At 36.9% G+C, this 72,089-nt stretch overlaps 2 protein-coding genes, 1 long non-coding RNA gene and 1 pseudogene across 5 annotated transcripts; 1 reads left to right on the top strand and 3 right to left on the bottom strand.

The window, feature by feature from the left end:
* Nucleotides 1–18,780: 18,780 nt before the first annotated feature.
* Nucleotides 18,781–20,607, top strand: LOC122294835. 3 transcript variants are annotated; one of them, XR_006237751.1, is made up of 4 exons: nucleotides 18,781–19,178; nucleotides 19,343–19,650; nucleotides 19,963–20,092; nucleotides 20,356–20,607. It is a non-coding gene; the product is annotated as an uncharacterized LOC122294835 (long non-coding RNA). The 3 variants fall into 3 exon arrangements; XR_006237750.1 differs by lacking the exon at nucleotides 18,781–19,178 and having other exon boundaries at nucleotides 19,185–19,650; XR_006237752.1 differs by lacking the exon at nucleotides 18,781–19,178 and having other exon boundaries at nucleotides 19,185–19,650; nucleotides 19,963–20,181.
* A 1,343-nt stretch (nucleotides 20,608–21,950) lies between these two features.
* Nucleotides 21,951–22,871, bottom strand: LOC122293241 (17.6 kDa class I heat shock protein 3-like). Its single transcript, XM_043101764.1, has one exon. It carries the CDS (start codon nucleotides 22,669–22,671, stop codon nucleotides 22,195–22,197), a length of 477 nt encoding a protein of 158 aa, XP_042957698.1. The 5' UTR covers nucleotides 22,672–22,871; the 3' UTR covers nucleotides 21,951–22,194.
* A 13,839-nt stretch (nucleotides 22,872–36,710) lies between these two features.
* LOC122294911 lies at nucleotides 36,711–43,889 on the bottom strand (annotated as a pseudogene).
* Nucleotides 43,890–48,488: 4,599 nt separating this feature from the next.
* On the bottom strand, nucleotides 48,489–49,252 carry LOC122293456 (17.6 kDa class I heat shock protein 3-like). Its single transcript, XM_043102037.1, has one exon. It carries the CDS (start codon nucleotides 49,135–49,137, stop codon nucleotides 48,661–48,663), a length of 477 nt encoding a protein of 158 aa, XP_042957971.1. The 5' UTR covers nucleotides 49,138–49,252; the 3' UTR covers nucleotides 48,489–48,660.
* Between the last annotated feature and the right edge of the window lie 22,837 nt (nucleotides 49,253–72,089).

The following is a 72,089-nucleotide window of genomic DNA, read 5'->3' as shown; positions in this document are numbered from 1 at the left end:
GATTGGCTATACCGATATTCTGCGAGTATTAATTGCAGAAGTCGGATAATTAGCTTTCAGCTTCCATATGGTGATTGTCTGGAATTTGTGGGGAGTAGATTAAAAGAAAAGCCGATAATTATATCGGCGATTCAGGCAAGAAGAGAGATTGCATGGGGAGCGGATGCATTCTTGGTGCAGATGGTGTCCACGCCGTCTGAGAAGAAGTCTTTGGCAGACATCCCAGTTGTGGAAGAATTCCCCGATATGTTTGTGGATGACTTGCCCGGACTACCCCCTGTTCGGGAGATGGAGTTCGTTATAGACTTGGAACTTGGAGCGGCTCCTGTGCATAAAGCTCCTTATCGCATGGCACCGGCTGAATTGAAAGAGTTGAAGACTCAGTTGCAATAACTGGTAGAGAAGGGATTTATTCAGCCTAGTACGTCGCCGTGGGGTGCACCAGTTTTATTTGTTAAAATGAAAGATGGAACCCTCCGTATGTGCATTGATTATCGGGAATTGAACAAGGTGACCATCAAAAATAAATATCCTCTCCCGCGGATAGATGATTTGTTTGATCAGCTTCAAGGAGCAGCCGTGTTCTCTAAAATTGATCTGAGGTCGGGATACTACCAGTTGAGAATCAGAGACCAGGATGTGCCTAAAACTGCTTTCAGGTCGAGGTATGGGCATTATGAATTTAAGGTGATGCCGTTTGGGTTAGCTAATGCCCCTGCAGCTTTCATGGATTTGATGAATCGAGTGTTTCGACCTTATCTGGATTCCTTTGTGGTAGTATTTATTGATGATATACTGATTTATTCCCGAGATGTTGAAGAGCATGTGTATCATCTTAGTCTGGTACTTGAGAGATTGAGAAAACACCAGCTATACGCCAAGCTCAGCAAGTGTGAATTCTGGTTGGAAGAAATTAAATTTCTTGGGCACGTAATTTCCCGGGGCGGAGTGGCTATTGATCCTAGTAAGGTAGAAGTCATTTTGTCATGGCAGCGCCCGACTACAGTGCGCGAGGTCAGGAGTTTCTTGGGGCTCGCCGGATGCTACCGAAGATTTGTAGAGGGTTTTGCTCGCCTATCCAGACCTCTCACAGCTTTGACTCGGAAGAATACAGAATTTGTTTGGTCAGAGAAATGTGAGAGAAGCTTCCAGGAATTAAAGAACAGGTTGACGACGGCACCAGTGTTAGCGCTCCCAGAACCGCATAAGCCATTCGTAGTCTTCAGTGATGCGTCTAAGTTTGGTTTGGGTTGTGTCCTTATGCAGGAAAGACGGGTTGTAGCCTATGCATCTCGTCAGCTAAAGGACCATGAGAAGAATTATCCGACGCACGATCTAGAATTGGCTGCGATTGTTTTTGCTCTCAAAATCTAGCGGCACTTCTTGTATGGGGAAGCTTGCGAGGTATTTACCAATCACAAGAGCTTGAAGCATTTGTTTTCCTAGAAAAACCTGAATATGAGGCAGAGGCGATGGCTGGAGCTAAACAGTGACTATCAGTGTGAGATCAAGTACCACCCAGGGAAGGCTAATATAGTTGCTGATGCTTTGAGCAGGAAGTCACACTTAGAAGATGAAGCCGAGCCGTCAAAATCGGATTCGTTGCTTTGTGGGATGAGAAGGCTCCTTATAGAGAGTTCACAGCAAGTGGAGATTTTGTCTTCAGTTCTTGATATTCGGGTAACTGATTTTGAAGAGTTGAAAATTCTCCAAAGAAAGGATCCGAAGCTGCTGAACATCAGGAAAAGAGTCAGGAAATCTCGAGGGCCGTTGCATTATAGCATGGATAATGATGGGATACTTCGGTTTCGAGATCGCAGAGTGGTCCCAAAGGACTCAGATTTCAAAGAACGGATCATGGCGGAAGCTCATGCGGTCCCGTATTCAGTTCATCCCGGCAGTACAAAGATGTATCGGGACTTGAAGAAAAATTACTGGTGGGATGGAATGAAGAAGGACGTTGCCTTATATGTGGAGAAATGCCACACATGCCGTCAGGTAAAGGCCCAGCATCAGAGACCTGCAGGTATGCTCCAACCCCTCCCTATTCCTGAGTGGAAGTGGGATGACATTACGATGGACTTCGTAGTGGGTTTGCCGAGAACGCCTAGTGGGAAGAATTCTGTTTGGGTGATTGTGGACCGGTTAACGAAGAGTGCTCATTTTCTGCCTGTTAATAACATCGACTCTTTGGGTAAGTTGACCCGTTTGTATGTCAAAGAGATAGTGCGGCTACACGGCGTACCAAAGAGTATAGTGTCGGATCGAGACCCGAGGTTCACGTTGCAGTTCTGGAAGAGTTTGCGGGCAGCTTTGGGTACTAAGTTGAAGTTCAGTACTGCTTATCACTCGCAGACAGACGGTCAGTCAGAGCGCACCATTCAGACCCTGGAAGACATGTTGCGAGCATGTGTCATGGAATTCCAAGGGAGTTGGGAAAATCATTTGCCGCTCATCGAGTTTGCTTACAATAACAGCTTCCATGCGACCATTCAGATGGCTCCCTATGAAGCTCTTTATGGGAGAAAGTGCAGGTCGCCCTTGTGTTGGGATGAAGTTGGGGAGAGTAGGATAATTGGACCCGAAATAATTCAAGAGATGCAAAGCCAAGTCTGGATCATCAGAGATAAAATGGCGGCAGCTCAGAGTCGTCAGAAAAGCTACGCTGATACCAGGAGGAGAGAGTTGTCTTTTGAAGTTGGTGATTGGGTTTACCTTAAAGTCTCTCCCATGAGAGGTGTTAAGCGTTTTGGTAAGAAAAGGAAGCTAGATCCGAGGTACGTCGGCCCTTTTCAGATTCTGGAGAGAGTAGGGTCCGTCGCCTATAGAGTTGCTTTGCCAGATTATTTTGGGAATGCTCATGATGTCTTCCACGTATCATCCCTGAAGAAGAGCTTTGGACAGCAAGAACCACGCTTCGTCGACCCAGCGGGTATTCAGTTGCAACCGGATCTCACTTATGAAGTTGTTCCGTCGCAGATTTTGGATTGGAAGGAGCAACAGTTGAGGTCCAAGACGATACCTTTGGTTAAAGTGGCTTGGGGAGACCCGTTAGTTCAAGACTTCTCTTGGGAGCGAGCAGCGGACATGAGGGAGCGGTACCCATACTTGTTCGAATAGAGAAGGTATGTATCTTAATCATGATCACAGTTGGTTTATGTGCTTTCTTGTGGCTTGCTTTAAGTTGATGGTTGATCTTGCAAATTTCGAGGACGAAATTTGTTTTTAAGGAAGGGAGGATGTGATGACCCGCTTTTGAGTGTATTTTTGCTGAAATAGTTGTCTTTATTTTAATTAATATTTTAGTTATTTATTTTAATTCATTTGCGTTTTAAAATTGTTTTTAATTTAATGGATGTTGTGTTTTATTTTTTTTAGTTGTTTACAGTTTTTAATACCTTCGCGGCGGTTTAGTGTTGTTTTTCCCGGACTGAGGATTAGACCTCGTCTTTTCCCTACATCTCTTTTCCTTTTTCCTTCTTTCTTTTTCATTTCTTTTTTCTTTTTTCTTTCTTTTCTTTTTTTTCCCTCTCTCTCCCCGCGTCGACCCCCCCGGCCTCTCTCTCTCTTCTCTCTCCCTCACGCCAGAAGCCTCTCACCCCCGATCTACCGCCGTCCGGCCACCGTGCGGCTCACCGCCTGTACCGTTCGGTTCGTCTCCCTCCGGCGCACCTCCCCACCGAAACTCACCCCCAACCGGCCGGCCGTTTGGTCGGAAAATCCCTTTGAAGCCCGCACGGCTTTGGCTCTGATCCGCCGCCGTCGCTCCACCTCCGGTCACCATTTCTTCACAACTTCATCACCGGTCCCTTGCCGTCCTAACCCACCTATTTCCGGCCACCAACGACCACCTGAACAGCTCCCACGAGCTAGCTTTCCTTTTTGGGAAATCCGGCCTCCCACCGCCGTTTCTGCCGCCACCCACGGCCAACCACCACTTCCAATAGCTTCACAATCATCCCTAGACCATTCCCTATCAATCCCAAGCCCTAGTTTGTCCCCGTTCAAAAGTGGGTTTTTCACAACCCACGGCCACAGTGAATTTTCACCGTGACGTTGCTTTTTCGCCGCCGTTTGCAACGCCTCGTGTTTTCTAAAATTGCCATATAGCGCTGTAAGTATTTTCCAAACCCTATTTTCAGATTTAAATATATATTGCTCATTCAATTTATTTTATCTGTTGTTGGTTGGTTGATTCCGGACTGAGTCCGAGGAGTTCGGGGGTCGGATGGATGGAGGACGGAGTTGCCTGTTTACTTGATTTATGTTGTTGGATTATTTTATTATGCATTGTTATGGCATTGCATGGTGCATGCACGTGTGTTTGTAAAATAGTGTGAAAAGCCTGTGTATTGGCGTAAGTGGTCTTACGGGTGCGTGTGTATCACGACCCCAAGCCGGGATGGGGTATTATCCCTGTGGAGCTCCTCTGGTCACTCGGGAGCGGAATAAACTGAGTGATGTCCCCTGGGTTGTTGCCAGACGACGGGAGCGGGGGCTAGGGGTTGCTTGGCTACAAATGCGCCGGGCGCGGAACCGGGCATCGCTCTATGCACCGACTTCGTGGCCCTTCGCTGGTGAGGGCTAGAGGATGCTTGGCTACGAACGCGCGGGGCGCGGAACTGGGCATCGCTCGTTAGGTGTCACATGCGTAGTGGTACTCTGCGGTGTGGCACTGGAGCCAGGGTGTGCGGATGACCCCTAGGGGAGGTCATGGTGCATACGGATAAAATGGATTCTGGTTTGAGTCGGATAAAGGCCAAATGCGACTTTTGGCGTGTTTTTCTGGAAGGATGTGTTTTTGGGCCAAATGAGTTTTTTGGCGTGTGTAGAAAAATCGTGTTTTATGGGTTTTGTGCATTGGGCATGTTTCATGCATATTGTTTGAGTTCTATGTGTTTTTATCTGGTAGTGTTTAGGTTTTACTTACCTGCGGTACCATTTTTGGTTCCGTAGCTTTTGGTGCAGAGTTGGAGGACGAAGAGGAGGAGGCTGAGTCCGAGGATGCGGCTCCGCCGGGTTGCTGATGCTATGCTTTATATTTGGTTTAAAACTGTATTTGTGTTTTTGTAATATTTTATTTATGTATGTTTTAAACAGCTTGTATTACGTTAAGAAAAATTCTGGTACTTAGTTATGACTTTCATTATCCGCTACGTGTTTCTTTGTACACTTATGTTGCCTTGCACACACTTGACACCCGTCGATAGGATGGTGACCCGGGTTGTCACCATCCGGACGTCTCGATTTCCCCGTGTTCGGGCGTGGGGATTTGGGGGCGTCACAAAAACAGGGGCTCTAAGCAGTGATCTTCCCATGATGCACTAGTGGCTGGGCACTAACGGTGACACAAGATTGGAGGCTGGTTTCGAATGGTGTGGAGTCAAGGAGAAGGTGCAATGATGATAGTGAGAAATATAGATGGAGGCTGGTTTCGGACAGTGTGGAGTCAAGGAGAAGGCATGTGTGTGATGTTGGTAAACTTGTTGGCTGATACTTTGAAACCCTAGAAGCAAAAAGAAGGAATAAAATGCGCTTATAAATTGGAATGAGGAACGCTTGTAGCACGTTAAGCCATGGGAGGGAAATTTAAATTGTATGAAAATTTGAGGTGAGCTAAAGGCGCCAACTTAGTTTTTGTTTTGACGAAAATTATATGTGTGTGTATGTACGAATATTTGAGGTGGGCTGAAGGCGCCAACTTATAATATTATGCTTGCTTATTACTCTTTTATCCAAATATTCCAATCCTATGTATAATTGAAATGTTAATATAATATTTTTTATAAATTATATTATATAATATATATAATTATGTTATATAAAAGATAATGTTATTATAATTTTATGTTAATATATAAAAAAAAATATATATATATATAAGACAATTATTAATTTATTATAATTTTAAACATGAATATTTATTTAATCATATGCTTTAAATATAACATATATATTAATAACATTTTATCGTATAATAAATTTTCAATATATTCTTCTTGATAATTATATTAGTAATTAATGTATATTAATTAGTATATAATGTATATTAGTTACAATTTACACTTTATGGCCTTATACTAACAGTCTGATACCATTATAAGTAATATACTTTAAGTCTATATATAAATCACTATAGTATTAGTATATCACTTATGATACTATTAATTATAGTGATATAGTAATACTAAACTATTAATGATATAAATATACTATCAACACAAACTTTTGAACTTGGTACTATATTGACAATCAAATTGTGGCAGCCTAGCCAGAGTACAAGGCTAATGCTTGTAAATCGAATGATCAAGAAATTGCTTAAGATCTTCAACAGCAAATATATAGAACTTGACCACTAGAACTTAAACAAACTCTTAACTCCTAGTTTTAAATAATAAAATATAGTTAGATTAATCTCATTCGCTCCTGCTTGAATAACACGGATATATACAACTCAACCATTAAACCATAATGTATGAAATGGAATTCACTCAAATTTACTAAAACCATTATAGGTTGACGTAGGCTGCCAAGTGTTACTTCTATTTTCTTCCTTGCAAACACTAATGAAATTCCCTCAGCTTTGGCTTTTCCAAAACTTTATTCTTCTTCTTCTTCTTCTTCTTCTTTAATTTTTTATTTTTTTCCATGTAGCCTTCCTCTTCAGCAGTACTTATGTTTATGCTAATCCTTTGGAGCGATGTGATCTCAATCTTGATTGAGAACATGATATTAATTTCTAGATAGCCTACTGACATTTTAATATCTTGAATAGGTTAAATGAAAACATGATATTTAATTTCTAGCATATATATATATATATATGTATGTCACGGTTTAGATTTTTTAAATTATCTAGAAAATGAATGGTATTGGATGGGTTGCAAGTGATCATTATCCTCTGCTGGTTACTAGTAGATAACACTACAACAAATTTAACTTTATACTCTATACTTCTCATATTAAATTTTTCACATTGTGCATCAACGCATCCACAGATCAACGCATCCACAGATCAACGCCTCCACAGATCAACATCCCTTCAATTTCCGAATTTCAACCATGTGATCCCCTCCCTGCTACCAGGGGGTGGGGTTGAAACCACACCCTGCCCCACATGCCCCTCGCTCAACCCAATGTCTAAAAATTTTTTAGACCTAAATTATAATATAATTTAAATTATAAATTAAAATTTATACATTTAAAAAAATATAAACTTATTAGAGTTGTATTTGGATTAACTTGAATTCAACTTCAAGTTTTTAATATATTTTATATATCTATATTCAACCCGCTCCCGCATGGGTTATTAATCCATGCGGGGCGGACCAGACGTGTAACACCTGAGTCTAGCACTCAAGTTTCTAAAGATTTTGGGTTTATATGGGTGAAAGGCCCACTTGAGAATAATGAATATCTTTCAAATGGACTTTGGGCCCAAATTTTTGTTTGGCAGATGCCGACTTTATTTTTTGGGCTTGCTAAGTAAGTTAAAATCTTTAAATATTTTTGGTTTGAGCGAAATATTTTTCTTGGGTCAAAGAAGTTAGCGGGACAATTTGGATTATTTTTAGAAGTTATATTGAAATCCAAAACTCAAGGAAAAAGAGTCGAAACCTTCTACGTTTAACACCCAAGCCGGTGAGATCCTGTTTAATACTCCACATTTTTGCAATGCTCGTCCGTTTGTCATGCATGTACGCTTCAATCACGTCCGTTTTGCATGGCTTGCCTTTGGTCGTCTCTCTTTTCCCTCACTTTCTAGGGTTTTGTTTTCAATCCTTTATTTATATTTTCTCTTGCACGTCATCAGCCTCTCATGCCCGAAAGACCCCTAGTTGATGTTTCAGTGTTCTCCTCCTCCTCTCGGTTTCTCACTGTCACCATCGGACTCCACACCACCCGAAACCAGCCTCTAATCTCGTGTCACCGTTAGTGCCCAGCCACTAGTGCATCATGGGAAGACCGTTGCTTAGAGCCCCTGTTTTGATGCACCAAATTAGAACATATTGTTTCTTTTAGCGTCTACCCTCCATTTGTGAACGCACGGCAGCCACCTGCGAGTAGGAACGACCAACACATGCACCTCTGTTCTACTGCCCAAAAAAAGAGCTTTTTGACTCAAAACACACTGCCCTGAAGCCACTGGCCCACTGGTTGCTACTGCTGTAAACGGCACCTCTGACAACAGTAGACGCCAGAGGACAAGCTCCCACCTTCGAACGCTACCTTGGGTGACCCTAGTCCGTAACTCCCCGTCATACTCGGTGTGTAGGTCCTCTCTCATGTCTCTCTCTCTCTCTCTCTCTCTCTCTCTCTCTCTCTCTCTCTCTCTCTCTCTCTCTCTGTGTTTAATTTTCTCAGGCATCACTTTCTCTCTTGGTTTATCTCAGCCGCACCACTCTTTTGCACCGCCAACATCCACGTCAATCCAACTCCATCGCACTCTAATTGTTTCCGAACTGTGTCACCTGTTTTAGTTGGGGTAAGTTGCCGCACGGTCTCCTGCTTAAGTTTTGTTTCCTGCTACTTTATGTTGTCTTTGGGTCTTTCAAGCATGTGTTAATAAATCGCAATCATGTCTTTTTTTTTCATGGTAAATTTGATGCTTGGGAGAGGCCTTTTTATTAAAGGGGTTTTTATATTATGTTCAGCTTAACTCGGGATAGGTTTATTTTGATGTTAAGGTTGGATTATATTTCAAAAGCTTGTTAAGGTGTTTTGAGCAGATATTTCTTAGAATTTTTTCAAATTCATTTTAAAAAATTCTGAGAAATATAGAGAAAATTAGTGATCTAATAGCAGATGGTTTCCAAGCTTGTTAATGTGTTTTGGGCAGATATCGTTAAGTTGGTATTTTTAAGTGCATTTATAATGATATAGTACATATTGATACAAATTAATAGTTCACATTAACATTTACAGCGAATATATACAACTACTTCGCACGAATAGTGCGACTGACATAAAAAAGACACACGAAGAAAAATTTGTCTCATGGTTTGAACATACGGTATTATTAAAAAAAAACATGCACAATTATTTTGAACTTTATACATTTTGTAAGTGTCACCATATTTATAGATGATATTGATAAAGTAGAATAATATTTATTTATGTAGGTTGCATCGAAATATAGTGAACATTCAGGTGAAATCTAACCAGAAATATATGCTTTGGCATGTGGTCCGTCTAAGCGCGCTATCCAATATTCAGGATTTTTGGTGCGTGGATATAGATTTCACACAGCAGATAGAGAACGATATAGGAAAACTTAAAATTGTAGGGTTGTAGTTGAAGGAAGCCATGTGGATGATAATATCGATTTTTACAGAAGATATCATAGTGTTAAAGTATGTGGGGGGATATATGGTCTGGTTATTTAAATGTAATTGGTGGGATGTCTCAAATCCTAGATTGAGAGTGCGTAAGGATAAATATTTTGTAAGTGTCATTACATCTCGCAAATAGTATGAGGACGATCATTTCGTTCTTGCATGCCAAGCAAATCAAGTTTTTTATTTAGATGATCCGGAGTTTGGAAATCCATGGCGGGTAGCCGAGAAGTTTGCATCAAGAAATATCTATGATTATATTCTAGAGACAGACAAACCACATGAAGAAGTTAATAGTCCAGACCATGAAGAAGCATATCGAGAAAATGAATCTGACATCAATCTATTTGTTTATCTAAGCCAATATGACATGGTTCCATTGCGCAGAGAAGATGTTCAACTCGAAATAATTGAAGGTGATATGTCGGAAGAACATGAATCAACTAAAGTGTCTACTGAGGATGAGAGCGACTGATCCAACAAAACTGATACTAAATGATTTTCAAATAGATATTTGTATAGATATAATGCTTATAAAAATATGAAATGTACCTTATTTGAATAATAATTTATTATAATTTCAAACAGGTATGCCTCCTAAATACAAAAGAATACGTGAGCCATCCCCACCACTTACTAACTCTCCGTGTAATTTATTTGCCAACAATGGTGGGCCAACATCACCGGAACAGGGTATTTTATCACTGTATATATTTCAAATAAAATAATTTAATTATAATATATAATTTAATTTTTGTATATATAGTTGTTGTAAACTAGCATCGAGTTAGAGGCATTACGAGGGGTGTCTGCATAGAGAAAGTAAGAAAAATTGGTAAAATTAAAGTTGATATACCTGATGATCACACCGGTGGCTCTGAGGATTCGGCAGCTTGGCTTGCTTCTTACGCCGGTACACTTACTCGCACATATGCACTGATGGCTACATCCTCCTGGGCTAAATTTTTCCAAGATGTGAAAGACCACATAAAAATTCGTTGCCTGGTAATAAGTTACTTTGTATAACATTTTTATTTAAATAACTTCTGAAATTATACTAATTGTTTATAATATTTTGAAGAACGAGTTTGAACTAAATTTTGGCCAACAAGAGGATTGACTAACGATTGAGAAATTGATGTCGAATGCATTCTAGAGGTACAAAGGTTGATGCCATGCACACTATCAAAAGTTCAGTACTATGACAGAGGCGGTCAAAATCCATTCCAAGCAATGCCACCAAACGAATGAGAAAAAGTTTGTGATCTGTTTGAAGATTTTGCTTATGAGGTAACTTTGCTGCTATCTTTTTTTAATAATATATGATAGATGTATTAAACATAAAATTATAATACTTTTTTTTTAGCAATGGAGTACGGTGAACAAAGTAAATAGATCAAATTTAACGATATACGATCATGTGGGTTCTCGATCTTTTCATCGCTTGTTAAAAAAAAAAAAGTTAGTTATTTTAGTCCCCATAAATATTAATATATACACTTTTCTGGTTTAAATTTTGATATTGATTTTCATTTTGCAGTAAGAAGAAAGTCTTGCTGACTATGATCTGACCCAATTGTATGCTAAAATACATAAAAATGGTGATGGTGTTTGGAGCAATCTTGAAGTAGAGGCAAATTATGTAAATTTAAGTTTATATAATTCCATTGTTTAAAGATATTTTTGTTTAACCTTATACTAATTTTAATGTTTTTCTTTTTGTAGGACAAGATGATATTTCTTAAAGAAACTGCTACGGATCCATCTGATGAATCATCTGTCAACAATGTTCAAATCTTTTCTCAAGTTCTTGGATCATGTTCTGGATATTTGAGGGGCTTAGGATGTTGTGTGAAGCCATTCTCAATATCATCATATTCTTCTAAAGTCAGATTGAATGACGACAAGACTAAGAAATTAGAGGAAGTTGCACTTGAGATAGAACGATTGAGGTCGAAGGAAAAAGAGTTGCTGACCCAATTAGATCAAGCAGCAGATTTAAAGGCAAGATTAGAAGAGAGTCTACAATTAAATAACCAAAAAATGTTTGAACAATTTCAGTCAATGATGTCCCAAAACTTTATGCCACCACTACCACCACAATCATAATTTTTTTAATTGCCTTTATTTATGATGTTTGTAAACATTTGAACAATTGATGTATATAGATTACAATTTGTATTAGTATATTCTTCTTAATTAAATTTCATTTTGTTTGATCAATACCGTTCGAACTTTAAATAACCCGTTCGAATGGTAAATGACCATTTGTGCATACATTCGAACAAAAAAAACCCATTCGAACGTATCGGGAAATACAATCCGTGTGTTCATTTGAACAATTAAATATTTATTTGAATAATGTTATTTTTTAAAACTCCGTTCAAACATAAGATTTTCGAAAATAGATTGTCTGTTCGAATAGTTAATATTTTTCTTCGAACAAAAGTCGCTTAAAAATGTGTTGGTTCCAACAACCTTGGTCAGATATGGTTATTTGTTTGAATTAAAATTTCATGTTGTTTAAACAAAATTTTAAGTTTGAACAGAAATTTTTTCATTCGAACTTGATTCTGAAATGACATTTTTTTGTCTAAAAAAAAAATTTCTATTCGAACGGTTTAGACTGGTTCCACCCACTTTCATCCCTAAAAGTACTTTTTGGAAACGAAAATCAATTTTTGTATCCGAAAAGTTTTTGAGATGATTTTTCTAAGACAAAATAGAGACAAAAAATTTTCATCTCCAAAACTTCTAGGAACAAAATTTGGATTTTTTGAGACAATAAAATCAATTCTCTCATAGTGATTGTCTGTAGATCACTAGTCTGCTCAAGTGCTTCAACGCATCAAACACATCACTCACTGTTTTAAAAAAAACAAGTCCAACATTTTCTCAAAATGGTCATCAAACAACATGAGAAAGAACAAGGCACCACCTTGCACAAGATATACCCCAAAGATCAGAACAAATAAACTGCAGTAATGTTTATTCTGCACTTCTTCACAAATATACACCTGTCTTTTGATTACATAAAAGCAAAAGGCTGATTCCTACTCACAAATGATCATGCTTGTTCACCAATATGGCCCAATCATATGTGCCATAAATGAGTAGCACCTGAATTTGGAACGTTTGAAGATGCTGTTGCACCAATCACTGTCTCACCAAGAAGAAATAAAGAAAATTTGTTTTCGTCCTAGTCATTACAACCGAAGAGTAGGGGTGTAACCGGTCCGATCCAATCCAGTTTTGGACAAAATTTAGGACTGAACCGTTATGTACCAATTTTATATTTTTCAAAATCAACTATGCACCGGTTACGCTTCTAAACCGGTACTTCGATTTTACTAGTTTTTGGTCTGGTTTTTCGGTTTTAATGTAGTATATTAATATGATATAATATATATAATATAGTGTATATATATATAACTTATCATATAATACTAAACTACGTTATATATACTTATATATATTATATATAAAACTTATATACAATAGAAAATGTGACGCCCCCAAATCCTCACGCACAGACACGGAAAAATCGAGACGTCCGGATGATGACATCACGAGTCACCACCCTAACGACGAGTGCCAAGTGTGTGTATAAGCAACGAATGTACACGAAGAAACACGCAACGGATAACAAAAGTCATAACTAAGTACCAGAATTTTTCTTATTTAATACAAAGCTGTTCAAAACATACATAATAAAATATTACAAATCATATATATTGTTTTAAAAACTAACTACAAAGCATAGACTTTAACTTCAGCACCCCCGCAGAGCCGCATCTTCGGGCTCAGCCTCCTCCTCTTCCTCGAACTCTACACCAAAATCTACGGTACCAAAAATGGTGCCGCAGGTAAGTAAAATCCAAACACCACTAGATAAAAACATATTAACTCAAACAACATGCATGAAAGAATGCAATGCACATGTCCCATAAAATCATAATTTTTCCATGCACGCCAAAAATCCCATTTGATCCAAAAACATATCCTTTCCAAATATCACACCAAGAGTCACATTTGGCCCATATCCAACTCAAACCATTAACCAATTAATCCGTATGCACCATAACCTCCCCTAGGGGTCATCCGCACACCCTGGCTCTCGTGCCACACCGCAGGTAACGACCACGCGTATGACACCTAAACTAGCGATGCCCAGTTCCGCACCCCGCGCATTCGTAGCCAAGCATCCTCTAGCCCTCGCCAGCGAAGGGCCATGGAGTCGGTGCGTAGAGCGATGCCCAGTTTCGCGCCTGGCGCGTTCGTAGCCAAGAATCCTCTAGCCCTCGCTCCCGTCGTCGCCCAGCGACAACTCAGGGGACGTCACTCAGTATATTACACTCCCGAATGACCAGAGGAGCTCTACCGAGATAATAACCCATCCGGCTTGGGCTCGTGAGACACACGCACCCGAAATCCATTTATGCCAACAAAACATGATTTTCTCACTTGAAATAAAATGCACATGTATGCAATATGTAACGCACTCATGGCACAAATAACCAAGCAATCACAAACAACCAAAACCAAGCACTCCGTCCTCAATCCATCCGACTCCCGAACTCCTCGGACTCAATCCGGAATCAACCAACCAGTAGATAAATATTTATTGTAAGAGTAAAATACATTTAAATCTAAAAGTAGAGTTTGAAAAATACTTACAGCGCTATATATTAATTTTCGATGGATCGGTGCGCAACAAACAATGAAGGAAAAGCAACGTAACAGTGAAATTTCACTGTGGCCGTGGGTTGTAAAATACCCACTTTTGAACGGGGACAAACCAAAGCTCGGGATTGATAGGGAATGGTTTAGGGATGTTTATGAAGTTAAGGGAAGTGGAGTTTGGTCGTGGGTGGCGGCGAAAATGGCGGTAGGAGGCCAAAATACCCAAATCGGAAAGCTAGCTCGTGGGGACTGTTCTGGCGACGGATCGAGGCCGGAAATGGGTGGATTATGACAGTAAAGAGTTGGTGATGAAGTGGTGAAGAGGTGGTGGCCAGAGGTGGAGCGGCGGCGGCAAAACGGAGCAAAAGCCGTTCGGCTTGATGGTGACTTTCCGGCTAAACGGCAGCTCCGTTGGCGGTAGAAATTTGTGGGGTGGTTCATCGGAGGGAGGGGAAGAGATTGGTGGTAGTGGTGTGGATCATGGCACCGACGAGCGGTGGTATTGGGTGGCTGGACGGAACGGCGTGAGGAAGAAGAGAGAGAGAGAGAGAAAACGCACGGGGGGGGTTGACGCACAGGAAGAAAGGGAGAGAAAAAGAAAGAAAAAGAAAGAAAAGAGAAAAAAGAGAAAAGGGAAAAAGAGAAAAGAAATGATGGAGGAAAGAAATGAGGTCCAGTCTTCACTCTGGAAACCAAAACTGATCTGCCGAAAACGATATTAAAAACCATAAAACGACTAAATAAATTAAACACAATATCAAATAAATTAAAACCAATTTAAAACACAATAATTTAAAATAAATAAATCAATATATTAATTAAATTAAAAACAACCCTTCAGTGAAAATACACGTAAAAGCGGGTCATCACAGAAAAAATTAAAATATATATATAAACCAGTCCAGTTTGGTCTAATAAGGTTTTAGAAAAAGAAAAACCGAACTGATTTTGACTGGTTTTAGGAAAAATAAAACAGGTACTGAATTGAACCAAACTCGGGATCGGACTGATCCCACCGGTTCGATCCAGTCCGATCCGGTTTACAGGTTCACCAGTTTTTTTTACACCCCTACTAAAGAGCCCTTATAGACTTGAATGACTCAACTTTCAATTGAATGTTGAAAACTAAATAAGTCAAGAATACCCAAAGATATAAGATTTTTCTTCAAAGATGGAATATGCCGAACGCTAGAAAGTTCTAATGGTTCCATCATACATCTTAATCTTGATTCAGTCGATTCCAACAATATCACAAGCCATATCATTTCCAACTGAAACATAATCACCGTTGACTAATTCATATGCAGCAAACCAATCTTTTCTAGGACACATATGGAACATACAAGCTAAATCCATGACCCACTTGTCACCAAAACAACCACGGGAGCCACCGATTGCTAGGACAACATCAGAGTTGATAGTATTCTCTACAACACTAAAAACTTTGGAGGAATTTGCTTCCTCATTTTTCAAACTAGGATACTCATTCTCGTAATGATCATACTTGTGACAATAGTGACAATTAACATATTTCTTGTTAGATTTAGAGTTGCCATTGAAATTACCCCCACCTTGATGTGAACCTCTTCCACTAGAGAAATATTTGACAAACAAGCCATTGACTTAATTGTCCATGCCTTGTACACAATGGTGGAACCAAGAATTTTTCTGAGAGGGGTCAAATTTTCTAGTGTGCGACACATTGAATTTTAAAATTATAAAAACATAAATATATATAAAATTAGATCTCGATAATTTGCAATATACACATAGAAATTAAATTCTGAAAACAAAACATCTTAATATATGTTTCAAATTTTTTACGATAATTTTTTATGAAATAATATTTATCTATTATTACTTTTATTATGAAATATTTAGAATTTATTTACTTCACATAAATTATCAAGTGATCTTTTAGAATGTCATCTTTCATTCTAATATATATATATAAGCTAGTTTATTAAGTATCATGTAAACTCTATATATTTTCATGTCACATTAAGCATATAATACTATAATAGAGACCTTAAATAAGATTTTTCTTGCTTGATAAAGTTTAGAGGATAAAGCCTCTCAACTATTTTTTATATATATCACCAACTTTATTTGATTTTTCTTATATTTTTACTTTGGATTTCAAATTAAGAAGCCTAATATTGTATAACAAAAAACTTTGGGATCCATATTAATAAGTTTATTATTTCTCCTAAACCTAGTTTTGATTTAATTTTGGTGAGACCATACTATTAAAATAAATAATATATTGGAATTATACAAAATTTTGAGACTATAAGAAAAAAAAATTGAAGAGACATTTCTAAGTATATTAAAATTTTATAGAGTATATAGAGATTATAATTTTTTTTTTGGAGGGGGGGCATCTTCTATATTTATAAAATTATGGTTAAAAACTAAGGTATATTTTGATTTTGCAAAAAATTTTGATGCATATAATTCTGCCACTACTTGTACACCCAATTTTGTTCTCAACTCCTTAGAATTTAGAGTAGATTTTAGATCTACCAAGGAAATAATATCTCTACCATACAACATTGAGTTCACAAAATTATCAAACCACATAGGCAATAAGCACAATAGAATTAAAACTTGATCTTCTTCATCAAGTTTAATATCAATATTCCTTCGATTTATAATAGTTTTGTTAAATTCACCTAGATGATAGAACATAGGAGTACATTCATTCATTCGGAAAGAGTACAACCATTGCTTCAAATACAAATGGTTGGTGAGTGAATACTTCAAATATAGACTCTCCAATTTCCTCCAAAGACCCAAGGTGGTCTCTTCGTCAGCCACCTTGGACTATGTGCCTTCTCTTCCTCTCCTTTGTTAATGTGGAAGGTTCATCCGACACCTTCTTTTCCAAGACTTTCACCAACTCTTGTTGTTGTAACAAGACCCTCATCTTGATGCGCCACAAGTTGAAACTATTTTGACCATCAAACTTCTCTATATCAAATTTCACTGAAACCATCTCTCAAAAACAAAAATCTTCCACAGAGCCTGGCACTATGATACTAGTTTGTTGGGATCGAGTGGAGATCTAGAGACGAACTAGATACAGAGAAAGTAATAGTGGAAGCAAATCAAAGTCAAAACAAAAACAAAATTCAACAAGCGCACAAAGACACCAAGATTTAAGTAGTTCACTTTCAAATGACAGCTTACGTCCACTAGCGGAGTCGATCTCAAGGAATTGATCTCAAGGAATTCACTATAAAAAATAGAATATAAGAGAGGTATCACAAATCACTCCTAAATTCCAAAGCCTCAATACACCTAATGAGCTCTCAAATATCACAACGGGAGTTCTCTCTCTTTTTTGGCCATACTCCCCTCTACAAAAATATGTTTATATATAAAATGGTATAGGAATTAAGTTTTCTGAATATTCACTCAAGCGGATATTGAGCGAACAATTTGTCTGAAGTTCGCTTGAATCAAGGTTTAGTCATAGTAAAGCCAAGCTTTTGAAATGACATTTTCAACAGGAAATTAAGCTACCATTCCAACACTCATGTACCCAAGTTATTTTCTCAATGAAAAGTATTTTAAAACAAAAATACTAAGGGTACCCGGGGTTAGGTACCTTTGGGGGAATCGACTGACAGTCGATATATTAACAAAAAAATCAGATGAAAACCTAGCCAAATTCAAGCCTAAGAAGAAAAACATCTAGCGTCTCTCAAGAAACCCAACTGAAGAAAATTTTTTTCCCAGAGAGAGAGAGAGTGCTGTTGTTGATAAATCCCAAATATTGATAAATCTGTAATAGTATTCATTTGCAGTGTCTAACTAAAAAGCTAACAAAAAGTGAAGCATTATTGTAGTAGTACTTGATGATTGCAAACACAGCAGAAGACCTCGTAGAGAAAATAAATGCAATTACTTTTTTATTTTTGCAATAAAAATAGTTTCCAAAGAGAACATTAGTAGGGTTGGTGGCTGAATTATTGTAAAGGATGACAAAACAAAGCTGCTGGCGATAATGAAGTTGAATTGTTATTGTTTTTTATTGCATATTGCAGGAGGTATGCGCCAGTCCGTAACAAGGTAGAATGCAAACAAAATTGAGAAATGGGCCATTTTATTAGGCTCTACTCCAGGTGGGGGAAGCCGTAAGACCTTATATCTCTAATCATCCAAGTGGGGGAAGACGAAAGGAGGGAGAGGCATGGCTTGGTCGGACGAATGTGAAGATGAAAGGTTTAGGGCATGCAAATAAGAAGAGAAATCTAATAAGATGAGAAGACGAAGATGAGAAGTAGAGCATGTACTTGTTCTCTTCTCCGTGCTGGTCTATGGGAAGTAGATTCACCCTAGCCGAACAATATGAGTAGACGAAAGAAAGAGATGGAGAAAGCAAAGACTTGGTCGTTTGGTGTATATGAAACATACCGTTTCATTTGTATAGATGGAGGGACGTGTATGCGGAGGTTCCCCTTGCTGTGTACAAGTAGAGTTTTTCTTTTTAAAAACCCAATAGAAGGTTAAGCTTCACACGAACCTGTCGTGTGACCCGTTAGTCCAGAGTAACGTCTTGTGCGAAGTAATGTCTTGACGAAAGACCACTTACCTTTTACGTTAGAAGAACAAAAGGCCCAAGGCATTGGGAGATGAGCCAATGTGAAATGAGTTTAAGCTTTGTTGCCTGAACACAATTGGTGCTGACCACAATTGCTACTGTAGGCCTGTGTAGAAAAGCCTATAAACCGACTCGCCCGATTGACCTGAGCTGACCCACCCCATAAAGTCGAGCTAAAAATAGCAGTGGGTCATCCAAGCTGTTTAGCAGGCGATAGGCATCCATCCCCGAAACCTGCGTATCTCCCTTCTTTAGAAAAAAAAAAAGAAAAATATTTTTTACAGTCAACAAATACAATTGACGTGTAGTCATAAAGAAAAAAATAAATTAATACGGGATCTATATAAAAAAAATTATTTTTTTAACTTTCTTTTATTTATGTAGGTTCCCTTGAATATAAAAAAAAATTTTATAATTTTTTTTATTCATTCTATACAGTCGACTGCACGCCAATTGTATTTACCGACTACATCTAGCAAAGCCGGAAAAAAAAAGCCTAGCCTCTCTCTCTCTCTCCGACCGTAGCTCCAAGATCGATTAGATTTGCTGAGGTATGCTCCCTTTTCTCATGCGTCTGGGTTTTGGGATTCTTGTTCGAAACTCTCTCTCGATTTGCATCTAGGTGTTGTTTCTGTGTTTTCCTCACTCGGTTTTCGTCCCACCTGAAACCAAAATGATCATTGTATTTGTCCCATTTATGCATGCATATGTGTAGTTGAGAAACAACGACGGAAAGATTTATCAGCACTTGGCTATGAATGAAGAAGTGTGAGGAGAGCATCCCTCTATTCCATTTCTCCTTGTTTTTCATGTTCTTATTCTGTCCTTTGGTCTTCTCATAACAGAAATCTCTCTTTCAAGCTTTTCCCTCTCTTCCTCAAACTTTCTGCCTCATCTTTGCTAGATAGATTCTTTGAGGAGTATTGATGTCTCCAACAACGTTTTGACCTTAATCCCGGAAGGACTCATCAAGGGTTGCGATGATATTGGAGGGCTGGAGCTCTTGAATATTAGCATAAACAGGTTGGTTGGTCCTGTGCCTACTTTTCAAGGATTCGCTGGGTTGAAGTTATTGGACTCTCTTTCAATTTATTGAGTGGAAACATTAATTTACAGTTATATGGAGTGATTGCTGTTATCGTTCTTGATTTTGCTGTAGGAATTTGTGTATTGAGGAAATAGTTGTAATCGACTTTAGCTCACAGAGGTAGAAATAAGACAGTGAATGAAAGGTGTTTGTGGAAATTTAAATGAGAAAACTTTTCTGTTTACTCAATGTAAATAAGAAATAGTACAGAGATGGTGGAAAATACTCATACTATTCAAATGTTTCAGAAAATACAAGGGGTATTCGAGGTACCTAGAACGTCCATGAAAGAACAATAACTTCAGGGGGCAAATCCCAGCAGCCATTTCAAATATCAGGACCCTTTCATGTTTTGCAGCAATCAAAACAACTTTGAAGGTACAATTCCCAGTGGAATTACAAGTTTCCTCAAGAACTTAGACCTTAGTTATAACAAGTTAAGCGGGTCGATTCTTTTATACATGATGGTATGATTTTCATTTTCACTTCTTTGTTAAGAGTTTGAATTGTTTAGTTTTCATACATGATGGAAACTCAACACGCTCCACACACACATCTTTTCCTTATAATTTTGATCATAATCACTTAAGAAAGAAATAAGATACATGCAGACTAATAATTTATTTCTTGTGCATGTAAAGTGACACAACCTGGGCAAGGCCTTCCTTAGGCTCTTATCCAAGATATGCTTAAAGGAGGAAACCAGTACTGGACAACACAGGAATGCTTTGGGCTCAACCAGTCTCAAAAACTGTTGCACCCTTCGACCTGTCTAAAAATCAAATAAGGTGATATTTAAGTGATTTAACAAATTACCTACATCCATTAGAGCCTCTTTTATAGAATTTGTACGAGATTTACAAATACTTTACAAATTCTCTTTCTCTCTCTCACGTACCCTCTTTCTCTCTTCTTTTTTTCTCCCCCCACCGCACTTCTGCACATTTAAGCTCTCCTATTTATAGGAGAGCAAACCTCTACAGTGCACAGCAATTTGCTACTAAAATCATAGAGTGGATGCCTAATAAAATAAAACACTGAACAGTGCATGTGCAGCAGCTATACATCACTTGCATTCACACTTAAATTGGCTCAACAAAAACTTCTCGACAGGATGAATGTTTTGAACTTGAAACGAAGAAAATAAAGAAACTATAAAATTGATCTTTTGGTGGCAATATATACAATAAAGTTGATGAAGTGGTTTCTTAATAAAATAAAAAAAATCCAAGATGACCAATTCCATAATGTACGGACATCGGACTATGCCTGGTCAACCAAAAAAACTTCTTGGACGGGCCGGTTTGCAATGCTATTAGCTAGCTAGGTGCTACCATAGTAGCAAGAGGGAGTGGAGTATATATCCTCTTAATCAAAGGGTAATTTCTAATAGCTGCGAAATTAAAATTAAGAGTATCTCAATTAAAGACGATAAGAGGGTTAAGAACAAGATTTTACGGATATAGTTTTCACATTCCATCACTATTTTTCCCCCCCGGATGTGGGTGTAAATAGGGGTGATTGAATGAATTTCTTTTTTTATTTGGTTAATTTATACAGATAAAATAATTAAAAGGAAAGATATTCTGGCACTTGCGTGGCCATTCTTTCATGTCTTCCCCAGTGGCTTCAATAGTTCAAAGAGATAAAATTAGCATCTTATATAGATATATGATTATCTTTCCAAGGAACTTCTAGATCTACTACTTTTATCATCACCCCATCGATCTGTCATCTCAAAGGGCATACGTTCAACTAACCAACAGTAGTACCCTCCGTTGTTCTTTACAACAACGGGTCTGATCTTGCCTTCAAGCTCGACATATATACCAGCGGGATAAATTAACAGGGTTTTTACTTGGAACATTTTAACTTCTTCTAGAGATAATCTTGATCTGTATCATGAATGGCAGAACAAATTATCAAACTCCACGTTTTTCATACATTTATATTTATAAGAGTTTTACTATATATTGTTAAATTACGGACGAATGTATCAGGGAAACTTTACACCCTTAGAAACATTATTTGTTGTAGGTAAGGCCATGATCAACCATGTAAGAGCGAGAGAGCGCGCGCTCGCGCGCACACACACCTATATATATACATATAATAGTCCTAAATATATAATTCGTAAAGGTCGATCTTTCGGCAGCTACAGTAAGATCCATGTTTGTGTTTGTTAAAATAGAAATCTTGAATTCGATCCGTAAATCTGCAAAGCAAAGACAGGTTCTTATGAAGGTATGAATAATTCTTAAATATTTTAAAGGTGTAAGCAAGCCTTAGATGACACTCGGATTATTTTACACACATGCAACCGACGAAAGCCTTACATTTTCAACCTTTTAGAAACATGAAAATATACAGAGAATACACACAAACCCAATTTATTCGACATACATACATACATACATATATATATATATAGATTGACTCCAAACGAAAACTTCGAAATCTGGAGGATATATAGTTGCGCATCAACCGGAGATCTCAATGGGTTTAACCTCAGGCTTCTTCTCCTCTTCTTTAGGAACAGTCACAGTAAGCACTCCATTCTCCATGCTAGCCTTGACCTGATCCATCTTCGCATTTTCTGGCAGCCTGAACCGGCGGAGGAACTTGCCGCTGCTCCTCTCGATGCGGTGCCACTTATCGTTCTTCTCCTCTTGCTCTTTGTTCCTCTCGCCGCTAATCTGCAGAATTCTTCCATCTTCAACCTCGACTTTCACTTCCTCCTTCTTGAGGCCGGGAAGGTCCGCATGGAAGACATGGGCCTTTGGGGTTTCCTTCCAGTCGATTCTTAAATTGGCCAACGCAGCTGTTTCGCGTGCTGAGGAAGGGACATTAGCAATGGCGGATGGGAGGAGTCCGTCGAAGGGATCCCATAAGTCCAGAGAAAATGGATCAAACACGTTGGTTCGACGGCCACTAAAGAGGCTGGGAACGAGCGACATGTCTGGAAAATTTGGAGCAGAGGAAATCTTGATGAGGAAAAACCAGATACAGATAGAAGTTTTGAGCTGTGATTAATTTCGCGATGAAATCAAGCTATGTGAGCACCCTATATATAGATCATGGAAGAGGGTTCTGGTTTCTCCACAAGGAGAAAAAAGGGAACAGAGAGAGAAGGTGAATGAAACTTCTAGTGCCCTCCTAAAGGTTCTGTTAAGAGTCAGTAAGTCACAATCAGTAGGGTGAATTTAGAAAAATAAATAGCATGAATGCATTATGCCATCCCTTTAATTAGTTTCTGTAATCTTCTAAAGAATTCGACCACATAGCCCCACATGATCCAAAAATTATATAATCTTAATTGCTAAATATATTTGGTTTTACAATTTTGTTTTAACTTTTCTTTCAGAGACTAAAATGTAAGGTAGATTAATGGAATGGATCCATCTCTTGACATTTTTTGGGATTTTGAGAATGGTTGCTCTTTGCAGAAAACAGTACGATCAAAATTATAAGTCATATGTTCGGGTGTGGGGGATCATTTTCATGTCTATCATTGCCCTCTAGGTTTGAATCAATCAGCATAGGTTTACTCTACGCTGGATGTAGGAGTAAATCTGGATGACAATATATAATATAAAATAAGCGATTTTGAATTTGATATAAGTGGGTTAAGGTTAAAATGGATTGATCCGATAAGATAATATGATAAATAAACAGATCAATTGCGAGTCAACTTGTAAAAGTTATAATTAATCTGTATAATACTGATAAATTTTATTTTCAAAATTTAGAAATGTTTAGCCTTATATGCATGTGATCTTTTCTTGTTGTTAAGAATATGTAATATTAATATAAGTATTTGACTCCTTAATATCTCAAACTATTAAAATTTTTTTTATTAATATGTAATTTTATTTTATGAAAATATAAATTTTCTTATATATTATTAGTTTGGATATTGATAATAAAATATTTTATCATGAATCTAGTTGTAATTGTAAATGATTTATACAATTATCCTTTTAGTATATGTGAAATTATATAAATTGGGCTAAAGATAAATATTCGGATAAGCTCAACTACTCATTTATAGGAAATGGATTAAACGTGTTAAATGGAGTGAAACCGGTTAAATAGGCGTGTCTAGATTATCCAATAGAAGTTAATTACTAAACGAGTTAAGTGGATTATGTAGTATCACTTGTTATTTATATGGGCCATGTTAGGATTTTAAGGTTTAACCTGTTTAATTAAAAGGTCATAATCGGGACTCATATAGTCTAATACTTGACATGGCATAAACACGACTCACGAATGCGAATTTTATATGAGAAATTTTCATCCCTAGTCAACGGTTCAAGTTCACTTATCTTAAGTAATATTGTAAATTGAAATTTTGATTTTGATGAGATTTTATATGAGAAATCAAATTTGCCTTGCGTAGCTATGAGGATCAAATTCTAATAAATAAATATACATGCATTAGGGTTTGTAGAGTTTCTATATATATAATCTAGATTTGGCTTCAGAGATGATCTAGGACTTTTACTAGATCAGAGGTCCAAAAATGAACAAGATAAAGTATTAAGATTTATTTTCATGGGCCAAACATTTTTTTTTTGTTGTTATTTAAATTAGAATTTTAAAATTAATAACAGTTAGTCATGGTCACTGTCTAGTCCATTGATTCGGTCTCTATTTGACTTAGATTGTTCTAACAAAAAATGAACTTTTGTACTATTGGGATTAACTGATTATCAATGACTAAATTAAAGTGAAGTAGCGGAAGCAAACAAAAGAAAAAACTTAACAATCACACAAAGAACACTAATATTCAAGTGGTTTAGCTCAATGTGAGCCTATGTCTACTAGTGGGATCGGTCTCAATGAATTCACTATCAACAAAGGTGGAGCACAAGAGATCAATCACAAAATCCTCAATTTCAAAGCCCCAATACACCCAATAGACTCTTGGTCACAAAAGGACCTCTTTTTCTATAAATTTTCGATTGCTCAAAGTGTTAAAAGTGTGAAATACAATCAAAATAGTATGTATTTCTATTGAAATGGTGCGGATCCTTTGAATACGAGCATTCGCTCAAGTGGAGTATCGAGCGAGGCTCAAGCAAACATTAGAGCTAGTGCTCACTCGAGTTGAGTATCAAGCAAACTCTCGAGTTGGCATCCTACTCAAGCTGACTGTCGAGCAAACTCTTGGGTTGGCATCTTGCTTGAGTTGAATGTTGAGTGAGTCTTGAACTAACTCTCATGTTATGCTTTGCTTGAGCTAACTATTAAGCAACCATCGATCTAACAATTTGCTTAACGCTTCACTTGAGCGGCAGAGACACCGCTCGAGTGAACAATATGTAAAGGTGACCATCTTGGCTTGAATTTTGTCAAGCCTAAACAATCTCCACCTTGCCTTCAATTCCATCAAGCCTAAACAAAATCCATTAAACAAAGAGCCGACCCCCTCCACCAAATCCCTTAAGGGAATCACAGACCTCAAACACCAATCAAGTCCAAACAGAGTTTGAACTTGTACACTGCAACTGGCTTTGTCATCATATCTACTGGATTCTCAGTAGTAGCAATCTTCTGAATTTCTATCACACCCTCTATAACAACCTCCCGAAAAAAAATGATTCTTGATATCAATGTGGTTGGTTCCCTCATGATACATTTGGCTTTTGGTCAAATGTATTACTCTCTGGCTATCACAAAATACTAAAATTACATCTTGTTGTAGTTCGAAATCACTGATCAAACTTCTCAATCAAATGGTTTCTTTAACGACTTCAACCGCTGCCATATATCTTGCTTTTGTAGTTGATAAAGCAACAGTGGATTGAAGTGTTACTTGTCAACTAATAGCAAAACCACACAAAATGAAAACATATATTGTCAATGATCTTCTCTTGTCCAAGTCCTCCAACATAATCAGAAACAATATAACCAACAATTTTGGAACGGATGAGTGAGTTTCTCTATTAAAGGCTAAGCCAAAATTCGAAGTCCCTATACCTGAGTATCCATTTCACAGCCTGCCAATAAACCTTACTCGAATTAGCCATGTACCTTTTAACAATGCTCACTGCCTATGAAATGTTTGGATGAGTGCAAACCATTGCATACATAATATTGTCTATTGCACTAGAATATGGAACACTAGCCATAAATTGTTCCTCTTCGTCTGTCTAAGGAGATAGTGATGTTGAAAATTTAAAATATATAGGAAGTGGTGTACTTATTGGTTTGGAATTAGGCATTCCAAATCTTTTAAGAACTTTCCTATCTCTGTGGATCTCCATCCCCAAAATCTTCTTTGTAGCACTTAAATCTTTCGTTTCAAACTCTTTATTCAGTTGGGTATTCAACAAGCTAACATTAGGCATGTATTTGGCAGCAATAATCATATCATCAACATAAAGTAGCACTTAAATGAAAGACACATTAGACAACTGCCTGTGATAAACATAGCTATCATAGCTACTACTCCTCAAATAACCATTATCAATCATAAAAGAATCAAAACACTTATACCATTGCCTCAGAGACTGCTTCAAACCACACATGATTTCTTCAATTTGCACACATGACTTTCTTTACTTTCAACAATGAACCCCTCTGGCTGCTGCATGTAAATGGTCTTCTCAAGCTCACCATGCAAAAAAATTGTTTTAACTTCAAGCTATTGTAGCTCTATATCATACAAAGCAACCATGGCAAGCAACACTTAGATTGATCTATGTTCCACAATTGGAGAAAAAACTTCATTGAAGTCAACACCTTCTTTCTGATTGTAGTCATTTGCAACTAAGCGTGCTTTGTACCTTGCATCTGCAATGCCCTAGATTCCTTCTTTTCGCTTAGAGACCCATTTGCAACGAACAATATTCGTCTTCTTCAACAACTTCACTAAATCTCAGGTTTGGTTCTTCTGAAGAGACTCAACCCCTTCTATCATTATTGCCCAAATGATTAACACAAGAGGGAGGTGAATTTAGTTATATTTAAAAATTAATAATTATAAATCCAATACACAATATAAAATATAAATAAAATACGAAACAGTAATAAATATAAAGAGTAAGGGTAAGGGAGAAGTAAACTTAGTATGTTAATGAGTTTCAATCCCACTGCCTACGTCGTCGCCTCAAGCTACCCCTTAAGAATCCCCAAATTCACTATTCAACCTCCTTCAGGTGGAGATAGAAACCTATTATACTTTTGAACAACACCGCTACAAAAGATCCGTGTAGAAAACCATCTACACTTACAATCACCTTACACGTGGTGATTCAACTATTCTATGTGTAGAACACTTTCTACAAGCACAAGGGTTATACATATTCTTTTACTAATACAAGAGCTGATAGTGGGTAGGTTATCAGAAAACACTCTTCAATGAGTAAAATAAGAATAATACAACGCAAACTATATCTCTATAAAAATGAACAAGGTTTATGCCTCAATGCTTAAAGAAGAGAAAATGAAAGTTTTGAATAAATGTTGTATGCTCTTGGTGTTATAAATGTGAAACTCTTAAATAATGTATTTATAGGCATATAAGATTTCTTATTCAAATTTAAAAAGATTCACATGTCAAAAACAACATCATTCACTTTTTCAAAAAATTCAAATAAAAGTTTCTTCTTTTTCATTTATCAAAGATAACATCATTCATCTTTCAAAAATTTCAAACCTAATTATTTTACTTTTCGCATATGATAAAAGGAGTATTATTTACTTTTCAAAATTTTCAAACAAAATCATTTACTTTTTACATAAGTCAAAAAGAGTATCAATCACTTTTGAAAATATTTAAATAAAGCATACACATGTAAAAGATGACAATCAATCATCTTTAATATTTTTAAAATTTTCAAACAAAATCATCTACTTATTGCATAAGTCAAAAAGAGCATAAATCACTTTTGAAATATTCAAATAAAGCATGCACATGTGAAAGATGACAATCAATCATCTTTAATATTTTTAAAATTTAAACCTTTAATCATGTCATGTACATGTGAAAGATGACAATCAATTAGCTTCCAAAATTTTCAAATTTAATTTTTAAAATATTCATGCACATGTGGAAAATGTATTTTGATGATTTATGATAAAATATTATTTTAAGCCTTAATTCTAATTTTAAATTTTTAAGAGATTTACAACATTATTCTATGAGTTTTAATTTGAATGTGTTTCCTTCTTGCTAACACTTGGTTCCTTGATGTACTTGACTCTATTGTGTAGATAACTTGAGTTTAAGACTTCTTTATTTTTTGAATTCATTTATTATCATCAAAATCCGTGTATAGATATTTAATTATACGAGACTTAAAACTTTGAGTTCAACAATCATCATTGCGCCCCACTATGTAGACTCTGTACTCTTGACAGCTTCTAAATAACTCGAAGGCTCCTAACCATCAATGTTCACTGTTGTAGTTGGTGCATACATCACCATGTCTATATGAGCATATCTCTGAGGTGACCTAATTTGCATCCTCTATCTACTAGTAGTTATATTGTAGTCTTTCTCACCCTGTGCTCCACTATAAGAATTAGAATCATGCTCACCAGCAATAGCATGATTTTGGATGCCACTTGGCACCTCTTGTGAAGCCTTAACCTGCAACTCCACTTTCTTTCCATTACGATTTTGTTCACCTGTAGACACAGTAAACTCATTTCTCAAATTAAGTATGGATTATTCATCAAATACATCATCTCTGCTAATTACAAACTTGAATCTTTCACCCCACTAGCAGATCCAATGAATCTGCCTTTCTTTGCCCTTGGCTCAAGTTTTCCTTCGTTAACAAGAAAATATGTAGAACAATAAAAAATCTTTAAATTTGAATAATCAGCAAGAGTAACAGACCGTACCACATTTAGAGTTTTCAATCCAATAGCTATGGCTGGAGAGTGGTTAACCAAATAGTAAGCCGTTTTGACTACTTCGGCCCAAAAATCTTTAGACAAGCCAGCATTCGAAAGCATACTATGGGCTCTCTCCAGGAGAGTCCTATTCATCCATTCAGCTACTCCTTTTTGCTGTGGAGTGTGTCTAACTGTGCGGTACCTGATAATACCTTCATCTTTATAGAATTCATCAAACTCACATTCACAAAATTCTATACCATTGTTAGTTGGAAGTCTTTTTACCTTCTTACATGTCTGATTTTCAATCAAGGCCTTTCACTGTTTAAAGTTAGCAAATTCATTGCTTTTTTGTTTTAGAAAGTAAACTCAAACATTTCTTAAGTAATCATCAATAAACGTGAGTAAATACTCAGCTCCACCTTTTGATGGAATAGAATATGGATCACAAAGATCAAAATGAATATAGTCTACAATACTTTTGGTTTTGTGAACCCCTATATTAAACTAAACTCCGCACTGTTTTCAAAACAAAATGTTCATAAAATTCAAGTTTCCTTATCTTTTGATCACACAAAAAGCCCTACTTACTCATTATAGACATCTCCTTTTCACTCATATGACCCAAATGTGTGTGCCAAAAATGGGTAGTGTCTGAGTCTGGATCATCCGAAATAGACACTATAGCGACACCTATCATTGTACCACCCTGAAGGAAATAAAGACCATCTATCTAATCTTGTTTCATTATAATCATGGAGCCCTTACTGACTCTAATAGCTCCACCGGACATTTATCAGTGTACCGAAAACCCAGAGAGTCAAGAGTGCCCAATGAAATAAGATTTTTCTTCAAATATGGGTTATATAGACAATGCCCTAACAATCCCATCATCTTAATCTTAGCTGAACCAATCCCAGTAATTTTGCAAGATATATCATTTCCTCATTAGAACAGAACCATTGTTGATTGGCTTATAAGAAGTGAACAAGTCCCTCTTAGTATATATATGAAAAGTACAAGCTGAGTCCATGACACACTTGTCACAAAAGTAACTATTAGAGCAACTACTTGTTAAGAAAATATCTGAGCCGTTAGATTTCTCATTAGCAACACTAATGGCATTAGAGAAACTAGTGCCTTCCTCCTTATTTTCCAGTTTAGGACACTCATTCTTTTAATGACCAAACTTTTGACAATAATGAAATTTATATTTTTCTTGTTAAACTTTGACTATGAACTACCCCTGGATTTACCCTTGTTCTTCTATGAAATCCTCTCACTGGATCTACCCCTACTAAAGGAACCCGTAACAAACAAACTGCTAGCTTGATTATCTCTGCCCTTCAAATTCAATTTAGTTCTCAATTCCTTAGAATTCAAAGCAGATTTAACATCTGTCAAGGAAATAGTATCTCTATTATACAACACTGAATTCACAAAATTATCAAACGACATAGGCAAGGAACACAAACCAATTCAGGCATGATCCTCCTCTTCAAACTTAATGTCGATGTTCATCAACAACTAGTTATCAACGACTAAGTTAAAGTGAAGTAGCAGAAGCAAAAAAAAAAAAAATCAACAATCACACACAGAACACCAATATTTAAGTGGTTCGGCGATGTGAGTCTATATCCAATGGCGAGGTCAGTATCAATAAATTCACTACCAACAAAGGTGGAGTCCAAGAAATCAATTAGAAAATTCTCAATCCTAAAGCCCCAATATACCCAATAGACTCTTAGGATTCTTACAAAAGGACTTCTCTGTGTGTGTAAGTTTTCGACTGCTTAAAGTGTCAAAAGTGTGAAAAACAATCAAGACAGTGTGTATTTATATTGAAGCAATGCAGAGCCCGTGAATACGAACATTTGCTTGAGTGGAGTATTAAGCAGACATTATGGTTGTAACTATAAAACCTATGTTTTATAGTTACAAAAAATTGCCAAGATTTATTTAATAAAGAGATCCACTGTTTAATATTCTATATATAAGATTTGTTTACAGAAAACAAACAACAAGAATTTCTTTCTGTTTATGACTCAAAACAGAATGCTCAAGATTACACCAGTCGCAATATATATTAGCTATTGTCACAAAACCATCATTATACCAACACAGATCCAACTCTTAATATACAGCACCTTCCAGATCAGATATAACGAACGAATCAACAAGATAAACAAGAACAGATATATCAGGAGATTACAAGAACCAGATATGAACAAGAAAATAAAGAAAAAAATAGAAAAGCAAGGAAAGAACACACCGAGATACGTGGTTCAACCCTAATGGTCTACATCCACAGCAGGAATGGCCTCAGAAATCTTTATTGATGAATCATAATCAATCACAGAGAAGCCTCAGTTCAGATATATACAGAAACACTCAGATCTCACAAAGAAATCACACCGATTTGTTCCCTCAAGCACAAACCCTAGAAAACCCTAGAATCGCCCCCTTTCCCTCTCTGCCTCTTATTCTCAGCCGATACAAGAAATCAATTCTGCCTTAGGGTTACAAGGAATAAGATGTATATATATGATGCATCAGATTTGTAACACGTGTATCGGATCCAGCGGCTCAGCTCATATACTCGGATTAAAGGCACAAACTCCTCACGTGCCTGTTAAAAATAGATTTAAAGCTTCACGAGACCAGTTCGAGCCACAAGCTCTACATACACTTAAACACAGAATAAAACATTAGTAATTAAATAACCAGCAAATAAGAAATGATTTGACATACATATTACAATTCTCCACCTTGGCAAAACATTTATTTTCCTAGTGTTTATAAGTAATCCTCATCATTGGCTCATTCCTGCACTGTCCCCCTAATGAGGACTGACTCTTGATTCCATACCAGCTAAGTTTAGACAGTGTCTGAACTTGGACAATGGGACAGACTTGGTCATCATATCTGAGGGGTTATCCTTAGTTGAGACCTTTTCCACACCTACTACTTTAGATTCTATAACATCTCTTACAAAGTGAAGCCGTATATCAATATGTTTAGACCTCTCATGAAAAACTTGGTTTTTAGCTAAGTGAAGTGTGCTTTGATTATCACAATGTACTATGATGTTACCACTGAAAATATTTAATTCACTTGCAATCCCTTTTAACCATATGACCTCTTTAATAGCTTCTGTCAATGCTATATATTCTGCTTCTGTGGTGGACAATGCCACCACAAATTGTAAGTGTGATTTCCAGCTAACAACCCCCCCGAAAGCAGTAAATACATATCCAGTTAATGACTTCCTAGTATCTATGCTCCCAGCAAAATCAGAGTCTACAAAGCCAGCCAATTCACAACCCTCTTTCACATTGTTCCCAAAAGTAAGACCCAAGTTAGTAGTATCAGCCAGGTATCTTAGTACCCATTTAATGGCCTGCCAGTGGGGTTTTCCTAGGTTACCCATAAATCTACTAACTACACTCACTGCATAGGTTAGATCAAGCCTAGAACAGACCATTGCATACATAATACTTCCCACCATACTAGCATAAGGAATTTGTTGCATAAAACTAATATCAGAGTCTGTTTTAGGAGCTTGATCTAAAGACAATTTGAAATGTTGTCCTAAGGGTGTAGCTACATGCTTAACATGTTCCATACCAAATCTATTGAGAATTTTAGAAATGTAATTTTTCTGAGATAAGTAGAGCAAACCAGCATTCCTATCTCTTTCAATTTCCATTCCTAGAATTTTCTTAGCAGAACCCAATTCCTTCATTTCAAATTCTGATTTTAGCATGCTTGTAACTTGATTAATTAAAACAATGTCTTTACAAGCTACCAGCATGTCATCAACATACAATAGGAGATAAACAAATATTCCCTTTTCTTCCTTGTAATAGACACAACTATCATAGCAGCTTCGTTAAAAATCATTATTAATCATGTGTGTATCAAATCTCTTATACCACTGTCTAGGTGATTGTTTGAGACCATATAAAGATTTTTTAAGAAGACACACTTGATTATTTTTAATTTCTTTGGTAAAACCTTCAGGAGGCTGCATATAAATTTCTTCTTCAAGTTCTCCATGCAGAAAAGCAGTTTTAACATCTAACTGTTCTAGATGCAAGTTTTCAAAAGCTGTATAAGCTAGCAGTAGCCTAATGGAGCTGTGTTTAACCATAGGAGAGAACATTTCATTAAAATCAATTCCTTCCCTCTGTGTAAACCCTTTGGCTACTAGTCTAGCCTTATACCTGGTCCCTTCTACCCCTGGCATGCTTTCCTTTTTCTTATAGATCCACTTAGATCCAACAAGCTTAACCCCTCTAGGTTTAGGCACTAAAATCCAGGTTTTATTTTTATTTAGAGATTCCATTTCCTCATGCATAGCAAGGATCCATTTGGAGGAATCCTTGCTAGCCATTGCTTCTTTATAAGTTTTAGGTTCCTGATTAACTATTTCATTAGCTATTGTTAAGGCATACATAGTTAAATCAGCTTGACCATACCTTATAAGAGGTTTAATAACTCTCTTTTGCCTATCTCTTACTAGATTATAGGAGTTAGCTCCATCTTAAACCATGTCCCCTGAGTCTTCTTCCTTAGGGTGATTACTTTCCCCAATTTTAGGTTCAGATTGGGCCTTTACTTGCTCCACCTCAATCTGAGATCCTCTTGGAGACTTAACAGTTTCTTGGTCTACCATTTCTCCTTGTACCCGAGCCATTTGTGACTCATTAAAAGTCACATCCCTGCTTACTATGCTATTATATCTTCCTGATCCATCTACCCACAGCTTGTAACCCTTAACACTTTCAGGATACCCTATAAAGATGCACTTAAGTGCCCTAGGTTCCAACTTGTCAGTTTTTGAATGTGCATAAGCAACACACCCAAAAACTCTTAGATAGTCATACTTTGGAGGTTTTCCAAACCATAACTCATGAGGAGTTTTAAAACCTATGGCAGATGAAGGACACTTATTAATAAGATGTACAGCAGTAGTGGCAGCTTCTGCCCAAAATGTTTTGGGCAGCCCTGAGTTTGACAACATGCACCTTACCCTTTCCAAGATGGTTCTATTCATTCTTTTAGCTAAGCCATTCTGTTGTGGGGTTTCCCTCACTGTCTTATGCCTAAGAATTTCTTCCTTTTGACAGTACATGTTAAACTCATTTGAGAGAAACTCTAAACCATTGTCAGTCCTTAAAATCTTGAGTTTTCTACCTACTTGGTTTTCCACAAGGGTCTTCCACTCCTTGAACTTTTCAAAGGTGTCACTCTTGTTTTTAAGGATATAAATCCAAACCTTTCTAGAGTGGTCATCCACTAAAGAGAGAAAATAGCTCCCTCCACCATGTGAATTTACTCTTGCTGGTCCCCATAGGTCAGAATGAACATAATCTAGGGTTTGCTTAGTACTGTGGGTTGCTGACTTAAAACTAACCCTCTTTGCCTTTCCATAGATACAATCTTCACAGAAAGGTAAGTTTCCTAGGTTTGGATCACTCAGCAGCCCTTGTTTTTGTAATTCTAAAAGCCCTCCTTGACTTACATGCCCAAGCCTCCTATGCCACAGTACAGCTTTGTTCTCTACTATGTTTTGAGTTGGGGATGCTTCCCCAACTACTGTTTTTCCAAGTAGTGTATATAACCCATTTTTTATTTCTCGTTTCATGATAACTAGGGAACCCTTAGTAACTCTAAGTACCCTGCCTCAAATTTGAAAGAATAACCTGCCAAGTCAAGCATACCAAGAGAAATTAAATTTCTCTTTAATTCAGGTATGAATCTGACCTCACTCAAAACCTTTTCAATTCCATCATGCATTTTAAGTCTAACTGACCCTATACCCATGACTTTGCAGGCCTTATTGTTACCTAGAATTACATGTCCCCTTTCTTGTTCAGAGAATGTCTCAAACCACTCCCTTACTGGACACATATGAAAAGAGCATCCAGAGTCCATTATCCACTTTGTTTTTGAATCAATCTCACTCACTGTGAGTACTTCAGCACTCTCATACCCTTCTAAAACCACAGAGGCATCCCCCCTGCCTCTTTGGTTTTATTCCCAGGATTATTTTTCCTATCAGGCCAATCTTTCTTAAAATGCCCTTCCTTGTGACAGTGGAAACATTTGAATTGTTTCCCCTTTGACTTAGACCTATATCTCTTATTTTCATTTTTGCCCTTCCTTTCTCTCTTTTCTGTTCTGCCCCTAACAGACAAGCCTTCCCCATGATTCTGTTTGGTATCTCCTCTACTTTGAAGTTCCCTAGTATGAAGTACAGATTGTACTTCATCAAGTGTCAAAGAGTCCCTACCATACATCATGGTTTCTTTCAGACTTAGGTATGATGAGTCCAAAGAACTCATCAAGAGGATGGCCTGATCCTCATCCTCTACCTTAATGTCTATATTAGCTAAGTCTAATATTATTTTGTTGAACTCATCTAGGTGCTGTCCTGTTGGAGTCCCAGGGGTCATCTTGAAGGTATACAATTTTTTTTTCTTGTGTAATCTATTTGCTAAAGACTTTGTCATATATAGGTTTTCTAATTTCAGCCAAATGCCTGCAGCCGTGTCCTCACTAGCCACCTCTCTCAGGACTTTATCCCCAAGAGAGAGGATTAGGGCACTATGGGCTTTTTGGAGAATGTCCCTCTGGAAAGACCCCTTATCTTCCTCTTTCGAGGAAGAGCCCTTCTGTTTCTCACCTATGAGAGCATCCTGCAATCCATGTTGGACTAGCAGTGCTCTCATCTTGATTCTCCATAGGCCAAAATCATTTTCACCAGTGAATTTCTCTATATCAAATCTCATGGTCCCCATGAACCTAGGATCTAGATACCAATTATTATAAAACCTATGTTTTATAGTTACAAAAAATTGCCAAGATTTATTTAATAAAGAGATCCACTGTTTAATATTCTATATATAAGATTTGTTTACAGAAAACAAACAACAAGAATTTCGTTCTGTTTATGACTCAAAACAGAATGCTCAAGATTACACCAGTCGCAATATATATCAGCTATTGTCACAAAACCATCATTATACCAACACAAATCCAACTCTTAATATACAACACCTTCCAGATCAGATATAATGAACGAATCAATAAGATAAACAAGAACAGATATATCAGGAGATTACAAGAACCAGATATGAACAAGAAAATAAAGAAAAAAATAGAAAAGCAAGGAAAGAACACACCGAGATACGTGGTTCGACCCTAATGGTCTATATCCACGGCAGGAATGGCCTCAGAGAGCTTTATTGATGAATCAGAATCAATCACAGAGAAGCCTCAGTTCAGATATATACAGAAACACTCAGATCTCACAAAAAAATCACACCAATTTCTTCCCTCAAGCACAAACCCTAGAAAACCCTAGAATCGCCCCCTTTCCCTCTCTGCCTCTTATTCTCAGCCGATACAAGAAATCAATTCTGCCTTAGGGTTACAAGGAACAAGATATATATATATATATATGATGCATCAGATTTATAACACGTGTATCAGATCCAGCGGCTCAGCTCATATACTCGGATTAAAGGCACAAGCTCCTCACGTGCTTGTTGAAAACATATTTAAAGCTTCACGGGACCAGTTCGAGCCACAAGCTCTACATACATTTAAACACAGAATAAAACATTAGTAATTAAATAACCAGCAAATAAGAAATGATTTGACATACATATTACAAATTATTAATACACTCAAATGCGTAATTTCATTTGAATAAAAATCAATTTAAAGAGTTAATAATAAAACAGTCAATATGATTTGGTTTTAAATGATTTACTCCCTAACTTTTCATTTAATGAACTGTTTCATGTCATTATGATATTCTCGACTCTTTCATTCATAACATAGAGTAACGTTAAGAAAAAGTTCTAACACAATGAATGCCACATTTTTATAAAAGGTTTGCGTTGGTACATTTCAGATTTTACATCCATTAGAGCTATTAACGAAGTTACGAGCAATTCCCAAAATATACATTAACGTATAAATTATTTTAAATTCAACCAACAAAGTCTTACATTTTCAAACTTTTAAAAGAAACACACAAACAAACACACAACATTGAAATTATTCGACACAGATTGACTCGAAACGAAAGCTTCATACTTCAAAGGTTGGAGGACCTATATGTTGCTCATCAATCGGAAATTTCAATGGGTTTGACCTCAGGCTTCTTCTCCTCCTTTTTCGGAACAATCACACTAAGCACCCAATTCTCCATGCTAGCCTTGACTTGATCCATCTTTGCATTTTTCGGCAGCCTGAACCTGCAGAGGAACTTGCCACTGCTTCTCTCAATGCGATGCCACTTTGTTGAAAACCACCTTAAATGTGAATGTAAAGATTACATAGTTGCTACACATGCACCGTCCTAGCACAGAATGTTGAAACTTGCACATATATATTGATTTTCAACTAAAGCTGCTGTAGCTGGTAGTTAGCCATTAATTACGGCTGATTGATTAGCAACTTGTTTAGAGGAACTTCTCTTATAAATATGAGAGTTTTGATATGTAAATTGTGTGTGGAAAAATAGCGAGAAAGAGAGGACGTGAGAGAGAATTTGTAGAGTTTTGTAATCTCGTACAAATTTAGTAAAAGAGGCTCCAGTGGACGTAAGTAATTTGCTGAACCACTTAAATATCGTCTTGTGTGATTTTGGACAGGCCAGAGGCACAACAATTGGTATAAGATCTTTGGTTTCGCACTGTCCAGAAATCAAATTGTTCAAAATCAACTTTTGACAACTCCAGGGTGCTCCTCGTGTCAAGACGAATTCGTTGCCGCAAACGAAGCGTGAACCCACGCGCACCACGAGCATCTGGAGGTTGAAGACTACTGAAAATCACACGCCCCACGTGCCGACATGTGCCCATAGGTGGAAGACGTGTGACTCACATGCACTTCACGCGTGCCCACGCCCCCCAGAGGCCTTATACGCGTGTATCTCACTCTCCCACGCGCCCACCAGCAACAGTGTGTGTACTCCACAGGCCTCAGATGCTACTATAGCACGTGCATCTCATGCGCCAGACAATCAGGACCATTCGTTTTTCCAGATCCTTGTTGGGCTTAATCTAAGCCATTTGGAGTCCGATTTCAACGATCAAATAGTAGTTTCCAACTATTTGGATCATTCCGGACTCATCTGTACGGTTAAAATTTTGAAATTTTGTGTCTAAATTTTCTAAATTCAAATGAAAAGATCTGGAAGAGATAGAAGCTCTGAAAATGCCAGTAGTTCTGGGCGTTGGTCCATAGTGTCAAATGCCAAGTTTGAAGTTGAGAAATTCGATAGAACAAGTAACTTCAGCATGTGGCAGTGTGAAATCATGGACGTTTTGATCCAACAAGAGTTAGATATTGCGTTGGACGAAAGACCAGATGATATGACTGAAAAGAATTGGAGGAAGGTTAATACTCAAACTTGTAGTACAATCCGGTTATGTCTTACAAAAGACCAGAAGTATTTTTTCATGAAAGAGACAAATGCTAAGGAACTTTGGCAGAAATTGAAAGATAAGTTCATGAAGAAGAGCATTGAGAGCCGTTTGCACTTAAAGAAAAAGCTCTTCAGATTCCAATTTCATGAAGGTATTTCAATGTCTGAACATCTGAATAGTTATAACCAAATTCTTGCTGATTTGTTAAACTTGGATGTTGAAATCCAAGATGAAGATAAATCTTTACTTTTGTTAAATTCCTTGCCTAATACATATGAGCATTTAATTACTACTTTACTGTATGTAAAGGAAAAAAATTAGTTTTGATGATATATCTAGTTCTTTAATTAGCAATGAGTACCGCGGAAAAGATAAGCAGATACAACAAGATACATCAAGTGAAGCGTTAACAGTAAGGGGGAGACCACAGTCGAGGTATCCCGAAAAGAAGAAAGGTTTTCAATCGAAAACCCGAGCCACATCACGTGGTTCATCAGTCAGAAGAAAGCTCACTAGAGACGAGTGTTCCTTTTGTCGCAATAAAGGACACTGGAAGAATGATTGTCCCAAGCTGAAGGAACAACAACAGAATCAACCCACCACAGCCAATGTCGTGGACATAGATGATGATTTAGATTTTGCCTTGACAAGTTCATCATCCATTTGTCATTCCGATGAATGGATTATGGATTTCAGATGTACCTATCACATGTGTCCCAATCGAGACTGGTTTACTGACTTCACAAAAATTGAGAGTGAAGCAGTACTTATGGGCAATGACAGTGCCTGTAAGACTCAGGAAATAGGTAACATTTGGTTAAAACTGCATGATGGCAGCGTCAAGACTCTGACAGAAGTTCAATACGTTTCGAACTTGAGGAAGAATCTCATCTCACTGGGATCTCTAGATTTAAAGGAATTCAGAATCACCATTGAAGACGGAACTCTCAAAGTACTAATGAAAGTTCAGGTGGCAATGAAGGGTTTGAAGCGAGAAAACTTGTACTTCTTACAAGGAAGTACCATTGATGGAAGAGCTTTCACATATTGTGAGAAGATAGATGAGACTGATGCCGACACTACCAGTCTTTAGCATATGCGTATGGGACATGCAGGAGATAAAGCTTTGCAAACACTGGGGAAGCAAGACTTACTCGAAGGTGCCAAGACTGATAAACTGTCTTTCTGTGAGCACTGTGTATTAGGGAGGCAGAGGTGGATCAAGTTTGGAACCGCTGTACACAATACACAGGGGATACTTGACTATGTGCACTCCGATGTTAGGAAACCTACCCAAAATGCATCTTTGGGAGGTAAGCATTGGTTCGTAACTTTTATAGATGATTATTCTCGTCGTGTGTGGGTGTATACGATGAAGAATAAAGATGAAGTACTGAAAATCTTCCTTGATTGGAAGAAAATGATTGAGACTCAGACCGGCAAAAAGATCAATCGACTTAGATCTAATAATGGAGGTGAGTACACTTCAGACCCATTCATGGAAGTATGCTGGAGAGAGAGAATTGTCAGACACTTCATGGTACGAGGTACACCACAACAGAACGAATGAATTGTACTTTACTAGAGAAAGTGAGGTGTATGTTGCTGGATGCTGGATTCAGTAAACAATTTTGGGTTGAAGCTGTGACATATGCCTGCCACCTCATCAACCGACTACCTGCAGCTGCCAATGACGGGAAGACACCCACTGAAATATGGAAAGGTACACATACTACTGATTATGACTCTTTACACGTTTTCGAGTGTCCTACTTACTATCATGCTAAAGAAAGTAAACTTGATCCTAGAGCCAAGAAAGCAAAATTCTTAGACTTTAGTACTGGTGTAAAATGGTATAAACTCTGATGCATAGAATCTAAAAAGGTAATCATCAGTAGAGATGTTACATTCAATGAATCTGATATGCTTAAGTCACATAAGCATAAAGATTCCAATGAAGGCAGCAATGATGGTGAAACATCAGATGATTCGCAGAATGTGAAGTTTATTACTTTAAAGAAATTGGGAAAGCATGGACAAGAGTCCAGTAACAGTATCTCCATGTCAACCCGAATCAATAGAAACCAACAGACCGAGACGAGATAAACGTGTACCGACACTTTTTGCAGACTATGTGACAGAGGAGCCATACAGTCCAGTAAACAACTTGAATGGACAAAGGCGATGAATGCAGAGATGCAGTCTCTTCACCAGTACCAGACTTGGGAGCTTGTGCCACTTCCATAATGAAAGAAGACAATTGACTGTAAGTGGATCTTCAATCAGAAACATGATTAAGCTGCTAAAAATGGATTGCGATACAAAGCTAGGTTGGTAGCCAAGGGTTACACTCAAACAGAAGGAATTGACTATAGTGAAGTATTCTCTCCTGTTATGAAGCATTCATCCATTCGGATATTGCTAACTTTGGTTACATAATATGATCTTGAGTTAACACAACTTGATGTAAAGACAGTTTTCTTACATGGTGATCTAGAAGAGAAGATTTATCTGTCTCAACTGGAAGATTTTAAAGAAGCTGGAAAAGAAAATTTGGTATGCAGTCTGAATAAGTCACTCTATGGCTTGAATCAGTCACATCGACAATATATAAGCGGTTTGACCGCTTTATGATAGATATGAAATACACTCGTTGCCAATACGATTATTGTGTATATTTCAGAAAACTTGCAAATAGATCTTTCATTTATTTGTTTTTATATGTAAATTATATGTTAATTGCATGTAAAAGCAAGGGGGAGATAAATCGCTTAAAAACTCAATTAAATCATGAGTTTGAAACGAAAGATCTGGAGAAGTACGAAGAATATTGAGGATGGAGATCAGCAGAGATAGGATGAAAGGTACAGTTCACCTTACTCAAAAGCAGTATCTGAAAAGAATAATGCAACGCTTCAATATTGACTCGAATACGAAGTCGGTGAGTACTCCTATGGCCCTATATTTCAAGTTTAGCGCATTGCAATCTCCTAAAGATGATGAAGAGCGGGACTACATGAGAAATGTCTCATATGCAAGTATTGTTGGAAGCTTAATGTATGACATGGTGTGTACACGACCTGATATCTCCCAGGTCGTTAGCTTAGTTAGTCGCTATATGCATAATCCTAAAAAGGTTCATTGGCATGCGGTTAAGTGGATTCTACGGTATATTTTAGGGACCGTAGATATTGGTTTGAAGTTTGAGAAGAGTGAAAATAGTCTACTAACTGGATATGTTGACTCAGACTATGCAGGTAATCTTGACAAACACCGATCGACAACTGGATATGTGTTCACTATGGCGGGATGACCAGTTAGTTGGCGATCAACTTTGCAGTCGACAATTGCACTATGATCCACTGAGGTTGAATACATGGCTATAAGAGAAGCCGTGAAAGAAGCTATTTGGTTACAGGAATTGGTAACAAATTTAGGCTTTAATCAGCAAGAGGTTACCATTTATTGTGACAGTCAAAGTACAATTCATTTGGCCAAGAATCAATTACATTACTCTCAAACAAAATACATAAATGTCTGATTTCACTTTGTACGTGAAATATTAGAAGAAGAGGACATCAAAATTTAGAAGATTGGCACTGAAGATAATCCAGCAGATATGTTGACGAAAGTCGTCACAGGGATCAAGTTCCAACACTGTTTGGACTTGATCAATATTGTACACTGCTGAGCACCTTCGGGTGTATTGGAGCGCATTCAATAGTGGAAGTCTCTCATGTATTTGAAGAATGAATCAGTTTGTAAACAGCCTAGTACGGCACACTTGGGTAGAGAGAAGGATTGTTGAAAACCACCATAAGTGTGAATGCAAAGATTACACAGCTACTGCACATGCACCGTCCTAGCACCGAATGTTGAAACTTGCACATATATGTTGATTTTCAACTAAAGTTGCTACAGCTGGTAGTTAGCCATCAATTACGACTAATTGATTAGCAAATTGTTTAGGGGAACTTCTCCTATAAATAGGAGAGTTCTGATATGTAAATTGTGTGGGGAAAAGCATAAAGAAAGAGAGGACGTGAGAGAGGATTTGTAGAGTTTTGTAATCTTGTACAAATTCAGTAAAAGAGGCTCCTGTGGACGTAGGCAATTTTCTGAACTACTTAAATATCGTCTTGTGTGATTTTGGACAGGCTAGAGACACAACACACTTATTGTTCTTCTCCTCCTGCTCTTTGCTCCTCTCTCCGCTAATCTGCAAAATTCTTCCATCTTCAACCTCTACTTTCACTTCCTCCTTCTTGAGGCCGGGAAGGTCCGCATGGAAGACTTGGGCCTTTGGGGTTTCCTTCCAGTCGTGTTGCCCAGATGACTAATACAAGAGGGGGGTGAATTGAGTTGTATTAAAAAAATAACAATTATAAATCAAATATATAATATAAAATATAAACAAAATATGAAATAACAATAAATATAAAGAGTAAGGGTAAGAGAGAAGCAAACTCAGTATGTTAACGAGGTTCGGCCCCACTGCCTACGTCCTCGCCTCAAGTTACCCCTGGAGAATTTCCAAATTCACTATTCAACCTCCTTTAGGTGGAAATAGAAACCTATTACACCTTTGAACAACACCGCTACAAAGGATCCGTGTAGAACACCCTCTACACTTGCAATCACCTTACACGTGGTGATTCAACTATTTCCCGTGTAGAATATTTTCTACATGCACAAGGGTTATACACACCCTTTTTCTGATACAAAATCTGATAGTGGGTAGGTTATCAGAAAACACTCCTCAATGAGTGAAATAAGAACAATACAACGCAAATTATATCTCTTAAAATGAACAAGGATTAAGGCGCAATGCTTAGAGAAGAGAAAATGAAAGCTTTGAATGAATGTTGTATGCTCTTGGTATTGTAAATGTGAGCTCTCAAATGATCTATTTATAGGCATATGAGACTTCATATTCAAATTAAAAAATATTCACATGTCAAAGACAACATCATTCACTTTTTCAAAAAATTCAAATAAAAGGTTCTTCTTTTTCAATTATCAAATACAATATCATTCATTTTTCAAAAACTTCAAACCTAATCTTACTTTTGGCATATCACAAAAGGAGCACACTTTTCTTTTCAAACAAATCAAACCTAATCTTTTACTTTTTGCATATGTCAAAAGGAGCACACTTTACTTTTCAAAAAAAATTCAAAACTAATCTTTTACTTTTTGCATATGACAAAAGGAGCACACTTTACTTTTCAAATATTTCAAACAAAATCATCTACCTTTTACATAAGTCAAAAAAAGTATCAATCACTTTTGAAAATATTCAAATAAAACATGCACATGTGAAAGATGACAATCAATCATCTTTAATATTTTCAAAATTCAACCCTTTAATCAAGGCATGCACATGTAAAAGATGACAATCAATCATCTTTCAAATTTAATTTTCAAAAAATTCATGCACATGTGGAAAATGTATTTTAATGCTTTATGATAAAATATTAATTTTGAACCTTAATCCTAATTTTGAATTTTTAAGAGATTTACAATATTACTCTATAATTTTAATGTGAACTTGTTCCCTTCTTGCTCATGCTTGTTTCCTTGATATGTTTGACTCCATTGTGTAGACAATTTGAGCTTGAGACTTCTTTATTATTTGAATTCATTTGTTATCATCAAAATCTATGCGTAGATATATAATTACACAAATCTTGAAACCTTAGGTTCAACAAGTCGATTCTAAAGTTGGCCAACGCCGCAGTTTCGCATACTGAGCGAGGGACATTGGCAATGGTGGAGGAGAGGGGTCCATCGAAGGGATCCCATAAGTCTAGAGAAAATGGATCAAACACGTTGGTTCAACAGCCACCAAAGAGGTTGGGAACGAGCGACATGTTTGGAAAATTTGGAGCAAAGGAAATCTTGATGAGGAAAAACCAGATACAGATAGAGCCTTTGAGCTGTGATTAATTTCGTGATAAAATCAAGCTTTGTGAGCTCCCTAGCTATATATAGATCTCGGAAGAAGAGTGTTTTGGTTTCTTCGTAAGGACAAAAAAAGGAACAGAGAGAGAGAAAATGAATGAAACTTCTAGCGCCCTTGTAAAGGTTCTATTAAGAGTCAATAAGTCACCATCAATAGGGTGAATTTAGAAAAATAAATAGCTAGCATGAATGCATTATGCATCCCTTTAATTAGTTTCTATAATCTTCTAAAGAATTCGACCACATAGGCCCCCATGATCTAAAAATTATATATTCTTGATTGCTAAATATAATTGGTTTTACAATTTTGTTTTAAATTTTCTTTCAGAGACTAAAATGTAAGGTAGATTAATGGAATGGATCCAACTCTTGACATTTTTTGGGATTTTGAGAATGGTTGCTCTTTGCCAAAAACAATACGATCAAAATTATAAGTCATATGTTCAGGTGTGGGGGATCATTTTCATGTCTATCATTGCCCTCTAGGGTTGAATCAATCAGCGTCGATCGGTTTACTCTGCAATGGATGTCGAGAGTAGATGTAGCTGACAATATATAATATAATTTGTGAATTAATTAAGTAAATTATTTAATTAATTAAGATTATGAGCTTTTTTGTTTTAAATTTTAGATGGTTTACGTAGTATCATTTTAAGACTTTTAACTATAAAATTAATTAAAATATTTTCTTGTTTTAAATATTGTTCATTACTTAAATTAATCTTTATTCTAAATTATTTTATTTAACTCACCGTTTTGAAATTATTTTCATTAGATTAGTTTTGAGACTTTGAGTATTGAGGACTGGACTTTATTTCTTTTTATTCGCTTTTCATTTTCATTTTTCCTTTTTTTTTTTTTTTTTTGCCCTCCTTTATCTTCTTTCTTTTCCTCTTCTTTTCTCTCCTCCCCTACTCTCCCACACACCCTCTCTCTCCCTCTCCCTCTCTTCCCTCTCGTGCATCTCTCTCTCACCACCCATAGCGCCGCCATGCGCCATCTGTGAGCTACACCACCCTTCTCATTTTGTTCCCCTCCAGCCGGCAATCTCATCTACCCATTTTTAGCCTAGCCCGTGCCACCGTTAGCCTCCACACACGGTTGCAAGCCGTGGGTTATTTTCATTCCAACACCACTGTTGCGCCACCGTTGGCCACCAGCTTTTCACCACACCCACCGTAGGCTCTCCAACCACCCAACCTCAACCGCAATACACCACTATCGAAGTCCCTCCATCTTATTTTCCGATTGGGGTATTTTAGCATTCAACCGCCACCCATGGCCAACTACCACCACCAATAGCTTCACCAACACTTCTAAGCCCTTCCCTAACCATTCCAAGTCTTCTTTTGTCCCCATTCAAAATTGAGTATTTTGGGCCTTTGTCCAATTTGCATTGTTGCGTGGCTGTGCCACCACTTCTAGCACCTTCATGATCTTTCAAAAATTATATTTTAGCACTGTAAGTAATTTTTCAAAAAATTTCTTGAGATTTAATTATATTGTTGCACTAAAAACTTTTCTATAGTTGGTTGGTTGTGCAAGAATTGGAGTCCAATGAGTATGGGGATAGGGTTGGATTTGAGGATAGTTTGTTCATTGAGATGAATTGTACTTGCGTGTATTATGTTGTGTTTGATATCAAGATTTACATAAAAATTGAATTTTCATGTGAGAAAGGAATTTGAATTGATTTGTGATAAATGATTGGTAAGGTTTGAGAGAGATGAAAAAGACACTATGGAGACGGTGGTAAACATGGATGATGGTAGAGTCCCGTCTGTAATTCCAGCATACGGTGAATGCAGAAGGAATGGTAGTAGTCCCGCCTGCGATTCCCGCCTACTGCAGAAGTTGTAGGGATGGTGATAGTCCAGCCTGTGATTCTTGTCTACACTGCACGCGGTAGATATGGTAATAGAATCTCACCTGTAATTCACGTCTACAGTGCTCTGATAAATTGAAAGAAAGGATAAAGGAACCGTAGGAATGGTGGTAAACAGGAACAGTGATAGATTCTCGCTTGTGATTCTCACCTACAGTGCTCTAATGGATTGAAAGAAATGATAGAATGAACTGTATGAATGGTGGTAAGCATGGACAGTGGTAGAGTCCCACCTACGGTGCATGCTGTAGGGATAGTGGTAAGCAGAGATGATAGTAGTGACGCCTGCGATTCCTGCCTACCATGAAAGCTATAGGGAAGCAGGAATGGTGGTAGTCCCGCCTGTGATTCCCGCCTATGGTACATGCGGTAGGGATGGTGGTAGAGTTCAGCCTGTGATTCCCGCCTTCAGTGTTAATTGGTTAATGGGCAATTTTTTGAGAAAATAACGGTTTTCAATAAATGGATATGTGAACCACTTTTTGGAAAAATGATGGATTTTATAATTGGGTCATTTTCTAATAAAATGGTAGGTAGTTATTTTGGAAAATGGTTTTGGATCACATGTATGTTTCGTCATGTACATGCTTGTTTGTTGGATGCATTAATATATTTTTATTTTTTAGATTGTTTGATTGATTACTTGCTGAGACTCGCAATTTTATGGTATTCGATACCCTGCAATACTATTTTATATTACTGTAGATTTTGTAACAAATGAAGATGTTGAACTTGAGAGATCAGCTCTATTGGAGGAGTGACATGTGGTCACTTTTGATGGTGGGTTATATATCACTTTTTGAGTTATATAAATATTAGTCTTTACTTTCGCTTAATAATTGTATAATATTTTAAAATATTTATATTTTAGTTTGTGTGTATTTAAATTTCTAATACTTAATTAGCTGATTTAATCATCTGCTACAACTTTACTATACACATTTTACATGTTACACTGAAAGCACTTTTTATTGGAGTACATAATCCATGTTGTCATCATCTCAACATCACAATTTTCACATTTCCATATGTAAGAGTTAGGGCGTTACATTTTGATGCAGAGGAATCCGAGACAGATAATGCTGTCAAATTGCATCTTGATGGCCTTGAGATACCATGAGTTGACAGATCAGTACAAAGACAAAAATTGATTGTGATATATTCCTAATTGAGACTGTTTTGAATGCGTTTTAATCTTTTAACAATAACTTTAGCTATGGACATCAAAATCGTCGCTCATAAGACTCCAATTTAAAAATCTCTTTTCAGCGCGCACGCTGTCCACATCGAGCATGGCTCTATGTGCCTTTTTTTAACCTCAAATTCTATTGTTTTCTCCTTCAAATCACTAATTTTAGTTATTTTTTATTATTTATAGTAACATTTCGTTTGTCAGTTAAGAAATCATTTTAAACCCAATTTAAATCATATTTTTTACAGATTACTTATTTTATTTTAAATTTTAATTTAGAGTAATTTTTAGAATTTTACTATTTTTGACAATTTGAATAAATACAATTTTTGACTATAACAGTCTGACTTGTAAACTGATTTTTAACATTACTTAATTTGATAATATTCAATTAAACTCTAAAAACTTCTCTATATTTTTTGGACGATTTTTCTATATTCTTTCCTGTAAATCATCTGTTAAAACTAACCTATAAGATAATCACTATTTATCTGACATCATATATTTATTTAGAACCATATCTAGCTTAACCTCGGGATCTTCTGCAAGCTGCCATATTATGCAAAGAATTTAAATTGCGATCATGTTTTATTTAAAGTTGGCTCGCTCCAAGTTATTAATGCGGAGTCTGGTTCTAGAAGCATTAGTATAGTGGTATATGATATTTTGTCTCTTTACTGATTCTAATTGGTAGTTACTACATTTAAAAAGGGAGGTCAATAAAATGGCACATACATTAACTCTAAGAGGCAGTGAGGCCTAATTCAGAGTTACTTAACATAAATGTTGTGACACCAGCTTGTATTTCTTCCCTTATAATGGCTGACAGCCAATTCTCTATGCAAATGTTGACGTTTGTTTGTTTAAAAAGAATTACTCCCTAACTTTTAAAACGAATTAATGTTTCACGTCATTATGGTATTCTCAACTTTTTCGTTAATCTTACCTTTTTCAATCTTAATATAGAGTTAAGTGAAGAAAAAGATTGTTCTAACACAATGAATGTCACATTTTTATTTATAAAAGGTTTGCGTTGGTACATTTCGGATTTAATTTACATCCATTAGACCCATTAACGAACATTGCAAAAAATATCATCGCCATGTGTCAAGCGTCATCACCGTGTATCCGTGGCCCAAATGGTGATCTCATTGCCATGTATCATGTGTCAATAAGAGTTCGTCATGGATCATAGTAGGTCACGGATACATCTACGAATTTGATCAAGTAAATTTGTAACAGCAAAATCGGAATAATCAAAATTATATTTGGGGAAAAGGTTCATTTTCGAAAGAAAGATAAATCTGCCTAAAACCAAAACGCACGAGACTATTTTAATAATAAAGTCTAATTTAGATGAAACCTACGTTGGAAAAAACTGAAAATTACTTCACAAGACAAGTTCTTGTGAAGTAACGAAGTTACGAGCAATTCCCAAAAAATTAAGATATATATTATTTTAAACTCATTCAACGAAGTCTTACATTTTCAGACTTCTAAAAGAAACACACACACTAGCACACAACACAGAAATTATTCGGCATAGATTGACTCGAAACAAAAGCTTCAAACTTCAAAGGTTGGAGGATATATATGTTGCTCATCAACCGGAAATTTCAATGGGTTTGACCTCAGGCTTCTTCACCTTCTCTTTCGGAACAGTCACACTAAGCACCCCATTCTCCATGCTAGCCTTGACCTGATCCATCTTCGCATTTTCCGGCAGCCTGAACCGGCGGAGGAACTTGCCACTGCTTCTCTCGATGCGGTGCCACTTATCGTTCTTCTCCTCCTGCTCTTTGCTCCTCTCTCCGCTAATCTGCAGAATTCTTCCATCGTCAACCTCTACTTTCACTTCCTCCTTCTTGAGGCCGGGAAGGTCCGCATGGAAGACGTGGGCCTCCGGGGTTTCCTTCCAGTCGATTCTTAAGTTGGCCAACGCCGCGGTTTCTTGTGCTGAGGGAGGGACATTGGCAATGGCGGAGGAGAGGGGTCCATCGAAGGGATCCCATAAGTCTAGAGAAAATGGATCAAACACGTTGGTTCGACGTCCACCAAAGATGCTGGGAACGAGCGACATGTCTGGAAATTTTGGAGCGAAGTTAAACTTGATGAAGGAAAACTAGATATAGATAGAGCTTTCGAGTTGTCAATAATTTCACGATGAAATCAAGCTTGGTGAGCAACCTATATATAGGTCCCGGAAGAGGGTTCTAGTTTCTCCATAAAAGTTAAAAAAAAAAAAAAAAAAAAACAGAGAGAGAAAAAGAAAAAGAAAAAGAACGAAACTTCTAGTATTCTCGCACAGGTTCTGACACCAGTCACCAAAGTCACCATCAATGGGGTAGATTCAGAAAAATTAATAGTTGAATGTCATCCCTTTCTGCAATCTTCTATAAGCTTCGTCCAGAGACCCACAAAATTAATAAAAAAGTATTTGGGCTATTGCTAAATATATAGTGGTGCTACACGTAGCCCGAATTTCAATCCAAGGCAATATTTATTTTTTTATATTTTTAAATAATTTTTTTAAAAATTCACAATATCACTTAAAAAAGATTTACTTAATCACAAAGTAAAAAATAAAAAAGAAAAATCGGTAGATTTTTTGGCTTCCAAATTCGAAAACTTGAAAAAAGTTAAATTATTTTTATGCTTTCTTTAAAAATTTGTAAAAATTCTAATGATTGGATAATCATAAAATTAAAAAATTAAAAAGTTAAAATTTTAAAATTAAAAATATTTTTATTTGAATGGTACTTCGATATTAAGATGAGATAAAACATTTATAAAACTAAGGCAGGCCTCAACGTAAAATAATATTAATTAAAAATTTGACTGATGATATTTATTTCACTAATATTTTAGTTTATTAATTTAAATCAAATAATAATGTTTGTATAATTGCTATATAATTAAATTTGCATTTGGTTTAATTGGATACCATTGAGCCATCCACGTTGGACTCTATGACATGGCAATCATCAAACACAACAACAGCTCTAGAACCTTTAGGAATTACATAGATAGCTTGGTGCGTGTCCTCTATACACTGCTGTAACCGTTTTGGTGGAGGAATTTAACAAACTATGTGTAAGGCAATGTATCTTGGTAGTGCACACTACCTGACTGTAAAAATGCCTAGGAAAGATTTCCTTTGTATATCTACAAATAGTACCTTGTATATCTCTGTTCTGTATCAATGACATATAGAAATATACATTTTCTCTCAAAGTCTATCATGTTATCAAGAGCCACAAGTGACTAGCGTCCTCTTCCTCATTTATTTTTTTATTTTTTTATTTTTTTACCATGGTTCTTCCTCAGACAAAGTAGCCTCTCTTTCAAACACCTTCCAACTTTCCAATAATTTCTCCCATTTCGTCTCCATCAAACTAAGCACTAACAATTATCTCCTTTGGCGTGCCCAAATAATCCCCAATCTTCATGGCCAAGAGCTAATTCATTTTATTGATGCGTTCTCTCCACCTCCCCCTCCGATTCTTCCCTCTGCCTCATCTTCCCGTCTCCTTCTTCAATCCCACAAACCAGTCCAGCTTATCTTCTTTGGAGACGCACAAACCAACTTCTACTGAGTACTCTGCTCTCCTCCCTCACCAAACCCATACTCGCCCAAGCAATCTCTTCCTGTACCTCCAATGAACTCGAGGTCACGCTTGAAACTATGTTCACCTCTCAATCTCAAGCCAAAATTTTTCAAATTCGACACCTACTCACTAATCTAAAAAAGTGTTCTCTCTCTATCACTGATTACTACCAAAAAGTTCTACTTCTCTCCGATACTATGACAATTGCGAGCGAACCACTTTATGACTCTAAGGTCATTTCTTATCTCCTAAATGGCCTTATCTCAAAATTTGAGTCCTTTGTCATTTCTGTCACCACCCGTGTGACTCCAGTAAGCTCAATTGAACACTTTAATCTTCTAACTTTTGAAAGTCGCATGTCTCTGAACTTTGTTCAACAAGGTATTCTCCCAACTCCATCAACCAATATCACTACTTTCTCTTTCTCTCGTGGTGGTTGAACTGGTGGGTGACATGGTCCTCGTGGTGGATGAACAACCTCTCCTTTTTCTTCATCTTTCCAGACTTCCAACAAATCAACTTGTCAAGTTTGTAATAAATTTGAACATGTTGCTCTACAATGTTACTGTCGCTTCAACCAAGCCTATCAATATAACCCCCCACAACCTCCTTCGGCTCACTACATTTCTTCTGAATCTACCACTCATTCACAATGGTACGCTAACTCAGCTGCCACAAACCACATAACTTCTAACATTCACAACCTAAAGATCTCCTCTCAACTATTTTCTAGTCCTGAGCATATCACTATTGGCGATGGCAGGACTCTTCCAATAACTCATTTTGGTGATTCTCGTTTTTCTTCCTCATCCTCTAACTTTGTTCTTCACAATTTATTGCATGTCCCTCACATTACCAAAAACTTAGTTTCTGTGCATCAATTTTGTTGAGATAATTGTGTTTTCTTTGAGTTTCATGATTTACATTTCTCTGTGAAGGACAAGCAAACTGAGACTCTTCTTCTCCAAAGACTAACACATAATGGGCTCTACCTCTTTCCTCCTCCAGCCATCATAAAATCATCTTTTGCTACCTTTTTTGGTGAAAGAACCTCAATTGTTCAGTGACATCATAGACTCGGTCATCCATCTCTTCAGCTTGTGTTTCATATTCTGCACACCAAGTGTTTACCGGTTATCCCCACTCAGTCTTCTTTCTTTTGTTTTGTTTGTCCACTTGCGAACTGTAAACAATTACCTTTCAGTCTTAATGGTCATTGGACCCAAGGACCTTTACACTTAATTTTTGTAGATGTTTGGGGACTATCCCCCTATATTTCACATGATGGTTTTCGGTACTACATTTCTTTTGTTGATGACTATAGCTGATATACCTGGTCATCCGCTTGATTTTAAGAGTGATGCCACATCTAATTTTGTTCTTTTTTTCAAAAAAATGTTGAACGTCTATTCAATACTAAAATTAAAATTGTTCAAAGTGATTGGAGCAGAGAATTTCAACCCCTAACCAATCTTCTTCAATCTCATGGCATTACACATCGACTCTCATATCCCCACACCCACCAACAAAATGGTGTGGTGGAGAGAAAGCATCGCCACATCTTTAAGACTAGCCTTGCTCTTTTAGCAATGGCACCTCTTCCATAAAAATTTTGGTCCGATGTGTTTCATACTATTGCTTACCTTAAAAATTTACTCCCCTCACCTTCCCTTCACAACAAGTCACCACATCTACTTCTCTTTAACAAAGATCTAGATTACTCATTTCTCAAAAGTTTTTCGGCCCGAATGTTGGCCCAATCTTCAGCCCTATAACAATCACAAAATTCACTTCCACTCTCTTTCATGTCTCTTTCTTGGATATAGTCCAATACACGAAGATTATAAGTGTTTACATGTCCCTGCCAACCGGCTATATATATATATATATATCTCAAGATGTTGTTTTTAATGAAAATTCTTTTCCTTATTCTTCTCACTCTAATTCGAAACTCCACTCCACCCCAACAAACAAATACCATTCTTCCAATTTTCTCTCCTCCTGCCATGGGCCCAACTTTACCGCATAACCCAAACTCATTTACTCTTCCTTCTAGCCCCACTCCAAATGGCCCATCATCATCATCTTTTTCTCAACTAGATTAATCCTCTCGCTCAAGCCCGATGCATGCTAACCCTAACACTCAAACTGATTTGTCTTCTCCACTCGATTCAGCTTCTCCACCAAATTCATCTTCTCAAAAACCTCCCATACCACCACCTCCACCCACATGCTCACCCCTTATTACGCGATCTAAAACAAACAGTTCCCGTCTAAAACCCTTCACTCATGACCAAATCCCTTATCCAAACTCTCGTCATTGTCTTACTCTCACCATCAATGTCCCTGATGAACCATCATCCTACACCCTTGCAGCAAGATTTTCTAAGTGGCGTGACGCCATAAGCAGAGAGTTTCAAGCTCTTCTTCAAAGCAAAACTTGGTCCCTTGTTCCCCCTCCCCTTTTTTCTAACATTATTGGTTACAGGTGTGTGTTCTGAACCAAGCATAATGCCAAGGTTCCATAGAAAGATGTAAGCCGATACTTGTTGCCCATGGGTTCCACCAACAAGAAGGAATCGTATGACGAGACATTCAGCTTGGTTGTCAAACTAGCCACAATCCGATTAGTCCTCCCTCTTGCCATCTCTCATGAATGGCCTATCCAACAACTCGACATTCAAAATGCATTTCTCCATAGAGACCTCACCAAAACTGTATACATATCCCAGCCAATTGGTTTCATTCATCCTGAACATCCTGAGTACATCTGTCGCTTGCACAAGGCCATTTATGGCCATAAACAAGCACCTCGTGCTTGGTTCGTGCAACTCTCATCACATCTTTGTGAGTATGGTTTTCTTCCATCCCAAGCAGACCCGTCTCTATTTATATACTCTTGCAAATCCATTCTTATTTATGTATTGGTCTACGTCGATGATATAAATGTAACAAGTTCTCATCCATCTCAAACTGATCATCTTATTTCATTTCTAGCCTTTGTCTTTCCTGTCAAAGATTTAGGCCAATTGTCTTTTTTTCTTGGTGTTGAAATTTTTCATTTGGAAACTAGCATTTTATTATCCCAATGGAAGTATATATGTGACATTCTTTCTCGAGTCAAAATGCTCTCTACAAATGGAATTACTTCTCCAATGGTTGCCTCTTGTTGCCTCTCTGTTTCGGACAACCCAACTTTTTCTGACCCTATTGTGTACTGCAACATTGTTGGGAGCCTTCAATACCTCTCCCTCACTCATCCAGATATTGCTTTCACAGTTAACAAAATTTGTCAGTTTATGCATAACCCAAAACACTCACATTGGTAGGCGATCAAGCGTCTACTCAAATATCTTAAACAAACTTTGAATTTCGGTCTATTTATTCACAAGTATTCCTCCCTTCAACTCCAAGCATTTTTAGATGCGAATTGGGCTGGTTGCCCTGATGATCATCACTCCACAGGTGGCTTTTGTATCTTTTTGGGTAAAAATATGATCTCTTGGTCTTCTCGCAAGCAGCGCACTGTTGCTCACTCCAATACTAAGGCCAAATATAAGGCCCTTGCAAACACTACTAATGAGCTACTTTGGATTCAAAATCTCTTAAAAGAGCTGCACATTTTTAGTCCTAAAACACCCTTCTATGGTGTGACAATCTTGGTGTAACCTACCTATCCATTAATCCAGTTTTTCACTCCGGTGCCAAACATATGAAAATTACTTTCCATTTTGTTCAAGATAGAGTTGCTGCAAAAACTCTTTAAGCTGCCTTTCTACCATCAAAAGACCAGTTGGATGATATTCTTATAAAGCCTCTTGCAATTTCTCAGTTTCAACTTCTCAGAACAAACCTCGCTATTGTTGACACCCCGCTTGGCTCTAAGGGGTGTATTGAGCCAACCACGTTGGACTCCAAATCACAAGTGACATGGCAAGCATCAAACACATCAGCTATAGCTCTAGAACCTTCAAGAATTATATAGATAGCTTGGTGCATGTCCTCTGTACTTGGCTATAACCATGTTGATAGAGGAATTCAACAAACTCTATGTAATGCAATGTATCTTGGTAGTGCATACTACCCGACTATAAAAATGCCTAGGAAAGATTTCCTTTGTATATCTATAAATAGCACCCTGTACATCCTTGTTTTGTATCAATGAAATATAGAAGTATACATTTTCTCTCAAAGTCTATCAGATACGATTTAGGACTTTTATTAGAGGAACTCAAAGCATGAATAACATGATGAATTAAGATTTATTTTCATGGGCCAAACATATTTTTTGTTGTTGTTATTTTACTTATTTATTTTAATGGATGATTGGTTGCCTTGTGGTTTGGGCTATCTTGGTCTCTCAGTCCCCTTGGTTTGTGCTCTATTTGGCTTAAATTTAGTTTTTGTTAAAATAAAAATCACCAGATGAGAGACATGAATCCCTTATATCTTGTTATGATATACGTATCTCCTTCCCAATAGACCCAATACAACAATATTTTAATTTTATAGTATTTTTATTTAACTTTTTCTCTCATTTTTCAAAATTCTATAAAATATTTAAACTCAAATCATTTCACTTCTACTCATAAACTATTGCACTATTATTTACAAACTTTTTTAATCTCACCTTAACATCCAAACAAGGCCTAAACTATCTTGGTTGTAACTTGTAATGGAGTTGGACAGATACTAAAAGGGAAAAACCTACTTGCAATTAAGTTGGTGAGAAGAACAGATTCTTCACATTGCTGATACGAAAAATAAATTAATTAATTTATAAGAAAGGATAAAAATCAAATCTTTTTAAAATTGAAGTCCTTATATAGCTGTACTTTAAGTAAACCATTCGGGACTAGCAGAAATGGTAAAGCCTTTGGTCTTGGAATTATGCTTCTTCAAAGTCTGAAGTTCAAATCTTTTTAAATGTAAATAATTTTTAGAGATTATCGAACTGAATGATTTTTATCTTAAATTATCCAACATCCGGTGTCAATAAATAAAAATATCTGCAAAATAATTAATCTTAAAAGTCAAGGAAGTGAGTGGTTGTAATGCTGATCCATAGAGCAAAAGCCCATCCAGAGCTTAGAACAAAGAGATTAACAGAGCAACCCGGTTTCCTTGCAAACCCAAATGAATGGGTTGGGAAATGGAAAGCCTGCAAACGGAAACGAAGAAATGAATGCAAAATTAAACAAGAAAGAAACACAATATACATACGAGAGTTTTGAAGAAATCGGTGTGTTTATTATAGAATATTCAGAGAGTTTTTTATTCGATGCTTCTATTGAATGAATTATCTATTGTTATCTAAAGTGAACAACAGAAAAAGATAAATAAGTAGGAATTTTAATTTTTGTAAAGATATAATATCAACTGGTTTTCTAGTTAATTTTATTTTTAAAAAATAAAATAGAAAATGTGAGAAATGTAAACAAATTAGTATCAAATCCCCTCTCGATTCGACCTCTTGACTAATCAATAATTAAGCATGTGCATCCAGACTAAATTTTTTCTATAACAGTCACATATTGTGGGTAGTCCCGGGCGGTATCCGACTAGCTATATATATCCGCCCATGTCTAGGGTGGATATCGGGTATGGATCGTGTATCTATACCTGAATTTTATTTTTAAAAAGTTTACTTATTCTTACAAAACAACAACATTTTGTTTATTAGAAAACGTTGTCGATTGGAATTTGGGAGTTTAATTTCCTCCCCCATCTTAAGATCTCCCTCTCCGAAATATTAATAGTCATTGCCGTTGTCGCATACTAATCTGCATACCAATACTGATTCATTCATACTTAAAATTTAAATTAATACTGTTTTCAATAAAATATATTTTTTAACCAATCACATCAAATTGATATACAGATTAATATATAATTGTACTTGTAACTATATTTTTCCTAATAGCCATCGCGACCAGTGACTATTACGGAGGTTAATGACCGTTACAGTCACAAAAGCCATGTCTTTACTTGTAATGTTAGAAGCTGGTTGAAAACATAAGAAAGATATTTTGTGGACCGAGAAGAGAATTTTAGGGAAGTTTCTTAATGGGCGTCGTCTTTTTTATAAGTTTCTTATTGGGCTCAGAAAAAAACTACAAAAAAAAAAAAAAAAAACCACACAAAGGAGAAACAAAGTAATTGGGTTCCAGCTAATGAGGCTCTGGATGGGTGTTCAATAGAATATTACGTACTCAAAAACTTACAAAGAAACAAAACGATCGATAGGGCCTCATGAGGTGATCATTGCACAAATTTTGTTTTAAGACATAATGAATAAGCTCTGTTTTATAAGGCCACTTGATCAGGGAGTTGAAGAATCCTTAATTTTCTTAAACACAACATGGTTTCAAATAGTAGGAAATTTTAGGAGATGCCAAACATGTCACTGTTGACTGTCCTGTCTGTAAATTGGCTCAATAGTACTGGATGGTTGTATTCTCCATTATATAAGATTAGGCATCATCTAATTTTATAAAATTTTTCATCTCATCTTATTTTATTTAATCATTATAATTTTATCAAATTTTTAAATAAAATAAAATAAATAATTTAAATTTTTTAAAATTTAATATTAAAATAATATATTTTAATAATATTTTATTCAACTTTTTACTTTAATTCTAACTTATCTTATATTTGAAAACAAAGAAGTGGTTTTAACTCGTTTTATTTGAATGGGATTGGAAATTTGGAACAGTTAAAGCCGTATATTCATTACGACATCATTACTTTGGTTTAAAAGTCTCTCGGGCAGGGTTTAAAGAGTCAAAATGCTTTAGAATATATGAATAAAGGGTGAAAAATAAAGAACCCGTATGATTTTTACAGATATAGTATAATATCACGAAAGAAAGATAAACCAATCCACTTCGAACACGGATCATGTCAAACTGTACGTTTTTTATCACTAGCATGGAATGGAAAACTTCACTGATACAGCTTTAAGAACTCAGATAAAGAATCAAATGGCAAGAAATATCACAAATATTCTGAATGGACAGGTGTCAAACATATATAACAATAGATCAAATAATTATTCGTGAGTCGGGACTAAAAAGGGCGGGTCAAGAGCGGGAAATTGAGTTCCCGTTCGAATGCCACACAAACACGTTCAAACGGTTAGTCCATAATAGAATTATTATTCACGCGTGGGAAAAAATGGCGGGTATAGCGCAGGAAATTGAACATTCGTTCGAACATCCAAGTTCACCGTTCGAACTCAAACATCAAACACTTTTTTGACAATTCGAACAGTAGATTTAAATAATAATCAATTACACAAAAAAATTAATATTAATACTCAACTATTAATTAATTAATAAAAACGAGATGGTGCATAATTAATTAAAATTTGTAAACATTAAATTGTCCATGTTAAAAAAAAAACATCAAATTAAATATTGCCCAAACTAAAAACAAAATAAACATAAATAACAGATAATATAAAAGACTACATCCCCAAATGCTTGAGGATATCCTCGCATGAAGCTACCTTCATCTCTATCTGTGTCAGTCGAATAAATATATTGTCCTGAGTCTGAGACGAGAGATCGACATCAACAAATAACTCAATAATCTCAATACATAAGGCAGATAAGGCAGTCTAGATCTCTGTGTGCACTCCAGCGACTATCTTTGGAATCTGTGTGATGATCTCTGCACGCACTATATCAACAATCTAATCATGAGTAATAGTGTGTGATGCCTCAGGCTGTGTCGATGTCTCACCAATTGATACTCCATGATCAGGAGGTTGTGCTTATTTGGTCTCGATGTCAACTGGCTGATCTCTAGTATGTCGAGCTTAAATCCGAAATGTCGAATGCCCCGTGCTCCATGATAGGGTGGTGGAGTTGATCAGTCCCATGGGCGCCCAGACACGCTTAGCAACATCAAGTAAGAGCCCAGACTATAACAGGTATCGTGTGATCATGACCACATATGGCAAAATATTCGTTGTAACGTATGTAGTCTCTAATCGCATCTTAGTGAATATAATACTCAGTAGGTTGATAGGCATTATACGAGAAACTCGTGTCATAAATCTCGCTCAATCTACGCTAACCTCCGTCTTGTGCTGCCGATGGTCAATATTGGATGCAATGATTAAGTTCATCATCTTGAAGAAGTCTAATAAATGAACATATTTAATGCTCTTCGGCCCATCATAAGAAGGAGCATCGGGATAAACAATCAACTGCCTGACCTCATGATCAGGGAGGCCATTAAGTCCATCGACAATAGTGCCCTTGTCCTCACTCATCTCCTCAGCCATCTCCACATTAGCTATAGACTTCCTAGGCACCACATTCGGATATGCCGACGGTATACGTGGGGTGCCAATAAATTTGACTAATAAGTCAGCAGAGAATGGAACAGAACAATCCTGAACATTGATGTTGTATCTACCATCAGCATCAAGAGCGGCGGCACCAAACCCATTATTGAAGTCAATGACAAAATCGATATAAGCTGTGAAGTGCCATGTTGGATCCCTGGGGTCTAGAATCGTTGCCCACTCATGATCCAAGAACACTGATGGTAAAGAGAGACCCTTCCAGACAAGATTGTGAAAATCATCAATCTTCATCTGCCACTCTAACAGTACTAATCGGCCTAAAAATGAATCAGACGTACTAGTAAAAGAGTGTGTTTTCCCCCATCTGCCACGCTTCTCTCTTAAATTTCTATAAGACATTTCAACTTGAAATAATAATAAAAAAATTTAAAATATTGTATATAAAATAATCATAAAATTACACTATTAATTAAACATATAAATCTATTTAGTGTGACACAGAATTCTTTTTTAATTTCCACCTTAATGTGTTCGAATGGTTTCAAACACATTTGAACGCATATGTAACCGTTCGAATGGTCTAGTCGTTACCATTCAAACAATTATGAAATGGCTCCCAAGATTGACTCTTGGGTGCCAACCGTTTGAATGCCTAACAAAAACGTTCGATGGTTCCATTTAGACGTGCCCAACAATGGCGGAGTCAACTCAATGGTCATTCAAACGAAACAAATTGACTAAATTTTAAGTTGAAGCACTAAGGGGAAAATGGCTTGTCTGACTTGTAACAAACATACACAATCTGAATGGCTTACATATGGGCGGAAACTATGCTTTATGTGTCATAATTGATTTCTACCTGGTAACCATAGATGGCATGGAAATGCTAGGCTGTTTGATGGTATTGTTGAATGGAGGAACCATCCACTATATTTGTCAGGTGAAGATGTGCTTGCTCAATTTCTAGATGTTAGAAATATGATTTTGGTAAAAAACAATGAAAGAGAAAATGAAATAAAAATAAATTGAATTGGACAAAAAATAGTATATTTTTCAAACTTCCCTATTGGTTGACCTTGAAGTTACGACATAGTCTCAATGTTATGCATATTGAGACAAATATATGCACTTGTTTTGGGAACATTCATGTCAATTGAAAGCAAAACGAATGATAATATAAACTCATGGAAAGATCTCAAAAGGTTGGGAATCAGATCAGAAATGCACTTGCAACAAAGTGGTTCATCTATCTATATGCTAATTAGGTGGTACACATTGTCTAGGAACGAGAAGGCTACATTTTGTGAGTTGCTGATAAAGATTAAATTGCCGGACAGGGATGCCTCGAACCTGACAAGGTGTGTGAGAACAAATGACTGAAAAATTACTGGATTATAAAGTCATGATTGTCATGTATTTTTACAACGTATCTTGCCTATTGGTATCCGTGGATTCTTGACCAAAGATGTGCGGGTTGTGTTAACTGAGTTGGATGCATTTTTAAAAATTTATGTACTAGAACGTTAAATGTAGACTATTTGGATTATATGAAACGAGAAATTGCTATAATATTGTGTAAGCTGGAGAGTATCTACCCACCTTCATTCTTTGATGTAATGGTTCACTTAACTGTTCATTTGCTACTTGAGGCTCGACTTGTAGGATCAGTATAATATAGATGGATATATCCTATTGAACAATTTCTTCAAAAATTGAAATGCACAATGGGTAACAAAGCTCGTCCAGAAGGATTAATTGCATAAATATATATTAATGATGAGCGGCATACATTTTGTTCTGAATACTTCCACGGCGTTGACACGAGATTTGATCGACTGGAAAGAAACTTTGATGTTGACCAAGCAAGACAACGAAATGGATTTTCTGTATTTTTCCAACAACTACGACCACTTGGTGCTGCACATGGTTATAATTTGGTTGGAAGAGAATTTGAGAAAGCTCAGTGGTAAATGCTAAAAAATTGCCCTGTGTATCGGACAAAATGTATGCAATGGTGCTTGGCCCCTCGAGACGAGCTACTCAACATTCTGTATGTATTTCTTGAGGAAGTAGATATCACACAATAGATTGAGAATGCTATAGGAAAACACAAAATAGTGGTGTCTTTGTTGATGGGAGTCACGACGGAGAAAACGTTAATTTCTATGGAGTTATCATCAATATAATTAGAATGGGATATTTGGGGGAGCTTGTGGTATATTTATGTAAGTGCGATTGGTGGAGTTTAAGCAATCCTCGAAGGGGAAAATGCCATTATGAATATTTTTTTGAGTATTAATACAACAAAAAAATGGCACGAAGATGATCATTTTATTTTGGCTTTTCAAGCATCTCAAATATTTTACTTAGAGGATCTTGAGTTAAGAAATCAATGGCAAGTAGTACAAAATTTTTCTCCAAAAAATATATATGACGTTATCCCTGAGGCAGAGGGACAAGATGAAGATCAAGAAGATGATTCCTTTACTTAAGAAGCATACCAAGAGAGTCAATCAGTTTTTAACTTATTTGTCGATTTGAGCCAATATGAGATTATCCCATTACATAGGGAATACATTGAAACTGAAATAGTTGATGTGACAATTGAGTAAAATATTGAGTCATCTAAAGTATCACAGATGATCAGAGCGAATCTACAAATAAAACTGATACAAATGATTATCAGTTTTATTTTCACATTATGTAGTATCTTGAAATTATGCCACCAAAGAGGAAGGAAGTTCGCATCTCATCTCCACCTGTTCTTACCCCTTCGTCTAACTCACAACTAGAAACTGACTCTACAGATTAAGGTAAATAGTTAATACTCATTTTTTTCAATTAAGATAATTGATAACTGATATAAAGTAAATAACTAAATATTTTATAGAATTAACAGTACAATCCCGTTAAGGTAGAGGCATTACTAGAGGCTGCTTTGAAGAAATATCGTAAAGTGGGTAAGATTAAGGTTAACATTTTTGACAACCATAACGGAGGCAAGGGACAATAAGCAGCTTGCCTTGCATTACATGTGGGTGCATTTACACGGACTTATGCACATTTGGCTACAAGTTCATGGGATAAGGTCCCAAAAGATGTGAAAGAGCTTATAAAGAAGTGTTGTCTGGTATGTAATATTTAAATAATAAATTTATATTTATATTATTTAATATTTTAAATGACAATATCTTTGTCTATATACCTTTTCAAGGATGACTTCGAACTAAATTTTGGTCGGAGAGAGGAGCATAAAACTATCGATAAGCATATGAGTAATGCATTTCGCAAGTATAAGGTAATGTGTCATAAGCATTACAAGATGTACGAGGACAAGGAAGATGCATGCCAGCATCCTTTTCAAGATATCTGACATTCCGATTGGGAAAAACTTTACAACATGTTTAAAGATCAATCATATAAGGTAAATTAAATGAATTCTTTATGTTTCATATTTATAATTTTTTATTACTAATAATGTTTACAACTTCTATGCATGAGCAAAGTTCTATAAACAAGACAAATAGATTGAAGTTGAAGATTCATCATCATGCAGGCTCAAGATCTTTCCATCGCCTCTCTCTGAAATAATGTACTTTTTTTATTATTTTTATTCTATATAGTTTGTTTTTTAGAGGTAATAATTTTAATATTCACTTTATATCTAAATAATATCTCTTGTAGCAAGAGTCAGACACCAATTATGTTCTAACAAAATTATATGCTGCATCACATACTGATCGTAATGGAAAGTAGACTCATTCAGATACTCGTAAAAATTATGTAAGTATTATAAATTATTTCAATTAAAAATATTTTAACTTTTGTCATGATATTAATTTTTTATATTTTGTGTAGGATAAAATAGTTGCCCTCCTTGTTGAAGCTATGTTAGATGAGAATTCATCAACAAGTGGTATTGATATTTTAATACAAGTTCTGGGTCAACGCTTGAGATATTTGAAAGGTTTGGGCCCTTGTATAAATCCATCAAACTCTTCATCAACATTAAGTACTACCTCTTAAAGGTTAGATGATGCGAATTCCACTATCAAACAATTAATTACAAGACAACAAGAGTTTGAGGCTCCATTGGTGAAACATGCAGACATGAAGATGCGCATGAAACATAATGAAGAACAACAACAAGAGTTCAATAAAAGAATGCAACTCCAAATGCAGATGCTTATGTAATAGTTTAGGCCTCCAAATAATTGACTTTCTTGTTTTGCATAAATTTTGGAATTTACAAAATTCTGTACTGATAACAATATTAGTATTATTACTATTTTATTTTTTTAGTGCGGAATTTTTAGACTAGTTTTATTTGTATTGAACGTCTTTTTTAAATATAAATGTCTATTTTCTTTTTAACTTTTGACTAAAATAAATTTTGGTTCAAACATACAGTCATTACGTTCGAACGATTGTCTAAGGACAACTTTGTTCGAACACATTCAAATGGTTTGGTTCAAACAATTTGGCTTGAAAAGTTGTCTATGGATAACTCTGTTTGAACAAGCAACTTGCTCGCTCCGTTCAGTAGACACTCAAACATCTAAATCAAACCCTCAAATTAATATAACTGACATTTGATCAACAATTGGTTTGTTCGAACATTTCTTCATGTTTATTTGAAGGAGACATTCGAACATGATTTATGTTCAAACATCATTCACAACCATTCAAACGCTAATCTAGGATGACAACCACACGTCCCAGAAAAAGGGCGTTTGAACGTGATCAAATAGTCAAGCAAAATTTCGTCCCAAAATATATTTTTTGGAAAAAATTTGATATTTTCATTCCAAAATATATTTTGGGATACTCATACTGGGACTGTGAAACCCCGTTTTTACGTGTATTTTCACTGAATGAGTTTTTTTTAATTTAATTAAAATATTAGTTCTTTTATTTTAAATTAACGTATTTTAATTGGATTTATTTAGTTGTAATATTTGTTTTGTGAAGCTTTCTTAATATTAATTATCGTTTTGAGTTTAAATTTCTGTGTAATTTATTTTAGTTTGTTTTTAGATTTAAAATTTAGTTGTTAGTTTTTACTAATTATTTATTATATTTTAACTTGATGTAGTGTTTAAATTATTTTAGTCATTTTATAGCTTTTAAAATTATTTTCGTCGGATCAGTTTCTGGACTTCAGAGGTGAGAATTGGACCTCATTTCTTTTTCCCATCTTTTCTTTTTCCCTTTTTCTCTTTTCTTTTTCTTTCTCTTTTCTTTCTTTTCTTCTTTCTTTCTTTTTTGTTCTTCTTTTCCGTTTCTCCTCCCGCGCGCGACGCACTCTCTCTCTCCTCACTATCGCCGTTTTTCTTCCACCGCCGCTTGCCGGCGACGTGGTCAATACCACTCATACAAAAATCTTCCCCTCCGGCCGGCGCACCTCCCCACCAAGTTACACCTCCATCCGAACCACCATTAGCCGCCACGAGTTCTTCCAAGCCACATGCATTTTCCTTCATTTCACCGCCGTCGTTCTACCTCCGGTCACCATTTTTTCACCACATCATCACCTACCTCTTGCCGTCCTAAACCACCTATTTTCAGTTTCGATCCGTTGCCGGAGCAGCCCCCACGAGCTCATCTTTGTTTTGCGGTTTTTTCACTTCCACCACTATTTCCACCGCCACCCACGGCTAACTCTCACTTTCATTAGTTTCATAAATACCTCTAGGGCATTCCCTATCAATCTCAAGTCTTGGTTTGTCTCCATTCGAAAGTGGGTATTTTACAACCCACGGCCACAGTGTATTTTACACTGTTATGTTGCTTTTTCTCTGCCGTTTGCAACTTCTTGATCATTCAAAAATTATCATATAGCGCTACAAGTATTTTTCAAACTCTATTTTAAATTTAAATATATTATTAATTTTACAATAAATTCATTGACTAGTTGATTAATTCCGAACTGAGTCCGAGAAGTCGGGGGTCGGATGGATATGAGGACGGAGTTGTTTGGTTATTGTTGATGTTGTGATTTGTTAATAAATTGTGTCTTGAGGCTGCATTGCATGGTGCATTCATGTGCATGTATTAATTTGAGACAAACTAGTTTTATCTATGTAAATGGATTTTCGGGTGCGTGTGTATCACGACCCCAAGCCGAGATTAGGTATTATCTCAGTGGAGCTCCTCTGGTCACTCGGGAGTGTAATATACTGAGTGACGTCCCCTGAGTTGTCGTTGGGCGACAACGGGAGCGGGCGGGATGGTAACGCTCTCGTACCGACTTCGTGGCCCCTCTGCTGGCGAGGGCTAAAAGATGCTTGGCTACGTACGCGCGGGGCGCAGAACTGGGCATCACTCGTTACGAAGTCACATGCATGGTTGTTACCCGTGGTGTGACGATGGGAGCCAGGGTGTGCGAATGACCCCTAGGGAAGGTCATGGTGCATTCAGATTAATTGGATATTGAATTGAGTTGGATTTGGGCCAAATGTAACTTTTGGCGTGAGTTGAAAAGTAATATTTTTTGGGGGCCAAATGGGACATGTGCATTTGGCATCCTTTCATGTATATTATTGAGTTTAATATATTTTTATTTTGTGGCGTTTGGATCATTACTTACCTGCAGCATCATTTGATACTGCAGATTTTGATGCAAATGTTGAGGAGAAGGAGGAGGTTGAGCCCGAGGAGATGGCTCCGCCAGATTTTTGATTTAGAGTTGTTTATGTCAAAAAAATATCTCTACTAGTTTTTCTGTCTTGTAATTTGGTTTTGAAACGATATTTGAGACTTGTAATATTTTATTATGTGCGGTTTAAATGGATTTGTATTAAACAAAAATTCTGGTACTTAGTTATAAGACTTTTATTATCCGCTACGTAATTTTATTGTACACTTGTTGCATGTACACACACTTGGTACTTGGCGATAGGATGGTGACCCGTGTTGTCATCATCCCGATGCTTCGATTTCCACGTGTCCGTACTTGGGAGTTGGAGGCGTCACAGGTAGTATCAGAGCGGTTTGGCTCTGGGTAAAACCACATGTCCCGTAGGTGTAGTACCAAAAAGTTTTAAAGTTGTGATTTAAAATTTATTTTATTTAAAGTTTGCTATTTGATTTGTTTTATTTGATTTAAATTTATTTGAGTTAGCTTGTTTGTATTTATTTATTTACTTGTGTTATTGCATGATATTTTATTTTCTTGTTATGTGGTTTTGGTTTTGGTTTTATATTGTTTGTTTTATTCGATATTTAAATGGGGTCAAAGGTTGTGTTGTAGTAGGAAGATGGTAAGACCAAGAAAGCCTTCTCAAGAGCCTCGGGATGATTTGCCGAGGGACGATGCCATAGCTCAAGCATTAAGACAAATGACTGAATTTCTGCAACAAAATTTTAGGCCACAACAAGGAGAGCCTAGTAGAGCGGTGCAAGCTGGATGCACCTATGAGCGCTTTCTAGCACATAGAACCCATCTTTCACGGGAGAAGAGGATCCACTTCAGGTTAGAAAGTGGATTAGAGATATAGAAAAGACATTTGAAGTCTGTGGTTGCACCGAGGCGCAACAAGTGCTTTATGCCAGTTATTTGTTACAAGGTACAGCTTCTGAATGGTAGGAAACAAAAAGAGTAATGTTAGAGTCAGAATTAGGGTCCTTTGCCGCTGTGTCCTGGCAGCGCTTCAAGAAAGAATTTAATGATCGTTTCTTTCCCGCTTCTGTGAGGCGGCAAAAAGTAAGAGAATTTACAAGCTTGGTCCAAGGAAGTATGACAGTGAAACAGTACGCCCGGAGATTTATAGAGCTTGGACGATTTGCTACCCATCTCATCGCCGCGAAGGAGATGCAAGCCGAGCGTTTCCAGGACGGTCTGCGACCTGATATATGCAAAATGGTAGTCTACCACCGGATTACCACTTTTCAGGATTTAGTTGATTTGGCCACTCTTGTCGAGCGAGAGATTAATCTGAGTATGGGCTCCCCTACAAGACAAAAGAGGCGGAGTTTTGCTGCTGCCGAAGGAAGTAGTTCTGGTTCGCCTTAGAAGTTTGTTCAATGGACCGGGACTCGACCACAAGTAGCCTCAGGAATACATATGGGAGGATGGGAGTCAGTTTGTGGAAGGTGTAATAGAGCCCATGAGGGTGAGTGTCGGCAAAGTGGTTGAACCCATTGTTACCGTTGTGGCCAAGAGGGGCATTTCACTCATGAGTGCCCTGTTAGAGTTCAAGGAAGCCGTGGAGGTCGACGTGGTGGAAGAACTAATCAGAGGCAAGTAGTGTAGGCTAGGGTATATGCTGTTACACCCGGAGAGGTTGATGATGAGGCACCAGCGACCCACGATGCTGGAGTGATTACAAGTATGGATCTAGTTTACTTCTGGATTTGATTTTTGGTGTGATTTGACTTTTTCTATGTTTTGGATTTCATTGGTAAATGTGATTGGTTCAAGAAGAGTCCGTTTGCATGATTATTATGCTTGCACTTTGTTTGATTCAGGTGCATCTCAGTCGTTTGTATTTTCTACTTTCACACGGATATGCAATCTGATTACGGGACCTTTGCCAAAATCATTAGTAGTGACTCTCCCAAATGGTGAAGTGGTGTGGTGTTCCAAAGTTGCGTTGGGCTGTCCTTTGAATTTTGGTGGAAGATTTCTTGATGCAGATTTGGTTGTATTCAAGCTGCTAGGATTTGATATTATCCTTGGGATAGATTGGCTATATCGATATTCTGTGAGTATTAATTGTAAAAGTCGAGTAATTAGCTTTCAGCTCCCAGATGGTGATTATTTGGAATTTGCGAGAAGTAAGCTAAAGGAAAGGCCGGTAGTCATATCGGCAATTCAAGTGAAAAGAGAGATTGCTTGTGGAGCGGATGCCTTCTTAGTCTAAATGGTGTCTACGCCGTCTGAGAAGAAGTCTTTAGTAGATATCCCAATTGTGGAAGAATTTCTTGACGTGTTTGTGGGTGATTTGTCTAGGTTACCCCCTGTTCGTGAGTTGGAGTTTGTTATTGACTTGGAACCTGGAGCTACTCTTATACATAAAGCCCCTTACCGTATGGCACCAGCTGAATTAAACGAGTTGAAGGTTCAGTTGCAAGAATTGGTAGATAAGAGGTTTATTCAGCCAAGTACTTTGCCATGGGGTGCACTAGTGCTGTTTGTTAAGAAGAAAGATGGTACTCTCAGAATGTGCATTGATTATCGATAATTAAATAAGATAACCATCAAGAATAAGTATCCTCTTCCACGGATCGACGATTTGTTTAATCAGCTTCAAGGAGCAGCTGTATTCTCGAAAATTGATTTGGGATCAGGATACTACCAGACGGATAAGAGATAAGGATATACCCAAAACTACTTTTAAATTGAGATATAGGCATTATGAATTTAAGGTGATGCCTTTTGGGTTAGCCAATGCCCCTGCAATTTTTATGGATTTAATTAATCGGGTATTTCGACCTTATTTGGATTCCTTTGTGGTGGTTTTCATTGATGATAATTTAATTTATTCTCGAGATTTTGATGAACATGCTTATCATCTTCGTTTAGTACTTGGAAAGTTAAAAGAACATCAGCTGTATGCAAAGCTCAGCAAATGTGAATTTTGGTTGGAAGAAGTTAAATTTCTTGGGCATGTGATTTCTCGAGACAAGGTGGCTGTTGATCCTAACAAGGTGGAAGCTATTTTGTCATGGCAGCGTCCTATAACCGTGCGTGAGATTCGGAGTTTCTTGGGACTTGCCGGATATTATCAAAGATTTGTGGAGGGATTTTCTCAATTATCTAGGCCTCTCACTACTTTGACTAGAAAGAATGCAGAATTTATTTGGTCAGACAAGTGCGAGAGAAATTTCCAAGAATTGAAGAAGAGACTGACAACTGCACCAATGTTAGCACTTTTAGAACCGCACAAGCCATTTGTAGTTTTCAGCGATGCGTCTAAATTTGGTTTGGGATGTGTTCTTATGCAGGAGGGACGGGTGGTTGCTTATGCATCTCGTCAGCTGAAAGATCATGAGAAAAATTATCTGATGCATGATTTAGAATTGTCAGCGATCGTGTTTGCTCTTAAGATCTGGCGGCACTATTTGTATGGAGAAGTTTGTGAAGTCTACACCGATCATAAGAGTTTGAAGCACTTGTTTTCTCAGAAGAATCTAAACATGAGGCAGAGGCGATGGCTAGATTTAATCAGTGATTACCAGTGCGAGATCAAGTATCATCCAGGGAAGGCAAATATAGTTGCAGATGCTTTGACTCTAAAGTCGCACTTAGAAGATGAAGCTGAATTGTCAGGATTGGATTTTTTACTTTGCAGGATGAGAAGACTTTTTATTGAAAGTTCACAACAAGAGGAAGTGTCATCTTCAATTCTTGATATTCAAGTAGTTGATTTTGAGGAATTGAAAAATCTTCAAAGGAAGGACCCGAAGCTATTAGATATTAGAAAAAGAGTCAAAAAATATAAAGGGTCATTGCATTATAATATGGATAAGGATAGAATTCTTCGGTTCCGAGATCGTAGAGTAATCCCCAAAGATTTAGACTTCAAGGAGCGAATTATGGCAGAAGCTCATGCAGCCCCTTATTCAGTTCATCCTGGTAGTATGAAGATGTATCGAGATTTGAAGAAAAATTATTGGTGGGAAGGGATGAAGAAGGATATTGCCTTGTATATTGAGAGATGTGACACATGCCGTCAAGTCAAAGCCGAACATCAAAGACCCGCAGGTATGCTTCAACCGCTCCCTATTCCTGAGTGGAAATGGGACGACATCACGATTGATTTTGTAGTGGGCTTACCGAGGACTCTTAGTGGAAAGAACTCGATTTGGGTAATTGTGGACCGGTTAACTAAGAATGCTCATTTCTTGCCTGTTAATAGTACTGATTCCTTGGGTAAGTTGACTCGCTTGTACGTAAAAGAAATAGTGCGATTTCACAGTATACCGAAGAGTATTGTATCTGATCGGGACCCAAGGTTCACATCTCATTTTTGAAAAAGTTTACAGGCAGCATCGGGTACTAAGTTGAAGTTTAGTACTGCATATCACCTTTAGACGAAAGGCCAATCAAGAGCACACTATTCAGACCCTTGAAGATATGTTACGAGCATGTGTTATGAAATTTCAAAGAAGTTGGGAAAATCACTTGCCGCTCATAGAATTTGCTTATAATAATAGTTTCCATGTATCCATCCAGATGGCTCCTTATGAAACTCTTTATAGGAGGAAGTGTAGATCGCCATTGTGTTAGGATGAAGTTGGAGAGAATAAAATAATTGGGCCCGAATTGATTCAAGAAATGCAAAGTCAAGTTCGGATTATAAGGGATAAAATGGCGACAGCTCAAAGTCGTCAGAAAAGCTATGCAGATACAAGGAAGAGAGAATTATCTTTTGAGAAAGGTGATTGGGTTTATCTCAAAGTCTCTCCCATGAAAGGAGTTAAGCGTTTTGGTAAAAGGAGGAAACTGGATCCGAGATATGTTGGCCCTTTTTAGATTTTGGAGAAGGTAGGGCCCATTGCTTATAGAATTGCATTGTCAGAATATTTTGGAGAAATTCACAATGTCTTCCATGTATCATCCTTGAAGAAGAGTTTTGGCCAACACGAGCCATGCTTTGTCAACCTAGAGCATATTCAGCTGCAACCAGATCTTACTTATGAGGTTTTTCCTTCGCAGATTATGGATTGGAAAGAGCAACAGTTGAGATCCAAGACGATACCTCTGATAAAGGTGGCATGGGGAGATCCGTTAGGTCAAGATTTCTCTTGGGAGAGAGAAGCAGATATGAGAGAGCAGTATCCCTATTTGTTTGAGTAAATGACGATACGTTTCTTAAACTTGGTCTCAGTGGAATCTTATGGTTTGCCTTAAAGTTAGTGTTTGATCTTGCAAATTTCTAGGACAAAATTTATTTTAAGGGAGGGAGGATTTGATATCCCGATTTTACGTGTATTTTCACTGAATGGATTTTTTTTTTAATTTAATTAAAATATTAGTTCTTTTATTTTAAATTATCGTATTTTATTTAGATTTATTTAGTTGTAATATTTGTTTTGTCGAGCTTTCTTAATATTAATTATCGTTTTGAGTTTAAATTGCTATATAATTTATTTTAGTTTGTTTTTAGATTTAAAATTTAGTTGTTAGTTTTTACTAATTATTTATTATATTTTAGCTTAATGTGGTGTTTAAATTATTTTAGTCGTTTTATAGCTTTTAAAATTGTTTTCGTCGGATCAGTTTCTGGATTCCAGAGGTAAGGATTGGACCTCATTTCTTTTCCCCATCTTTTCTTTTCTCTTTTTCTTTTTCTCTTTTCTTTTTCTTTCTCTTTTCTTTCTTTTCTTCTTTCTTTCTTTTTTCTTCTTCTTTTCCGTTTCTCCTCCCGCGCGCGACGCACTCTCTCTTTCTCCTCACTATCGCCGTTTTTCTTCCCCCACCCAGTGCCGCCACTTACCGGTGACGTGGTCAACACCACCCACCCAGAAATCTTCCCCTCCGGCCGGTGCACCTCCCCACCAAGTTTCACCTCCATCCGAGCCGCCGTTAGCCGCCACGAGCTCCTCTAAGTCACACGGTTTTTCCTCCATTTCGTTGTCGTTGTTCCACCTCCGGCCACCATTTCTTCACCATATCATCACCTACCTCTTGCCGTCCTAAACCACCTATTTTCAGCTCCGATCCGTTGCCGGAGCAGCCCCCACGAGCTCATCTTTGTTTTACCCTTTTTTCGCTTCCACCGCCATTTTCACCGCCACCCACGGCCAACTCTCACTTCCATTAATTTCATAAATACCTCTAGGTCATTTCCTATCAATCCCAAGTCTTGGTTTGTCCCTATTCAAAAGTAGGTATTTTACAACCCACGGCCACAGTGTATTTTACACTGTTACGTTGCTTTTTCTCTGCCGTTTGCAGCTCCTTGATCCTTTGAAAATTATCATATAGTGCTGTAAGTATTTTCTAAACTCTATTTTAAATTTAAATATATTATTGATTTTACAATAAATTCATTGACTGGTTGGTTAATTCCGGACTGAGTCCGAGCAGTCGGGGGTCGGATGGATATGAGGACAGAGTTGTTTGGTTATTGTTGATGTTGTGATTTGTTAATCAAT

Source organism: Carya illinoinensis, chromosome 14 (assembly GCF_018687715.1).
Source record: "Carya illinoinensis cultivar Pawnee chromosome 14, C.illinoinensisPawnee_v1, whole genome shotgun sequence".
Taxonomy (NCBI): Eukaryota; Viridiplantae; Streptophyta; class Magnoliopsida; order Fagales; family Juglandaceae; genus Carya; species Carya illinoinensis.
This window is presented reverse-complemented; position numbering and strand designations above follow the sequence as displayed.

What these genes read in the sequence shown, in the direction of transcription:
- LOC122293241 (XM_043101764.1), bottom strand. Translation starts at nt 22,671, where the DNA reads ATGTCGCTCGTTCCCAGCCTCTTTAGTGGCCGTCGAACCAACGTGTTT.
- LOC122293456 (XM_043102037.1), bottom strand. Translation starts at nt 49,137, where the DNA reads ATGTCGCTCGTTCCCAGCATCTTTGGTGGACGTCGAACCAACGTGTTT.